The 69,588-nt window shown below is 33.9% G+C and overlaps 10 protein-coding genes and 1 pseudogene across 13 annotated transcripts in view; 6 read left to right on the top strand and 5 right to left on the bottom strand.

The window, feature by feature from the left end:
* The window catches only part of LOC125194319 (DENN (AEX-3) domain-containing protein), a 6,887-nt gene extending 2,240 nt beyond the window's left edge, over window positions 1–4,647 (top strand). For all 3 annotated transcript variants that reach the window (XM_048092479.2, XM_048092480.2, XM_048092481.1), the window contains 15 exons: window positions 52–111; window positions 673–717; window positions 937–1,136; window positions 1,282–1,728; window positions 1,894–2,020; window positions 2,117–2,314; window positions 2,488–2,577; window positions 2,665–2,727; window positions 2,916–2,990; window positions 3,071–3,121; window positions 3,290–3,364; window positions 3,656–3,790; window positions 3,944–4,051; window positions 4,148–4,213; window positions 4,313–4,647. In XM_048092479.2, coding sequence (XP_047948436.1) covers window positions 52–111; window positions 673–717; window positions 937–1,136; window positions 1,282–1,728; window positions 1,894–2,020; window positions 2,117–2,314; window positions 2,488–2,577; window positions 2,665–2,727; window positions 2,916–2,990; window positions 3,071–3,121; window positions 3,290–3,364; window positions 3,656–3,790; window positions 3,944–4,051; window positions 4,148–4,213; window positions 4,313–4,381 — 1,809 coding nt within the window. In that variant the 3' untranslated portion in view covers window positions 4,382–4,647. The remainder of the gene's footprint in view (window positions 1–51; window positions 112–672; window positions 718–936; window positions 1,137–1,281; window positions 1,729–1,893; window positions 2,021–2,116; window positions 2,315–2,487; window positions 2,578–2,664; window positions 2,728–2,915; window positions 2,991–3,070; window positions 3,122–3,289; window positions 3,365–3,655; window positions 3,791–3,943; window positions 4,052–4,147; window positions 4,214–4,312) is intronic.
* A 5,420-nt stretch (window positions 4,648–10,067) lies between these two features.
* Window positions 10,068–12,127, top strand: GRF6 (growth-regulating factor 6). Its single transcript, XM_048091179.2, has 4 exons — window positions 10,068–10,543; window positions 10,892–11,270; window positions 11,583–11,846; window positions 11,956–12,127. Coding segments are annotated over exons 1-4 (861 nt in total). The 5' UTR covers window positions 10,068–10,326; the 3' UTR covers window positions 11,957–12,127.
* Window positions 12,128–17,294: 5,167 nt separating this feature from the next.
* On the top strand, window positions 17,295–19,996 carry LOC125196551 (RNA polymerase III RPC4). Its single transcript, XM_048095113.2, has 11 exons — window positions 17,295–17,423; window positions 18,071–18,133; window positions 18,226–18,284; window positions 18,370–18,430; window positions 18,523–18,559; window positions 18,742–18,825; window positions 18,905–18,942; window positions 19,026–19,086; window positions 19,196–19,287; window positions 19,369–19,566; window positions 19,655–19,996. The coding sequence occupies exons 2-11, from the start codon at window positions 18,089–18,091 to the stop codon at window positions 19,802–19,804; spliced, it is 825 nt and encodes a 274-aa protein (XP_047951070.2). The 5' UTR covers window positions 17,295–17,423; window positions 18,071–18,088; the 3' UTR covers window positions 19,805–19,996.
* Window positions 19,997–25,217: 5,221 nt separating this feature from the next.
* Window positions 25,218–27,022, bottom strand: LOC125196149 (stress-response A/B barrel domain-containing protein UP3 pseudogene; annotated as a pseudogene). Its single transcript, XR_016128658.1, has 2 exons — window positions 26,872–27,022; window positions 25,218–26,105 (listed from the first exon to the last, which is right to left on the bottom strand). The product of XR_016128658.1 is annotated as a stress-response A/B barrel domain-containing protein UP3 pseudogene (transcript).
* Window positions 27,023–28,629: 1,607 nt separating this feature from the next.
* On the top strand, window positions 28,630–31,737 carry LOC125196930 (UDP-glucuronic acid decarboxylase 6-like). Its single transcript, XM_048095596.2, has 13 exons — window positions 28,630–28,769; window positions 29,405–29,521; window positions 29,647–29,733; window positions 29,819–29,906; window positions 30,039–30,130; window positions 30,274–30,338; window positions 30,413–30,501; window positions 30,595–30,672; window positions 30,777–30,870; window positions 30,972–31,038; window positions 31,113–31,176; window positions 31,263–31,303; window positions 31,372–31,737. Exons 2-13 carry the CDS (start codon window positions 29,429–29,431, stop codon window positions 31,555–31,557), a joined length of 1,044 nt encoding a protein of 347 aa, XP_047951553.2. The 5' UTR covers window positions 28,630–28,769; window positions 29,405–29,428; the 3' UTR covers window positions 31,558–31,737.
* Window positions 31,738–38,836: 7,099 nt separating this feature from the next.
* On the top strand, window positions 38,837–40,589 carry LOC125193029 (protein ELF4-LIKE 2-like). The gene is made up of 2 exons (XM_048090733.2): window positions 38,837–38,992; window positions 40,014–40,589. The coding sequence occupies exon 2, from the start codon at window positions 40,060–40,062 to the stop codon at window positions 40,390–40,392; it is 333 nt and encodes a 110-aa protein (XP_047946690.1). The 5' UTR covers window positions 38,837–38,992; window positions 40,014–40,059; the 3' UTR covers window positions 40,393–40,589.
* A 5,252-nt stretch (window positions 40,590–45,841) lies between these two features.
* LOC125193634 (small ribosomal subunit protein uS3x) lies at window positions 45,842–48,369 on the bottom strand. Its single transcript, XM_048091469.2, has 6 exons — window positions 48,244–48,369; window positions 48,015–48,162; window positions 47,685–47,856; window positions 46,503–46,557; window positions 46,284–46,415; window positions 45,842–46,201 (listed from the first exon to the last, which is right to left on the bottom strand). The coding sequence occupies exons 1-6, from the start codon at window positions 48,274–48,276 to the stop codon at window positions 46,040–46,042; spliced, it is 702 nt and encodes a 233-aa protein (XP_047947426.1). The 5' UTR covers window positions 48,277–48,369; the 3' UTR covers window positions 45,842–46,039.
* Window positions 48,370–50,291: 1,922 nt separating this feature from the next.
* Window positions 50,292–52,904, bottom strand: LOC125193636 (small ribosomal subunit protein uS3x). Its single transcript, XM_048091470.1, has 6 exons — window positions 52,779–52,904; window positions 52,548–52,695; window positions 52,105–52,276; window positions 50,894–50,948; window positions 50,675–50,806; window positions 50,292–50,594 (listed from the first exon to the last, which is right to left on the bottom strand). Exons 1-6 carry the CDS (start codon window positions 52,809–52,811, stop codon window positions 50,433–50,435), a joined length of 702 nt encoding a protein of 233 aa, XP_047947427.1. The 5' UTR covers window positions 52,812–52,904; the 3' UTR covers window positions 50,292–50,432.
* A 928-nt stretch (window positions 52,905–53,832) lies between these two features.
* On the bottom strand, window positions 53,833–54,358 carry LOC125196793 (uncharacterized). Its single transcript, XM_048095419.2, has one exon. The coding sequence runs from the start codon at window positions 54,299–54,301 to the stop codon at window positions 53,942–53,944; it is 360 nt and encodes a 119-aa protein (XP_047951376.1). The 5' UTR covers window positions 54,302–54,358; the 3' UTR covers window positions 53,833–53,941.
* A 3,896-nt stretch (window positions 54,359–58,254) lies between these two features.
* LOC125195815 (RING-H2 finger protein ATL32-like) lies at window positions 58,255–59,160 on the top strand. The gene has a single exon (XM_048094061.2). It carries the CDS (start codon window positions 58,507–58,509, stop codon window positions 59,038–59,040), a length of 534 nt encoding a protein of 177 aa, XP_047950018.2. The 5' UTR covers window positions 58,255–58,506; the 3' UTR covers window positions 59,041–59,160.
* On the bottom strand, window positions 59,136–62,128 carry VPS2.1 (SNF7 family protein). Its single transcript, XM_048094059.2, has 5 exons — window positions 61,894–62,128; window positions 61,096–61,226; window positions 60,250–60,354; window positions 59,508–59,768; window positions 59,136–59,422 (listed from the first exon to the last, which is right to left on the bottom strand). The coding sequence occupies exons 1-5, from the start codon at window positions 61,928–61,930 to the stop codon at window positions 59,282–59,284; spliced, it is 675 nt and encodes a 224-aa protein (XP_047950016.1). The 5' UTR covers window positions 61,931–62,128; the 3' UTR covers window positions 59,136–59,281.
* Window positions 62,129–69,588: the final 7,460 nt, after the last annotated feature.

The raw sequence follows: 69,588 nt of genomic DNA, 5'->3' as shown, positions 1-69,588 counted from the left end.
TGTCCCTATACTTTCAATTTTTATTTTGTAAAAATTGAATCTTTGTTACAGGTGAATGCTGTTGAGAGAACGCCATCAATGAGTGAATTGAATGAGATACTTCTGGGACAGGTATTCTTCATGCTTGATTCATGCATATCCAGTCAGAGCAAGCCGTGCTAAAATAATAATTTGTCAAAATTTGTTACTAGAAGATTATTAAAGTTGTAACTTTTTTAAGAAGTTAATTAGGCTTTATATTGAATTGTGAACTTCTGATCATTTTATGTATTAATATATTCAAGTCATCATTGTTGAAGATGGTAGTTTAGAAGTGATGATTCAGTTTACTGTGGGAACTCTTATCAAATGCATCTTTCATGTAGCCTTTTGGTTTTGTCTTCCCAACTTTTATTTTTATGTTCTTCCATTTTATTAAGGGGTGGTTGGAGGAGAGGTGGATGGGAGGTATTTTAGACTGTATATATATCTATTTCCATGGGCTACCCTCACTGAAAAAATGAAGAAAAAAAATCTGAAGTAACTCTTTCTGTGGAACCTTTTCTGTTGTAGTTTTCTCTTGATGCTTTTTATTGACCCAATCATCATAGAGCATGAGTCTCCCATATTGTAATTTCATTTTTTTTAATCTTGCCGAGTGTATTCTGAATAGCTCTGGTTCTTTACTTACAGGAGCATCTCAAGCAGAGTGATTTGTCATTTGTCTTCCGGCTGCAGGTACATTGGAAAATATTTTATTGATATTGCTTTCTGAAGTTTATTATTGGAACATTGTATGGTTCAGTTAGTTTGTCTTTCCTCTTGGGGACTATTTTAACACTTTGTGAACTTTATGTTGAGCAACGTTTTTTCTCTACCATTCGTCACAATAATGTGGTGTACCCTGTTTATTGTACTAGCTGATTTTTACTCGATGTTCATTTTTTTTACATTCAGGTTGCTGATTCTTCAACTCTTTATGGTTGCTGTGTTTTGGTTGAAGAAATGATACAAAAGCCGTCCGGGTTGATCTCTACTGTTTCTGATGGGCAACCTGCCTGTTCAAGTCGGAGCCGCTATATTTTGATGACACGTCGTTGTTACTGCATTCTTTCCAGGCTTCCATTTTTCGAGCTGCATTTTGGCGTGCTGAATAGGTTGCTGAATACGTTCTCTAGTGCACTATTTCTTAGCAATTCTTGTTTAGAACCTACCTATACTGATAATCCAAGACCGACTTTTATATTTGAACATCTTTACACATAATGCTGCAGTTTCTTACACATTTCTTATGTGTTTTAGCATCTTCACGGAAGAGAGGTTGGAGCGGTTGACTAAGCAGATAAATGGTTTGGATTTAGACTCACCTGTGGGCTGCGATATGGTTGAAACATTAGAAGAGAAAGCTGAAAGTTTACTGCTGACTGATGAAGCACCCAACACACATGATGGGGCAGTTGATGCTTCGGAGTCGAGTACAAACGACTCTATCTCAGAGAGCCCAATTAACAATATATCTCAGTTTGAACTTGACCAAGACAAGAGAGAATCTAATGGCAGTGATGCCCCTCTTGATCCTGAAATAGAAAAACTAGCTTCTTGGGAAGAACCGACAGCTGAAGTTGATTCACCCCCAAATTCAGACAATGACAATCTCAGTGCCAAGCAGTCATTTGAAAGGCGTTTACCAAATTCTGTGTTGCCATTCCTGCGGTACCAACAATGTGAAAGTTCTGATTCATCCCCCAGGTATATATTTCATTTGGCTCGTCAGTTTTATATATCTTTCTTTAGTTGCAAATATTTGCATATATACCCTCATCCTTTAAAGTTGCTTATATTTCTTTCTAGCGGTGAAGAATATGATATGATCACACTATGCTTGAATTATAGTTTTGTAATCTGTTGCTGCAGTTTTCGAGCATCACCATGTGAAGATAGGGATTTTAGATGTGATTATGACGAGGCAGATGCAGAAGACGCATGTTCATCTGGTCGGGATATCTTCAGTGAACAAAGTGATATCCTTGAGTGGGCAAAGGTTAAGATCTGAAGTGTCTTTCGATTTCTGCCACGTGATTTATAATTTTGCATGCCTCCTGAAGTGTTTTCTTTCCATTCATGCACTTTTTTGCAGGCAAACGACCACGGATCCTTGCAAATAATTTGTGAATATTACCAATTATCTTGCCCCGCACGTGGTTCAACAATCATGTTCCACCCTCTGGATCACCTTCATCCTCTAGAATATCATAGACCCGACGAATCAGTTCTACCCATTGCAGGTTCAAAAATCGATTTGAGATCTTGCAATACAAGTTTGGAGTTTTCTGAGGTATGCTTGGGCGGCCTTATTGCATCATTTACTACGCTAACTCACATAGAAAGAGCCTCAAGTTTTAAGTTTTGAGTGAAGACTTCAAGGGCTTGTACCCTGTTAATGAATAAATTATGTTCCGCTTTATTGTTTGGAATGTTTCATTTGCTATTATACACTCTTCTATGTAGGCCCACAGCGCGCTCGTTGTGGAAGAGGAGGCAGCTGCTTTATCAGTGTGGGCTATCGCTTGCTTATGTGGTACCCTAAGACTGGAGCATGTAAGTACACATTGATATATGTGTTTTCATGTCCCTCTATACCGATTTAATCTACTTGTAGAATTAATTATCTGTCGTCTTTTTTAGGTGTTGACATTATTTGCAGGAGCCCTACTGGAGAAGCAGATTGTCATTGTCTGTTCGAATTTGGTACGTCTATAGTTATATACTGAAATTGTGTTGTGATAAGTTTAATCTCAGGAAAACATCCCCTGTCATTTTCCTAATCCTCATTTTTTCCGCATACCTAATTACCTATGTTTCCAACTTATTTGTTGGTGTCATCCAATTTTTACTCGAAACCAAGTTTGATACACTTAATTTGCTTGCTTGTGCAGGGTATTTTATCTGCTTTAGTTCTATCAATTATCCCCCTGATTCGGCCTTATCAGTGGCAGAGCTTGTTAATGCCGGTAATTTCCTGTTTCCTTCTCGGGATTATTTATCATAACATCGGTTATTTGGATGCGTTTTCTAACTAAACGATCTTCAGGTACTTCCAAATGACATGCTGGACTTTCTGGATGCACCTGTCCCATACATAGTGAGTTTTTTGTATTTTACTTCTATTATTTTACATCTCAGATGATTTTCTCAATAGTGACACTTGTGTTGAATTTTATTTGTCAGTGGTTAATGCTCTTCATTTTGTTTTACTTCGAGAAAAATTATTTTCCTTTTGAAATTATTTACGTTATGTTTTTTCGAGCAGGTAGGTGTAAAGAATAAAACAGAGCTGCAGGCGAAGTTAACTAATGTTATTCTGGTTGATGCAAATAGAAATCAGGTACAACTTATTGTCATTCAAGACTGATCACTTGAGAAGTGATTCCGTGTTTGCAATCTAATGCCTCTTATTACCGAAATCCAAGCTACTATGTTTGGTCAACCAATTTTATCACCCGATGCCTAGTGCTCTAGCTACTTGCTTGATTAAATTTCATTCACAAACGCATTGATTCTACAAACTACGACCAAGAAATTTTACGCTTACTAATTTAGAACCACACGTTTTGAGGCTTTATATTCCCTCAATGCTGCATTGATCCTTTACCTTTTCTCCTTCGTTTCTCAATAGGTGAAATCACCGTCACTACCACAGCTACCTCAGCAGAGAGAACTTTACTCAAAACTCAGTCCTTTCCATGAGAAACTGGTCGGAGAAAGTTACTTGGGGAAGAAAAGGCCAATCTACGAATGCACTGATGTGCAGGTGGTGATTTAAACGCCCCTTCATTGTCATTCGCCAAATTCTTAATCCATTTGTATTATTTGGGCGTAGATAGTCCGCGACATTAGTGCAGATTTTGCAACTATTGATTGAAAAGCTTCCTATTCATTTTTTTCACTTCTCTGACAAATGCAGAAAGAAGCTGCCAAAGGCTTTCTGGATGTGCTGCGTACTTACTTGGACTCTCTCTGTTCTAACCTTCGCTCTCACACAATCACTAACGTCCAATCAAACGACGATAAGGTTCGTTTTTATTGATATCCTAGCATTGATTTTTTCAAATGTCGATTTTGGTCTCTAATTTCCAAAAGAATTGTATGTTCTTATTACTGATATCAGGTATCGCTGCTGTTAAAAGAGAGTTTCATCGAGTCATTCCCCAGTCGGAATCGCCCTTTCATGAAGGTGCGTAAAATCTCTACTTCAACTGCATCATTTCTATTTCAATACGTGTTCATGGCATCAAACATCTCGATTTGATCTTCTTATATGTTCGACAAACAGCTCTTCTTGGATACGCAGCTCTTCTCTGTACATACGGATTTTATACTCTCTTTCTTCCAGAAGGAATAGTGTAAAGGTAAGCCGCCCTCGGCGCTGGCTGGCAACCCGGTGGATGGATCGGGACACAATTATCGCAACGCATACTAAAAATCTACACAGTTTCCTCCAATTTATCTCATAAATTTTGTCTCTCATATAGAAGAAGATGATGACTTATTTAACTGATACTACTAAAATTTAGGTTAGAGAGAACTGTTATGTATGTGCCTTAAGATATGCAAATAGATGTTAAGACATCATGTATTTTATTAGTGAAGTTTTGAGCCGTTTCTCGACCTCTTCTATGTACGACATTATTCCCCAACGAGACGTTCACTTTGAGTGATAATTTGAACCGACGAAAATAATTATAGATTAATCGAATAATTTCGAGCCATCGTGTTTTCCTACAAATAATTGTGTACGAAGGGGTCAAATCCGGGTTTCTAGACCAAATTGTCCCTTCAGACTGGTTCAAATCGAACCAGTCTATCGAGTTGGAGCATGTCACTTTTGATAGAATACGAAAACTTTACTGACTGATAGAATTCACCGATGGATTGCAATGGTGCAAATCTGCCGGGAACTAATTTACCGGTGGATTTTTTATGTTTACCGGTGAATTCGTCAGTCGAAAAAACGTGTTTTTTTTTGTAGTGGGTTGGCATTTTGACCAAGTGGGTCCATAAATATTGAAGGCTGACTGAACTAAATAAAAATTTGGGTAGGGGTGAAAAAAATGAAATAGAAGGTTTGTTTGTTATCTAAGTAACCATTTCTGCAAGTCTGTGTGTCTGCCTTGTAAGAGTGATAATTGCTTAGGACCACTCTTTTCTCAATTTTATTTGGGAAAAAGTAAATGAAGAAAGATAGATGGAACTATTTGATTGTGATTTCTCAGTGAAATGAATCTCAAGGTACACGTTTGCTATGTCACATTATTGATTTTTAAACGACAATGTTTGGATGGTTACTTGGCCTTATTATGGGGCATGAGGGAAGAAACGGCACGCCATCGTGTACCGTCGCACTGAGCTAGCGCCATCCAGTGCGAAAAGACAAGCGTGCGAATAGACTGTTAGTAAAAATGTATTAATCGCATAAAATTTGCAACGAAGGTGAAAGCTATCGTCTCTTTAGTCTTAATTGTTGTCGGATTAGACGGCTGGTGAAATAGTCACATAATTAATCACAAATATATAAGAACCACATAAATTATTCACTCAATTTGATACGATATATCTTTACATCTGAGGACAATACCAAGTTAGTAATTTCACTGTATAATCTTTGTATGTAATTACAACAAAAGAGTATATATACTGAAAACACCACTAAACCATAATCCTAGTCATAAAAATAGTATAAGCTGCAATATATATTGTACAAAAGCTCAGACTGTCGTTATCATTGTGGACTGATTTACTTCATTTCATGCTCCATAGTCCAACTTAGACATCAATTAATTTCTCATCAAATAGATGGATCTCGTTTTTTATTATAAATGTCTTATTAGCTCAATTACTATTGCATTCTCTTGGATGAGTAAGATTATTTCTTATATTTTTCATTTTTCTTCATTACGAAGATTATGGAATTTATTCAAAATAAATATTGGCTTTTATTCTATTTAGCTGTCAGTTAAATTGACAGAAACTGTCACTGTTAATTCACATATCGTCAGGGTGAGTACAATTAATTCCTTAAGTTATGAAATTAGAAAAAAAAAAAACTAAGAAAAATTAGGAAATGATTATTTGCGAATTAAAGGTGCACTATTTTTTATTTTCATAATTGTTATTACTATTCTTTACTTATTAGATAAAATATCAGCTTAATTTTATTGTTTTCATTATTTTTATAACTTTACTAACTAATGAAAAATCATATGAACACCTGAAATTAAAAATTAAAAACCAAATAAATTAGATTATTTTCTCGTTATAGAATCTTGTAAAACAAACAAGCTAACTAATCTAATAAATGAACATAACAATTTGTAAAAAATTGCAAATCTTTACAAATAAAAGATGTCGAAGTTATCCAATATCAAGTCAAAAGGGACAACTAATTAATGACTCGATCATCTCATACACAATAACTTTTCAAATTTGATTATTTAGTAGTATATTTATTAATAGATAAAGAAAATGTTCCATTTAATACATGAAAATGATTTGGTCGCGAATAAAAAGGGGTAATTTTGCTTGAGAAAGTGAGAGAAATTAAGCAATGGGTTACAATGTCAGATGGAGTAGATATGGTATTCAATGGATGTATTTGTTCCCAACCTACCAACTACATATTATTGATCTAACATTCAAAAATTCGGCAGAAATAATTTTATTTTCATTAAATCAGGTTAGATGTAAGACAAATTTATTCCATCAATTCATCAAAAATAAATGTGTCTTTCCCAAATCAGCATTTCTTATCCATTTTCAATTAGATTTTACGGAGAACGATCTCATTCATTAAATCATATCTAATACGTTGACGCTAATACGTTGGCGCTGATGCACTCTATTACGATGGAGGGGGCTTAAGCCACTACCATAAAGATGATTTCCCTTCTTTTCGTAAGAAATCCTATAATTATTAACACTAACTTGGGCCCCATACTGCAAAATTCTGGCTCTGCCTCTATCTACTGTCTACAACAACGGGTGGCAAGAGTACTCATTGCACGTAACAACATCAAGCAAACAATCACGAGAAAAAGACAACTAGGCGAATTATAATTGGTACTACTAAATATTTATCAGAAATTAGATTTAAGGTTGGGATTGAATTTGTTTCTAGTAATTGTGAGGGTAACAATGAAAATGGGACAATTGATCTACTATCTTCTCTTCTGGACTACTAGGACCATTTGTACATTGAATTGTTACTTCATTGTACTATAATCAGGTGAACAGAACTATGCAGCAACGTCAATTTTCTATTACGAATTTCACCAATTTAATTAGGTATCAGGGCCATACATCTATTTATGTCAGAATTCATGACCAATATTGTTAGTATTTCAGAAATTCTACATGTATTCCAAAGTACAAAATGTTACACATTTAAATAGATACATACTATCATGTGAGAAATTAATTTGAAATTAATGTACTAATTTCACATGTACTAAAACCAATATCGGATTTAAGGTAAAACAAGGGATTCGTCTTAACCATATCACACCCATAAAGATAATTAAAGTACAATTTCCTCTAACCAAATTTTCAATTTGTCATCACATGTTGTAAAGCCGATGACGGAGTAAAGTCAACCAATCCTAACGTCTGTCGATAAATGTCGAGGCAAGTCGGCTAATCCCATCGTCTATCAATAAGAATCGAAAAACTCTATTAATGTTTTTTTAGTTGGTATAAAGTGGCAATACCAATCTTTTTCACTATAGTCAATCGTCTATCAATAAGAATCGAAAAACTCTATTAATGTTTTTTTAGTTGGTATAAAGTGGCAATACCAATTTTTTCACTATAGTCAATCATACATATTCTATGTGAATTGATCAATAATAAAAATTTAAAAAAAAAAAACATAAAATTTTCCTCATTGGCAACAGAAAAAGAAACATCTTTCCAAGTTGAACAAAGTGGGACGGTGAGTTTGCAACTGATTTGATTAGTCACGAATTGATGTCTTAGATTCTTCGGTAAAAGAATCTTCATCTTCACATACTTTCTTTAGAATAAAATTGATACATTTGTATTTTGCCCCTTTAATTAATTATATATCCATTTAAGATTCTCTGTATCTCATTCCCTTTCCCCTTCAAAAACAACACTACTATTTAAAACTAGTAGTAATCCAATTTGTGATATCTTTATCTATCTATTTAAATTTTAAATTTAATAAAATTACCTCCCTCAGAAATAAATGTAGTGTTTGTACCTTCATATAGATGAAGAAACCAGTTTTCTTTTTTCACTATAAAATTTATAATGAAGAGTAGTACAATAGGAAACTTTCCAAAAATTTACTGTGATGTACATCTGCAGAAAATTTAGGAGCTGGGAAGATGAAGAAATGCGGCAATATGACATCATTAATATGATTACAATTTAAATTTTTTCTATTTTACAAACATACAAATATCTACTTTGCATCTAATGATAATATCTATCTTAACTTTTAGTGTTATTATTAAATACATTCCAATTTTTAAATTTTATCAATTATATCCCGCTTTTTAGACTAACATTCATTTTACCCTAACCTTTCAGCTTATCAATTTTACCTTCATATTTTATAAATTAATGAATTGTTGTTTTTATACTTGTTTCTAAAAACAAAGATTAAAATAAAATATTAATACTATTGTACACAACTTATATTTTAGAACAAAAAAATAGGTCATCTTCCGACTCGTCATATCGTACTCATACTTCAAAGTAAAATTCCGATCATAATTTAAAAGTTGATATAAGTAAATAAATCTGATACTCCTATATTTGATGAGCTAAAATGATAATGGTCTCTGAAATCATACAATTTTACTGAATTTATTATTTTCCACGAAGTTAAAACATAGTAAAGTTACTAACATTCAATGAGTTTGATTTTTTTTATTAAATTAAATTCAACATTGCACGCCGTAATATGTAAGTGAATCAAGCAATCAATATGGAGTAAGTAACAATATAATGTTGTTTTTAATGGGTGTTAAAGATATTTTGTGAGTTGATTACAAAATTTTCTCCCAAATTTTCCAACTTGTGAAAAGTTACACACTACACTGCATGAGTTATGTCTTTTGCGACCAATTTTTAAATTCTTAAGAAATACTACTCCCTCTGTTCCACAGTAGTGGAGTTATTTTATCATTTTAGTACGTTCCATAGTAATTGAGTCATTTCCTCTTTTAGTAAAAGTCAATACATTTCATCTCAGTTACTTTACTCTCTCTTACTTTATTCTCTCTTCGCCTCTCTACCTTTTCCATTTCATACTTTGTTCTTCTTTTACTTAACTTACTGAACATATTTTTTCTTAATCACTGTGCTAGAAAGAAATGACACCACTACTATGGAACGAAGGGAGTACTCCCTCTGTCCCGCTTAAGATGACACATTTCCTTTTTTGAAAACTTTCTCTCTACAATTAATACACTCAACTACTTTTACCCACCCTTATTAAAATATTCACCATTCTTTCTCTCTCTATTTTAATACTTCCATTCACTTTTTCTGCCTCCAATTAAACACATTAACCATTTCTCCTAAAATCCCGTGCTGGCTAAGGAATGTGTCATCTTAGCCGGGACGGAGGGAGTATATTTTACTCTATGATTTTTTATGTTTTACAAATAGCTAAAGAGTAAAGAGTATAGATATATATTGAATGATTTCAAAATTCAAGATAAAATTGAAAATTAAAATCCAGTACAAAGCAACTTTAATTAGCACATCTCCTTCCCAACCAGTAGTGCTGTTCATGTGAGGGAGAAAGGTGAAAATAGTAAGTGGGCGTTCACAGAGTAAAGAAAGCAAAAGCATAGAGAGAATGCAGTGAAAAAAGCAGTAATAACCGTACAATCAAAACCAAACTAAATCACCACTAAACCAATGTTAATTTGTTGTGCCTTTAGTTTATGGGTTTCCGTGTATGTGTCAGAGGCAGGGGCTGCCATAAAGGCACCAGTGTCAGCAGATGCCCACAGAGCCTGCTCCTGCTGCTGCCTCTGCCGCTGCAGTAGTCATAATATATGCACAGTACACGCTCAGACACATTTTTTTTCAAAAATTAAAAGAGAAAGAGAGTGTTGTTGCAGCAGCAGTGTGATCAGAACCATTAGTTTTTATCCATGTACAGAAGATTCTGCAACTCAAATGGTCCCTGAAATAAATATACCTACTCTCTCAGCATTCACTCTTTAACCCTCTCTTCTTTCTCTCTCAGTACTTTCATCAAACACCTTCCCTACCCTCTCTCTTTCTCTCAGTAAAAGGAAGAAGAAGAAGATGATGAGTGGCGGTGGCGGTGGCGGAGGCGGGAGGAGTAGTGGTGGGACAAGGTTTCCATTCACGGCCTCGCAATGGCAGGAGCTTGAGCATCAGGCTCTTGTGTTCAAGTACATGGTCTCTGGCATGCCCATTCCTCCAGATCTCCTCTTCACCATTAGGACAAGCCTCGATTCCTCTCTCTCCTCAAAATTCCTCATCCACCAACCACAGCATAGTATTGTTTTTTCTTCCCCCCTTTCTCCAATTTTTGTTTTTCTGATTGAAATCGGTGCTTGTTTTTGAGTTTTTTTCCGCGTAAAATCTTGGTGTCGTTTGTTTCGATGCGTGTGCCCTGTTTGTTTCTTGTTTTTTGCGATTGGAATAGTGTTAATTTGTGTTTCTCTAGTGGATATTTTGGTTACTGTGTTTTCCACGTTAAATCTTGGTGTCGTTTTGTTTCGTTTTTTGTGTTAGTGGCGTGGCCAGTTTTTGGTTTGGTTTTTTCTGTTAACTTATGGTTTTTTCGCGTGAAATCTTGGTGTTTTTTTTTTTTTTTTTTTTGCTGACGAGTGGATTGGTGCAGTTGGATGGAACAGCTTCCACATGGGATTCGGGCGGAAGATCGACCCGGAGCCGGGGCGGTGCCGGAGGACGGACGGCAAGAAGTGGAGGTGCTCGAAGGAGGCGTATCCGGATTCGAAGTACTGCGAGAGGCACATGCACCGGGGCCGAAACCGTTCAAGAAAGCCTGTGGAAATTCCGTCGCCCACTTCCGCTGCCGCCGCGGCAGCCTCGTCGTGCCGTAACGTGTCGGCATCCTCCTCGTCGACGGCTCCCATTTCTTACCTCGCGTCCGCGGCCGCGGAATCGCACTTTCTCTACCCGCATTTCCCCTCTACCCGGCCTGCCGCGGAGAGCGCGAACTTTTTCCTCGATTCGCACCCTCCGCTTAAAGACTGCAGGTACACGTCTCTCTCCGTCCCAAGTTAATTGAAGAATAAAGAAAATGATTTTTATTAAGCTAAACGCAATGAATAAAATAGAATAGATTTTAAAAATTATTTTTTGCTAAAACAGGAAATGTATACGTTATGTTATGAATGTTTTATTAATTGCTCACGTTAGGTTGGGACAGATGGAGTATATTTTATTACGAACTTCGGTGTAATCTGTGTAAAAAATATCTTAGTCCCATGAGTTGCCTAAAGCAACAAAAATGTGGGATTTAAAGATAAAACGAGTTTTCTCTTCTAATAGGCTAGTCTTTTGTGTAGGCTCGGGATTAAAGGCGAAAGTGACTTTTTCTCGTCCGAGACATTGAAACACAACAACAACACCGCGTACCACTCCGATCAGAGCTACCGCCAATACGAGCAAGACCGGTACTACACATCGGAGGAGCGGCCGAAGAAAGTGATGCACCATTTCATCGACGAGTGGGCACCGAAAGACACCGACACCACCGACGACAAAATGCCGACGCACCTGTCTATATCGGTTCCGAATTCGCTGCATGACTTCTTTGTGACACAAAAATGGTAAAGATTCTTGATCCAGATAAACCAATGCCATTTTGCAAATCAGACAAAATGCATTTTCATGTTTGTTTTTCTCCTTGCAATTAATTGATATATTGTTTTGGTGCAGAGTGAATGAAGGAAATGGAGGGGAGTGGTGAGGGTGGTTGGGACACAGTTTTTATTAGTTTTCCTTGAGTGGAAAGTGTAGTGTGTGGGAATCTGTTGGATTTTGGTATTCTACATTGTAATATTTGTTTGGTTTTGTGTTTCTCTCATTAGTATTTCTTGTTTGAAAGCCACCTGCCAATTTTGCCATATGTTTTTACTTTTTATCATCACAAGAAATTGACTGCACATCTCTCACTCTCATCACTTCAAAGAACTAACCTAATAATGTTGAGAATAACTAGTGTAATGTAACTATTTCTAGGCACCCCTTGTTTATCTAAAATTTGCATATTCCATCATCATATACTATAAATTTATGTGAATTATCTAATTTTGGCAAAATTCTGATTTTATGCATAACCATAAGATTCCATGTGGGGCCCGATTTAAGAACGCTTAAGTACAAACACTCCTCCCACATCGGGAGTCTAAGGGAAGTTAGAAGGTCTATATAATTCATATCCAACCACAATTAATTTGAGGCCTTTTGGGAATGACCCAAAAACAAATCCGTGCAGGCTTGACCCAAAGCGAACAATAATAAACGCCTGTTGCAGTCGACAATCCGAACAAGAACTGTCTGCGGACTACGGTTCAAAATCAACAATTTTTATTGTCAAAATTGCGGTCAATTTTGTGTAGATTATTATATAAATGTCCATCTATTTTTTTTCGATTGTAATTTATAAAACGTAGTCTCTACTAGTAATATTTTTTTTTATGTGAAGTTTGTTTTCGAACCAGAGATCCGTTTAAAATGAGATTTACCTAGTAGTATATCACTCAATTTAAATAGTTCAGGTTTTCTATGGTTATAATCTCAAGTCCTTGTCACTACTATTTCAATTTGTCGTCGAATCATAACTACCATGAATTTGGCAAAGCTTGGCCGTGAACTTATTTCGAATGCATAACATAAAAAAATAAATAAACATTTTGATGTACATTATCTCGTGTGTATGCATACACTAGCTAGCAAGTACCGTCGTAAATTGCAATCCAATGGCCGGCGGCAAGATTTGGTGGTTGTATTAAGCTAATGACGTGTTACGAATTGTGTATGCAAGATATGAGAAGAGAAATTATAAGTTTACGATAATAAATGTCACATTTTTCTTTTTAGTTTGTTCTATAAAAGATGTTACTTTAAAAAAAAAAGTTATCTCTCACATTAATATTAATATACTATTTTTTATCTCCACTTAACACACAAAATAACATTGCCTAAAATCATGTGTCATTACCCAAATGTGTCATCTATTATGGGACAGAATGAGTACAATTCTTCTGTTTTTATCGTCCCATAAAAACAATACTCCATATAGTATCTATTTTCTAGTACTACTTCACCGTCCTACAATAAGAGTTACATTTTTTGCAATTTTGGCCGTCCCACAATAAGAGTCATATTTCACTTTTAACATAAATGGTCAGTAGATTCCACATTCCACTAACTAACTTCACTCACTATCTATAAAACCAATATAAAAAAGTGGACCACATATTCCACTAACTTTTTCATCTTACTATTTTTTACAATTCTTAAAACTCTTGTCTACACCAAATGTGACTCTTATTGTGTGACAGAGAGATCATTATTTAATAACAATATTTTATTTACTTTTTCTTTCTGTTTTTCCTCATATTTTACCAATTACTAGTATTCCATCCGTTCTAAAAAATAGACTAGTTTTATCATTTTAGACCGCACCCAAAATTAGACCAAGTCTATATATGAAAAGGTTTCAATCAATCACACACAACTAATAATATGAAGCTCGCAGTCTATTAACACTACTTCCAATACTTTTTGTCTCTCTCTCTCTCTCTTTTTTCATCTCTCTCTTATTTTTTCAATTGTATATTAGAATCCGGACCATTAACATGTTTGTCTTCTTTTTTTTAGGACGAAGGGAGTATCAAAATCTATATTTCTTTTTTCCACCAAAGATGATCCACTTTTCTTTTCAGTTTAGACGGGTGGAGCATCATTTTACCATGTTTGAGGTGATTCCATAGAAATTAATTAGGCTAAAAATGAGCAGTGAAAAGAAAAAGAAGAGGAAAAAAGAATTTATGGTGGTGTGACATTGAGTGAGGTAAAAAGGTGTGTTTTTGTGTGGGGAAGAAAAGATGCTCCCCATTTCACTTGATAGTTGCAGTGATGTGTTTTGGTTCAAGTGTGTTTTTTGGCAGAGACTTTTGCAGGCTTTTCTACCACATCCTTGTATCTGTAGCTCTGAACTTCCAATTTCAGAACCCCACTAACTTCACTGTTTCCACCACTTTTTTCTTTGCTTATGACTGTCACCTCACTCCCACCACCTTTACCTCCTTTAATTTTGGGCAATTACAATTCAATTTTACTTCAATTCTTTTTTGTATTTTATTATCAATATTTAATTAACATATCAAAATTACTAATATCATCTAGTTTTGGTTATACAAAATTTAGTTGTTTATCATTACTCTTTTATTATACTACTACTACATGTTTCAAACTTAGGTTGATTGCAAAGAGGTATTTGACGTTTTAATTTTTACTTAAAAATGTAATGAAATAAAAACAATCGAAATTACTCATGAGTTTTTGGAAGAAAAGAAGAAAACAATAGGTTCATATATAATTTTATCAACAAATTATTTTTTAAAATTGAATATTATTTCCATTTACTCCAACAATACAATACGTGGAAGAAATTATTTTTTGCAATCACCTTAGAGAAAAATTGAATATTATTTCTTATTTTTTCCATTTACTCCAACAATTTATTAATCAATCATCTTCCATTACCATTTTTTTAAGAATTCCATTTCATAGTAGTTCCACATTGTTGTAACTTTACCTAGTCTTATTAATTATTTCATGGCCTACATGGGATGGGCAATGCGCTCCTCTTAAACTTTTTAAAAAACGAAATTTAATTTGATCGGCCCACATTTCATCAATGTAAAAAACTTTCCTAATTAGTCCTACACTTTTCCAGAACCAAAGATGCCAATTCTTTATACTTACACGTCAAACAAACCCCAAAAGAAAAAAATATATTAATATTGTGAAAATTTAACAAAAGCCAAAAGAAAAAAATAGTAACATTCCTTAAACATTTACGAGGTTGTGAAAACTTTATAAAAATAATAAATAAATATACATTGTATTAACTATAACAAAATAACAAAATAAAAAAAATACTACTACTCACTTCACCCATCACATTTTGCCATTTTGGATGTTGATACGAACTTACCATACAAAGCTCATCACAAGAAGCTAGACCACAACAATATCCTCATTCCTTTAGCTAGCAGACGCAGGTGCGACCACAACGTAATGTCAGGTCTCGCACGTTTCCTCACTATAAAACGATGGCTAAGAGCATTTTTATTTAGTAAGAAACGCTAATTTGTGTTTCAAAATATATGTAATAGAGTCGAATGAATTCATATTCTTGAATTTTCTAATTTGTCGGTTCTTTCTCGATTGCAAAAGAAAGTTCAAGATAAAACCCTTAAAACTCGAACGTCTCCACCGCCGCTCCGCCACATGTCGTCCATCTACTGTTTGATACATGTCGTCTTGGATCAAATGTCCATTTAATTAAGACCCACTGTATGTTTTATAAGTATAATCCACATTCCGCTCACACATTATAAACTATTGTATAAGTAAAATTCACATTTCACTCATTCATTCTATTTACATCACAATCAATTAATTTGTTAAAATCCGTGAAAAAAACACGTGAGTTAAAGTAATAGAAAGTACTCCCTCCGTCCCCGATTAGGAGTACCACTTTGATCGGCACGAGTTTTAAAAAATATAAAGAAAAGTTGGTTGAAAAAGTTAGTGAAACGTGAGATCCACTTTTTTATATTAGTTTTATAATAAAATGTGAGTGAAATGAGTTAGTAGAATGTAGGACCTGCTTACCATTTATGGTAAAAATGAAGTGTGCTCTTAATTGAGGACGGACCGAAATGGAAAAGTATGACTCTTAATCGGAGGCGGAGGGAGTAACTAGGTAGCTGAACAAGATAAATGCACCCAAGTTGTAAATGCAAAATGTGTTAATTCAGTAATTTTAAGGACCAGTCTCCATTTGTCACTGTCTCAATTCAAAATTAAATGATACTAGTACTTCAATAAGTAAACGAAAATATACGGTATAAAATATTGCACAAGACTAGCTAGGATAATTTAATTTGTCTCTGGAAAATAATCACATGAGAAATGAAACGCTTTTATTTCTGATCTGCAAAGATTCAGAAAACAGATGAATATAAATGTCAGCCCCATGCATTGTGAACTAAATGCAATATTTTCTTGTCTTATACCGTATCTTATTTCAGTATATAAGTTGAATTAATATATGTAGTATCATTAATTATTGACCATTTATCTATGAGCGAGTGCAATTCGTAATCATCACTCCCTCCTACTGATATTATTAGTGTCATTCATTTTAGGTACGAAATTTATGGAAGTTGGGTTTAGTTAGTTAGAAGTTAGATAAAATGGAGGAATATGAATGAATACAAAATAAGTAAGATTGGAAGTTTTTTTTTTGGGGGGATAATATTTAAGTAATTTGTGACGGACCAAAATAAAATACGACTTAAGTTCAACTGTCGGTCATGGTGGGTTGGGCTGGGCCGACTACAGTGTATTTTCAAAAAAAATTAAAATTAAGTATTTACATATTTAATATGCTTTCACATGCACCTAAGTAGGGGTGGTTATTCAATTTTATATCAGCTTTTTTGCTTAATTCGAAAAATTCAAATTTTGAGAAAATATAAACATAAATCAATTCAGAATATTAGAAAGTCTGAAGGAAAAAATAAAATAAAAAATACGAAGTACTAGAAGTTACTATTATTGTATATAGTACTTAGGTTAGAATATTTGAATAAATATCAGTGTTAACATATTTTATTTAAATATAACATTTAATAATTTTTTACATATTAGATATAATTTGATTTTTTTAATTTTAAAAAAATATATAATTGAACCAAAATCTGAATTTTGATGATAAATAATTCTCATCATATTCAAATCTGAATTGAATTTAATATTTCAATTAGAGTAGTTAAACTACACATATTTTGCTAACTTACCGTTAATTTAAAAAAAATTCGTTTTTTAACCTAAATACATAATAAAATTAAGAAAGCCCAAAGCCTAACTAAATCTTCAATATATTTTATTAAATAAAGAATTCCATAAAAAAAAACTATATTTATAATTAAGTGAAACTCTTATATTAACAAAGTTAAACCTAATTTATGAAACCGCGCCTCAATACGACGTCGTCTTGTTCCAGAATTTCGCCGCCTCCAAAAATTCGTCTCTGTTGTTTCTTCTCCAGAAATTGATTCTTCCTCCATCACCATCTTCGTGAATTTCAGTGACAAAGCGTAGAAGTAAGTTTAGTATGTTTTGTGTGATTGAAGTTGGAATTTCGGATCAATTATGATACGCATTGGCTGTTTAAGCTCTGTATTCCTCGGGATTTCTATTTCTGTGAAAAAATCATTGCTGTAAACCTGTTTATTCGTCTGGATTTGTATTTCTTTTGATACTTGTTCGTCTGCCTCTCTCCATCAGTCGCCGCGGAGATTAGGCCTTCTCTGTTTCCCATCAATTGAATTATTTTAGTTGATTATTGTAGACAATTGAATTGAATCATCTCTGTGATCGCATTGATTAATTGATTTCAATTTTTGTATAACATCAGCTGAAATTTTACATGTTAATGTAGAAGCAGCTCTGTTTCAATCTGCAATTGAATACACTGCAATTTTAATTGATTATTATTGTAGACAATTTAATTCAATCTTTTTTGTGATCGCCTTGATTAACTTATTTCAATTTGTGTATTGCATCAGCTTCAATTTTACATGTTAATGCAGAAGCAGCTCTGTTTCAATCTGCAATTGAATACAATGCGAAAACACTCTCTTTCTCTCACTGATTGTGTGTTGGGATATTGGAACTCTTTCTTAGGGCATTCCTGTTTGGTTTAAGCATGAACGTAATATGTGTATTTGATTAAATCAATCTTGTTCAGATCAAAAGTGTAAGCGTCATGGATCTTGATCCGTTGGCTGGCCCTGCCAAGGTGCCTAGGAAGGTAAGGGCACCTGTGTATTATCAATCGAATATGTTTGTTGAAATTGGTGATCATCGTGTTAAATAGACCTCGATTTGATTGCCCTTTCTTAGGTGAAATATAAGCCAAAAGCTCCTGTCAAGAAAGTAAAGAAAGAAGTCGTTCCTAAAGTGTAATCATCTTAATCCTCGAGTGTTTTGATTCGTATGAATCAGTTTTAGTTAAACCTCTTTGATGATTTCTGATGTTTGGTTTAGTGAGAAAGAAGAAGGCGACATTGATGAGGCCAAGGCAGAGTATCTTCTGCGCCGCCTTCATGTATTCCCGACTTTCACTATTTTTATGGCAAAGTCTGTAGATGTGGTGCATACCTTGTTAACTTATGCAGAAATGATTTATTTTTATTGTAGGAAACATCTTCAGGTAGGCCGAAGCCTGAAAAGAAAGGTAATCATCTCTTTAGCTTATATATAGCTTCTTTATAGTGTCTGTATTGGAAATTTAATTGTGATGCTTCTGAAGTTGTTTCTAGTAAATTTTAGTAATCAAACAACTTATTTAGGATCGTTGTTCACCACAAACAGTTTATGCTGATCATTGCTTAATCCTAATTGTCTTCTTGATTCCAGCTCAACTTGCCCAAGTTGCATTCGGTGTTGCAGAAGCATCTACCTTCAAGTCATATCATCCTTCCAATGGCACATCTTCCGATGGCAAGTCCTAAGAACGTGTAATTTTTTCACTATGACAAAAGCGGAATGATGTTGTTTAACAATAGTGTTTCACATGCAGGGATTCCCAAAGTGGGGAAAGAATATAAAGAACCGTGGGTAAGCAATTTGTGAACAAAGCTCTTGTTTGGTGGTTAATAATGTCCTCTACATATGTTTAAGCTTCTTTTTCCTTACCGCAGAATTACTACTCGAATTATCCTGTAACACTTCCCATTAGAAGACCTTATGCAGGAAATCCAGGTATGACGTAGGCAGCTGATTCGCTAGTATACCTTCGTTATGTTTACATTGTTGAATTACCTTTCTACTGTGTACTGCATCTATGAAATTTTTTTTTATGAACTTGTAGAAATTCTTGATAAAGAAGAATTTGATGGAGATGAAGGGACACCCGTACCTGAAGAAAATCCAAGAAATGCAGCTCAAGAACTCGGCCTTTTGGTTGATATTTTGTTGCATGATGAATCTTAAATATGCATACCCTTGATATTGGGTTGTGATCTTTCATGATATTGTTGGCAGGACAAAAGTCCGGAGAATAATATGTTCTTCCTTCAGCTACCAAAGATGCTGCCCGGGATAGCACAGTTAGCTGATCCAGAAGCCCCAGAATCTCAAAACCTCACAACTTTGGATTCACTGCCACAAGGATTGATTGGGAAAATGTTGGTATATAAGAGTGGTGCTGTGAAGATGAAGATTGGAAATGCAATATACAATGTAAGTGTTACACAACACGGCCCTGTTTTTGTTGGTTTCGTTATAGAATTAGGCGTTGATACAGCTGATCGGGAGATGCGTATGCCAGGTGACTGCAGGGATGAAGTGCATGTTCGCGCAAGATGTTGTCGCCATCAATGCAGAGAAGAAGCTCTGTTGCAACCTGGGAGAGTTGAACAAGCGCGCAGTCGCAACCCTGGACCTTGACAGCATGCTGCAAGGTATGACTGATTTATGATGATTCTTTTGTTCATCAACTTAGGAAAATTTTGCTTGCAAGTTCCGGAATCAATAATCATTGAGCCCTATATTTAAATGAGAGCATAAAGTAAATCACTTAGAACATTTTGTTTTGAAATATTACCTTTACTTTGTACTGTTACACAATGACATTCTCATTGTGTTTAAGATATTGGGATATTGTTTTTTATTGATAGATATTCATTTTATCATCTGCCAATTCTATTTTCAATATTTGATTAGTAGTATATTCACACACTGTACACACATGTTAAGTTTTGAATTCGAATATTTTCCTTGTAGTTTTGAAATATTCAACAAAAACGCAATATTGAAAAGTAAATAAATTTTAATTATTTGGCCTTCATTATAAATAAATTTTTCTAACTCTTTTTTTTCTTATTTGTCACTCACAAGTTTCTATTTCTTAAAATAGCGATGGAAGAAATTGTTATGCTTTCTTTCAAAATCAAAGTAATAAAATCTCCTAAAATAAGAGGGGAGTAATTGAATTTGGTGTTCGTATCGAAATTCTACTTTTTGTTAGCATGATGGGTGAAAAAGTGGAAAATAGTTTAATTGTTTAGGATTTATGTTAGTAACTTATTATTAATACATGAGAGAAAATAGCCTCATGCCAAATTTGGCGTATCGAACTAGCACTACGCTTTAAAATTTTACATAACCTGTAAATATGACATGTAAATATTTTGTTATTAAATGATTTAAACCATATTATATTTATAATATTATCATTATTATGTTATTAATAAACTTCTGAATTATTCAAATGTAATTATTTAGATCATCATAATGAAAAAAATTATTATTTGTATTATTAATATTTTTTATAAATTAAAAATCCATTTAAAAAGTTTTAAATAGTAAATATCTTTAATTTTAATAGCAATCATATGTATTACTACTATCATGCAATATTATTATTACTGTAATATTATGTCATCAATTAATACATTATTAAGAAAATAATTATCAAAATTATGAATTATAATGATATGCTAACTATTACTGTTATTTTCTTAATTATCAACTAATTAAACAAATTCTAATATAGTTTTGAAATTAAATGCTCCATATTTATAATAATTCTTTTTTATATATTTTTTTTCACTTAACTGAGTTAACACTATTCTTAATCACGTACTCAAAATAAAGCCTCTACTATAGCGGAGTGAGTACTTAATTATAATAATAATAATAATAATAATAATAATAATAATAATAAATAATTGCAATTATAATTATAATGATATTATTATTGTTATTGATCTATAACTTCTTAAGATAATAAAATATGTTACTATTTAATTTGTGAATTATAATAATAAAAATATCAATAATAACAATGATTATTACAATTTTTATTATTTTGTTTAAATCATGAATTATATTTATTTATAATATTACTATAATAATAACAATAATAAATAACTCTATTTATATAATTATAGTAGTAATCATATTTATTACTATCACATTATTGATTATTGTTATTAATCAATAAGTTATTAAGAAAATAATGATATAATTATCACTGTTATATTCTAATAATATTAATAATAATTTTATTAATTAAAATTTGATTATAAAAATCTTACTTTAATTATTTCACAGAGTTAGTAGTATATATATATATCTTGGCATGCTTTGAAGAGATTATATCACACATAAATACTAAATTTTGAAATACTAAGAAATAGCAATGGCTTCTAATTCTAGTTCTAGTAAAAAACAAGTGAAGAAGGCTGTGGAGAAGAAAGGAGAAACTAAAGATGCTGATGCATGGGCAGCAAAGGCTCTTAATGAATTTCCATTGCATGATCCAATCCCTGATTTACACACCATATACTCGACTGCTGGTCAAGGGTCTATAAGGTACAAATTGGAGTATGAAAAAAATACCTAAGTAATAGGAGTATTATCACCATTGTTCATTACGAACATTAGGTGATATATAATGATTATCTAGCATAGAATAAATAGGGCAATATTGCTTTGCTCCTATATATATCTATATCTACAGTTATGTGTTTTTTGTTTTGTCGGGGTTTCTTCGGTTTCGGAAGAGCTTGTGAGATGTTGTTTTGTTTTGCGCTTTTACATGTGTTTTGTAGCAAAGTCCTGATGGTCGCTCTGTTGAACTGTTGCTCACTATCTTCGGTAGTTTGAGTGTTTCTCTTTCTATATAAAAAAATGTATCGAAGACCAATAATATGTGTTGGAATGAAAGTTATGTAATCGATTCGTTTTTCTTTTATGTTTGGTTATTAATTGACAATTTTATTTTTGTAGTATTTTTTTCTAGCAATTTGGCCTTTAGTATAAATATGTCAACAATCGTCAACGAGATTCTCTATTTTTCTAACTCCTTTTTTGTACTAATTTGTTACTCTCAATTTTCCATTACCAATGGATGCCGACTTCTCGGTGAGGCAACGGTTTTTTTGTAACCTTCGGGATTGAGGTTTACTTTCCATTTTTCGTTCGCCATCTATTGCTAAGCTATCAAATTGACTCTGCTGTCCGACACGTCTCACAGTGATGATCTCTTTACTGGATCCAATCCTACTAGTTTTGCTTTCAATATCCACGGTTGCATAGATCACCACTTCCCTTATCATAAGATTTTTTGATACAAATCATAAGTTTGTTTTTTTTGTCTCCTTTAAATTTGTCGTCAACTTCACAGTGTGGCAGTTCCACCTCCATTATTCGTCCATTATCAAGCACCTACGGCCTTATTTGATCTATCCGATCCTACGGATTCCGCTTTCGATATCAACCGTTGCCTAAATCGTCACTTCAACTATAATAAAATTGTCTTGGGCAATCCAAAATCGAGTTTGTCTACGACATTGATGGACGATAGTGATTATCGATGTTTCATTTGATACTAATCGTTATTTTGATGAAAATTGATTATAACTTTCATATTCAAATATTTCATAAAAATATAGTAGTATCTTATGATCCATTTTTGATTGAATGGCTGAGCCATTAATGGGGAATATCTGCGTTTCATTTGATACAAATCATGATATTATCTTCATGAAAATTGATCAAAAATATCACATACAAATATTTCACATAGTAGTTCAATTCTTCTACTTATTTAGATGAACAAAACAGCCATTGTTTGAAAATCGGGGCAGAAGCTTAAAGACTGCCGGAGGCCGCCGGTTTCTGCGCCGGCACCGCATAATCGGGCACCACCACGTCGTCGAGGGCCCACTCACCACCTCCGATATAATTCACATAAGGCCAATTACTATGAAATAGCCTCAATTCAAGTAGGAGTAATAAATTGAAGGACAACTTTCTACCACCTTTAATCTTTTAATTCCACTAAGAATACAAGAAATTAGATATAATAAAAAAAATGTTACCAATTTTTCGGAATGGGTGTGAAGCTTCTTTCTTTAGTTGAGGATGGAGAATTTTAGTGCTCCTCTCTTACTCTTTTTATATTATTTCATAAACGGCAAACAATTAAACTATAATGAAATTTTCTTAATAGGGTATGTAGTAGTGCTAAGCAAAATTAAACTATCTGAGAGTAAATAAAAAATTAATAGGAAAAGAGATAATAAAATAGAAATGAAAATATAAGAGAATAAAAGTAAAATAGAAAGAGAGTTATTAATTGCCAGAAAAATATGAAAAAATCAGTACTACTATGTTTGAATTTGTTTTCACTTATTTAACCTTGAAATAGAATTAATTAGAAAATTAATTTTTTAGCTTGTACCATAAATAGAAAAGTTAGTAGGAAAAACTTAGTACTATGTTTGAATTGGTTTTCAATTATATAACCGTGAAACAATATGGTTGTCTGAATACTATATATTGTTGATATTTTTAACTTAAGAACATTATTTTCTCTATACAATAGAGTCATAGACGTCTTTGCTTAACTTAATGGCGATGACATACACATATGATTTCACGACTGATATATTAGATAAAATTCTATCAAAATAATTTGTTGCAGGATACTTGAAAACACATTCAAACTTCATGATTTTTCCACCTATTTTTAAACTTGTGGCACACACCAACATTGACAAAATTATTTGCCATATTCATATATACTTTGACTACTCTTCTTTGGGAGTAGTATAACATTAACATAAATGAACAAACCGAATGCATCAAAAGTGTTTCTATCTCTCTCACAAATGAACTAAGTGCAGCTGAAGTAACTCTTATACTCTGGGATATTTTGATCCAAAAAGTCATAAAAAGTGCAAATTAAAGTCATGTAGCTATATCAATTATACTCCGAGATTCATGGACGTCTAATGATATGTTTAAAGTATAAAAATTGTAGAGGATCTAGTGCAATGTTCAAGGGACTAAAAATACAAAACTCTCTATTTACTTAGTAAATAGATTTGTTTTTTTGTTTTAATATGAAATTAAGTACTTCATTATAAAAAGATTTCCAAATCAAATATACAACACAAATCTGCGTGGATCTTAGGTGTGAATATAGAAATTGTATCCATCTAATTTTTCATCTAAGGAAGATGAATCGTGTCATAGATTGGACTGAAAACGAATAGTCAAAATATTTTGTACGAGTTGTGTAAAAGTAGTTTTTTTTTCTTCACATTTACCGCAATCTTTAATGTTTACTTCTTCACATGTAACTCTGCATCAACTTCTCTGCCAATATAAAATCTTTCCAGTTGCTGCCTTGGACTCTTTGTGGGGGAATTTTGCTAATTCAAGGTGGTGGGAGCTTGATTATTTACATGATTTTGTTTTATTTGATACTCCTACATTTTAGTATTCTTTTTTTCTTTTCATATTATTTCAGGAACGGCAACAATAATTAATGTAGGTAGTAGCCCTTCTAAGTTTTCCACTTAATGGAGTATTTGATAGTAGTACTACATAAAAAGATCAACTACTGCATTTACAATCAACAACTGATAATAGATGCTATGTCCATTTTACACATGCACGTTTAACACATAAATTCAGGTATTGATATTTAGTGAATTGAATTATACTACTAAAATAAGTGAGAAATAAAGTTTAGAGAAGTGATTAGGTATTTCACATTTAAAACTGATTTATGATTTTTAGTTTCTTTTAAATAAATTAGTATATTATATGTTTATCTATTAAAATGGTTCTATCCTCTCTCTTCCACATTTTTTGTGGTACGCAGTATTATCCAAAATAAAATTCTAACTCGCAACTTCCTTCCATTAAAGAATGTATGTTCTGAAAATTTGTCATATACTTCCATTTCCATCCGTCCCTCAACACTCTCAAATCAAATACTGAATTTATCACATCTCTCTTTTTATAGTGGTGAATATCTGCGTTTCATTCGATACAAATCATGATATTATCTTCATGAAATTAAAACTATCACATACAAATATTTCAGAAAATAACTCTTAACAATCCTTCAATTCTCCCACTTATTTAGAATTGTGGATGAACAAAACAACCATTGTTTGGTACATAATCAACAAACAAGGGCGGAAGGAGCAAGAAAAACGAGTGAAGCTTAAAGGCGGGCGGCAGCCGCCGGAACAGAGGCCGGCACCGCATAATCGAGCACCACCACGTCATCGAGGTGCTCACTCACCACCTCCGATACGGCGCCCAATGCTTCGAGCTCCTTGACCACCGCAATCGACGCGATCGAGAAGCCCTTGCTCCTCTCCGGCGAGAAATTCTCCCCCGCCGTCAGCTGCTCGATCGCATCGAATTTCCCCTCCATCCCTCTCGCGATCTCCAAAACCTCGCCCTTCCCGCTCTCGTCCTTCACCTTCATCACCGTCAGCCGCAGCGCCGCCCCGGGAGGGACCGCCACCGGCCCGGAGAAGTCCTCCGCCACCCAATCGACGGCCATGACGTCGTCCACGACGGGCTTCACGTAACCGGCCACGACGGCGACGTGGACGGGGTCGTCGGTGTAGGAGGCGAGGTCGGACTTGGAGCGGTAGCGAGAGTGGAGCATGTGGGTGAAGGTGAGGGCCGCGGAGCGGCAGCGGGAGACGGGGCCGGCGGAGATGTGGAGGACGGAGTCGAGGGTCGCGAGGCCGTTGAGGTTGCGTATCATGTCGTTGACGGCGGAGGGGTCGGCCGAGGGCTTGGCTTTGAGTAGGACGACGTGCTCGATGATCTGGCTCGGGGCGGAGGAAGACATTCGGACGGAGAAAGGGGCGCGGGGATTGCGGCGGAGCAGCGGCGGAGAAGGAGAGTGAAGGGAGAGAGCGGCAGGTCTTACACGAAGCATTGTTGGAGTGTGAATTCTGCTTACATTTTACCAATCAAATTAGTTAAATTTTGAATAAAACTAACTCCATATATCAATATACTCCTAAAAATGAAAATAAAACTAGATTATAGTGTAGATTTCTAAACCACATTTCACTATGCAAGCTAACAAGATGAATATTATCTATTCTTGATTGAATTTGGATCTGTACACTACGGGGGTGTTCGGTTGTCAAGATTTAAATCCCATGATTAAATATGTATGATGCTTGACTCATAAGATTGAACCCTACAACTTAATATAGTCTCATGATAATTAGTCATAGCCTCCCTCATCCAACTAAAATAATCTCACAACTTAATCCTAGATGGATAGTCTCATGATAATTAGCCATAGCCTCCCCCTCCAACTAAAATAATCCATAACTTAATCCTAGATGGATAGTCTCATGATTATTAGTCATGGCAACCGAACGCCACCTACTAGTATTTGTTTATTAAAATGTGTTTTTAATTTATAGAGCAATTTTCTCAGTTGAAGGATTTGGAGTCTCTTGGGAATTATGTCGAACAGGTGATAGGGCATTCCATAGCATCAATTTTCCATTCCAATCTCGAAAAAATCACCCCCAATTCAAGTCATAAATTCTAGCAGACAAGTTTGAGCATCACATAAAGCCAATTAACATGAAATCCCCCCAATTCAAGTCATAAATTGAAGGACAACTTACTACAACCTTAATCTTTCTAAGTCAATGTTAGAATACAAGAGGAATAAGATATGCTATAAAAAATGCTTACCAATTTTCAGGAATGGGTGTGAAGCTTGTTCCTTCAATGGAGGATGGAGAAATCCGGCGGTAGTATTTCAGGTGAAGGAAACCGAGAGGAGTATATGTAGTGAGAGAATTGAGGATGGAGAATTTTTTTTCTTTTTCTCTTTTAATTTCATAAACGGCAAACAATAATTAATATAGCTAGCCTTCTAAATTTTCCACTTTTTAATGATTATTTGATGCATGAAAGATCCACTAGTAGTACTACTATCTTGACATAGATATTGATTTTAGTGAATTATAAATAATAGTATTAAAATAAAAAAGAAATAAAGTTTAAATGAAAAAAGGGGATAAAGTATAATTGATAATTAAAGAATAAAGTAATTAGAAGATAAGATGTTAATATAAGAAAGATTTAAATTATTATAAAAAAAAAATATTTTCACTTGGATTAAAACATTTTTTTTTTTAAATACATCTCACTTATATTGAGACATGATAATATCATTTATATCTTATAATTTCCAACTGAGTTAGAGTCAAAATTTTTGGGCACTAAGATTAAGAAATTGTGTTAAAAAGTAGAGCAGAATAGATGAATAAACTAGGAAAAATAAAGAGAGGATAAAGTAAGGGTGATTGTATTTTTTGTTTTTTGTCAATAAAAGAAATGATTCAACTTAGTTGAGACAACCCAAAAATGAATATTCCGATTCAACTTAGTTGGGACAAATGTAGTAGTATCTTCTATCATGTTTTATTTTATCTTTATTTCCCCTTATTTAAAAAAAAAATCTCAACTTTTGTGTCCAATAAAATAATTCTATTTAATTGGAACAAAGCTAGTCTAAAATTTATTCCTTTCTCCACCTAATAAGTGAGATATTTCATTTTGACATGATATTACGATATTATCTGTCATTTCGTAAATTTATTACTACATTTCAAAATTTTGTTTCATGGTTTGAAATCAATGTGAAGAAAAATTGTTTTGATATAAAAAAAATCTTACATTGTACCATAACTTTAAAAAATTAATAAGAAAAAATTAGTACTCCTATTATGTTTGAATTTGTGTCCACTTATTTCACAGTGAAATATAGTGTGATTTGAACACTATATATTAACGTTGATGTTTTTAACTAAACGATAATTTTACGAGTCAAAGATGGTGTTGTTTAACTTAATGGCAGTGATATACACTTGCTTTCACGATTGTTATATCAGATAAAATTTCATAAAATAATTCACTACGAAATATGTACGAATACATAAAAACTTTATGATCTTTCCGTCTTTTTTAAAACATGTGGCACTCACCAACATTGACAAGATTATTTGCCACATACTTTGTTGATTTTTCTTTCGGAATATGGCAAAAATTAATAAACCAAGTACAACCGAAGTGGAAAAAATATAAATAAATACTATAGTTCTTATGGTTAGAAAATAATTTTTTGGTCCAAAAAAATTTTAAAAAATGCAAAAACGACAAATAATAAAAAATTGTTCTCTCTATTTAATTAGTAAAAAGATAGAATTTGTAAATAGTAATAATTTTTTTGTTTTAATATACAATTACGTAAATTTATTATTCTGAAAAAGATTACCAAATCAAATAGATATACAACACATATCTGCGTGGATCTTAGTTGTAAATCAAGAATTTCTATCCATCTAAATTTTCAACTAAGGAAGATGAAACGTGTCAATAAATTGGACTGAAAGCGAATTGTCAAAATATATTGTATAAATAGCTCTAGTTATTAGAGAAGTAAGTCTCCTTCCCCTCTCACATTTATTGAAATCTTTCTGATTACGCCTTCACATGTTACTCTGCATCTGCCTATATAAATCTTTCAATTGTTGACTCATAGCATTGCTCACTGCTTTTGGTGAAATCTTGAAATCTGTAGCAAGGTTAGTGTGTGTTTCTTTGTTTTGAAGGTTTCTGGTTCTGGAATTTGGGGCGACTTTGTAAAGGTCTAGTCTTTCTAGTTGCTGTGTTTGACTCTTTTGTGAGGGAATTTTGCTAATTTGAGGTGGTGGGAGCTTGATTGTTTACATGATTTTGTTTTATTTGGATAATTTGGTTGTTTTGTGGGAAGATCTGTGCCAATTTGGTAATGTTTTGGTGGAATTTTGGATGATGATGTGAGTTGTTCAGCTGGAAAAAATTGGATCTTGATTGGTGATGATCAATGTACTACTTGCATTTGTTGGGAGTGTTGCTATCTATTTTTGGAGTGATTTACATGGAAGTAATGTTGATTTTACTCTAATTTGGTAGCAATTGGGCTTTTGTGATTGATATGATGTTGGATCTTATTTGAAATTTGAAAGCTGTTTTGCTGGTGAATGTCTCAATCAGTTGTGATGCCTTTATTTTTGTGTTTATGATCTTTTGAAATGTTAGACTTGTTTCCTATTTGCAATTTTTATTCATAAAACAATGTTGTTGAATGCTTGAATTTAGGTGTTTGTTATATAGTATGTATTGTATTGATGCTTCATCTGTTATGTTTTTGGTTCGATCTCACTGTTATTCGATTCAGAAATCGGAAAAAGGGATTTTGGAAATGGCTAAGGAAGTATCACATGGTGGTGAGAACAATACGAGCATAAAGTCTCCTCCCGAGCCTTCGCCCTTGAGAAAAGCCAAGTTTTTTCAGGTGCTAAAAATGGTCGTGTCAGTTTCTGCATATCCGTATTGAACAGATTTTTCGTGAAATTATGTTTTTTCTCAATTATGGAAGTCTGCATTTTTGAATTAGCTTTTATTGGATGGTCTTTGCAGGCAAACATGAGAATCTTGGTTACCGGTGGAGCTGGATTCATTGGGTCCCACTTGGTCGACAAACTGATGGAGAACGAGAAGAATGAGGTGAGCCCATACGGACATTATCCTTGCTCATGTTCGTATATTTTGACAAACTAATTTTGGATGAGTTTTAATGGCTTCTATTTAGGTGATTGTTGTGGATAACTACTTTACTGGATCCAAGGACAACTTGAAGCAATGGATTGGGCATCCAAGATTCGAGCTTATTCGCCATGGTAGGCATTTTAACTATTGGTTAAAAGTATGAGTTTTTCTTTTTCAAGATGCTCTATCTTGAAATTGTTTTGGAATTATCTTCTCGTTTGTGAGCTGCATTTTATTTGTTGCTTGACTTCAATTATTTCCAGATGTGACGGAGCCATTATTAGTTGAAGTCGATCAAATCTACCATCTTGCTTGCCCCGCTTCCCCAATTTTCTACAAATACAATCCTGTGAAGGTCGGTGCTTGTTTCTTTACTCATGTGCTGTAATTTATCCGTATATTGTGTAATTTCGGGATAAAAATGGTTTTCGTTGATTTCGCAAAAGCAACACACCATGTTTAAATATGTCCTAATCCCCTTGTGATGATGCTCAACAGACAATAAAAACAAATGTGATCGGGACACTAAACATGTTAGGGCTTGCAAAGCGAGTGGGGGCAAGGTAAACCTGCTCGTCTTACTTTTTTAGTTCCGTTTTCCCTTTTCTGGAACTGTTAATTCACTGCATACAATTAGGATCTTGCTGACCTCAACATCAGAGGTTTATGGCGATCCGCTCGTGCATCCTCAGGATGAGAGCTACTGGGGCAATGTCAACCCGATCGGTAAAAATGACCTCTTTATTGAATTGGATTGTTGGAAGTAACCGCCGGAGATAGATCATAATAATGTTATTGTGATCAAATGTGGTGCTGCAGGAGTTAGGAGCTGCTACGATGAGGGGAAACGAGTGGCTGAAACGTTGATGTTCGACTACCATAGGCAGCATGGCATTGGTAAGCATCGGTCTTTCAGTGTTTGTTTACCTCGACTTTCGCAGATAATGTATCGTGTGTGAGGAGTCTCACCTCGGTAACTTAAAACGTGAACCGTGCAACAGAAATCAGAATTGCGAGAATTTTCAACACCTATGGACCCCGGATGAATATTGATGATGGCCGTGTTGTCAGTAATTTTATTGCTCAAGCAATACGGTAACAAATCCTCTTCTCATTACCAACGATTCTAATTTTCCACCGATTCACACACAAACACACGCGTTTTTATTTAAACAGTTTTGCTCTTGCCACTGCAGAGACGAACCATTGACAGTACAGTTGCCTGGAACGCAAACGAGAAGCTTCTGTTATGTTTCCGACATGGTATGCAGTTAATCTCATTCCGACTCTAGTAATGTGAATGGATTTCGATAATAACACATTTTCTTTTACCAAAGGTCGATGGTCTTATTCGACTGATGGAGGGGGAGAATACCGGACCAATCAACATCGGTAATCCAGGTATATATACACACGTTTGATCATGTAATCCGTTGCCCTCGGTCGAGACAGGTTACTCATTAAGCTCTATTGCTCTAATCCATCAGGTGAATTCACAATGACTGAGCTTGCTGAGACAGTGAAAGAGGTAAGTTGAGACGTTGAAAACATAAATTGGCTAAATCCGGAAAAAATACTCAACGATCCAACTTGCAGATGATAAATCCGAAGGTGGAGGTGATAACGGTGGAGAACACTCCGGATGATCCGCGCCAAAGGAAGCCGGACATAACAAAGGCGAAGGAGTTGCTCGGGTGGGAGCCGAAGGTCAAGCTAAGGGACGGGATTCCCCTCATGGAGGACGATTTTCGCAAGAGGCTCGAGATCCCGAGGAAGAAGTGATATTGCTGCTTGTTGGTCTATATAAGGTTTCTATATAAGTATATGTCTTCTTCTAAGTTTGAGTCTTTGCTTTTGGCATTCTTGAGATTTTCATGCTTGTGGATATCTTTCTAAGGACTATACTGTTAAAAAAGCCAGATCTTCTTATCATTTATTAAACACTTTTTTTTTGTTTTAAAAGTCTTAATTTGTCATTTTGATCATATAAAAATAAAATTTATATTTCACTAATTTTGTCACTAATGAATATTTTAACTAATTCCTTGTAACTATTTTTCTATTAATTACACATTTAAATCCATTCTTTCACGAGATTGAGACTCTTATGATGAGATTGAAGTACTATATTATTTTCATTGAGGCAAATTAATAAAAATCATGAAGTTTCATCAATTTGCAATGGATGAATGAATGATTTATTTACATTTGTTTACAAATTTTACAAATTAAAATATTTGATCTCTTTTATATACTAATATTATTGTTTTCTTATATACCAAGAAAATTCAGATTTTAATGAGATAATTACAAATAAATTCAAATTTCATTATTTTTATAGCTAATGGATAGGCCAAACTTTAACCATAGTTTAGTGATCTACTATATTTTGATATCATTTTTGTGTCTAAAATTGGGAATCATTGCAATTTATCTATTTGCCAGTGTATTATTAAAAATTCAAAATTTGGATGTCTGACTCAACATTTAATTAATAATGATAAAGTTGGAAGTACAATAAATTATACACTATTCCCACATTTTTCATTGCTAACATAATTACTTCATATAAAAAAATCTGGGATATATGGGGCCAAGCATTTTCTGTAACACAAGCCAGTGAGGTTCGGAGTCTGGTGTAGGCTTGGATCCGAGCCTGAAGATCTTCCGAACCTAAATGTACACGTGTTAATTTATTGTGAGATCGATACATTGTCGATTGCTGATAATTAAATCTATTTGAAAATGCATAGACATAAAATAAAAAGTAGTAGTACTGTATATTTTTTAAAATAAGTTTTTTTAGTATTGTGCACTTCAAATAAATTAAAATTAACTACGACCAATGGTATATTTGTTGAGCTAAATATTCTCTGTGGAAAAAATCTAAAAAATCTACTCTTTTAATACATTCTACATTTCATATTTGGTCTGTTTTTTTCTTGAATTACTCTTACTAAAACAATGAAGTTCAACTAGTAAATATTATAAAGTAAAAAATTCAATAATTTATATTTATACATCTTATCTTTAATATTTTTGCAACTTCGTCATATTTTGCAATATATTCTTTATTACAATAATAGTTGGATATTAATAATAATAATTATTATTAGTATTTCTTTTGGAAATGGAGGGCCGAGGGGGTATTAAACATTGATTTGAATATATTTATCTAAGAAAATAACAAAATAATGAATTTATTAGCCTTCTCAGTTCTCATTTTCCATATATTTTAGTTCAAGCTAATCTTTCTAGGGACTCCATAATAGGGAAGTGATCAATTGCTAACTCATCATTTAATTGCTAACTACAACTAATTTAAGGCCATAGGATTTTAGAAAACGTGTGGTCTACAATTTGCCACGTGTAATTTTCGTTTTTATTAATAAAATCAAAAAAGAAAAAAAAACGTCAAATTAGGATTTTTAAATGAAAATGTCAATATAGTGTTTCGGAAATATCAACACAATGCTTTGAGAATGTCAACACGATGCTTTAAGAATGTTAACCCATTGCTTATATTGACATTCTACATGTATTATATTGACATATTTTATATAGTCTGTTGACATTTCTGCTTTACGAAAAAATTGAAAAAATTTTGAATTTTTTTTCAAATTTTGACGTCGGAACATATGCATATATGATATCGTTGGAATCCTTATAAAATTATCTTTAATTTGATATATGTTATATGAATTTAAAGTTTTGGGATTTCTTTTAAAAGTTAGTTATAACTAAATATGTAGTTAATTGACATTAATACCCCTATTGATATTTTATGGAATTAATCATATGACTTTATTGACGTTTTTTGTTGATCGTATTAATATTTCTTGATTGATGATCTAGACCCTTAATTTGAATATCTAATGGCTATTATTTAGTTGTAGTTAGCAATTAGATATTGAGTTAGCACTATAATACTCCACCTCCATAATATACTTATCAATTATCATATGACATTTCCTTATTAATGTAGATCATATTTATTAGTTGGATGAGATATACATTAAATGTTTCTCCTAGAATAGCTCAAATTTAAGCTATGAATATCTATCATCTTATAAATTTTTCAGTACATGAAATGTGTTTGTTATATGTGGTACAAAATCTTCTTCCCAGAGTAGATAGACAAAGCTAGAAATACAAAACCAGTGCAAAGTATATATAAACAAAAAAATTAATAAAATAATCCTATCTAAAATCATTATATCATTACAAAAAGAAAGCAAAACGAGCAACACATATATCAGTCATTATCAGGGTCGGACATAGAAAAAATATTAATAAGGGTTGTGATTTCCAAACTTTATTTCAAAGTATATTTTTAGTTGATTTAGATCATTTACATGTACACAATAATTTATATTATTAAATTTGGTTAAATTTCAAAATTATATTAATAAGGGTTGTAATTTTCAAACTTTATTTCAAAGTATATTTTTGGTTGATTTTTAGATCATTTACATGGGTTTTTACACAATAATTTACATTATTAAATTTGGTTAAATTTCAAAATTTTATACTTCCTCCTCCTTGAAAAGTATTAATATTTCGTTTGACACGAGTTTTAATGTATAATTGATAAAGTAAGAGAGAGATAAAAAGTAGTGTAATAAATTGTGTTAATGATATAAGTGTAAATAAAATTACATGTATGGTTAATCTATTAGTAGTATTTATTTACTCCAAAATTAGAAAGTTTATATTTTTCAGGGATGGAATAACAAGAAAATAGTTCATACTTTTTCAGGGACAAAAGAGTAAAAAAAAGTTTTAGAAAAATAGGAGTAATTTTATTGAGGGATTTAGCCCCTTGTCACTTGCACATGGGTCCGTTTCTCTCTAATCATCATCCACTTAATAGTATCGATCTCAATGCAACTTTAAACATATAGAGAAGTTCAGATTTCCAACGTCGATGAATTTAACATAAGTTTCCCTTTTTTATGTTTACTTCAAACCCCATCAAATTCCCAAATAGTCCTAGTTTATGTACCTAAAATATAACCATACATTTGTATAAATCATAGTAATTGGAAATTTAAATACTTGACAAAAAAAAGATCATAGTTTTGAATGCATTTAAAAAATATTAAAAAAACAAGAAGGACAATTATTCTCCCCCCAGAAGCTGTCGATGGGCTGTCAAAATAAATAAATTTTGGACCATTTTGAAACTTCATTAAATAATGTAAACGAACTAAGTACTCCTAGCAATGAATTCATACCTGCAAGCTGTTGTGGTTTTAATTTTAACCCTAAATTTACTAACTATAGTGAATAGAGGTTGAAATGTATACATCAAATTCAAATGAAGAGTTATGAATCTGTACAAATGATACGTGTCGTCAAAATGGCCTACTCGAACACCAGCATATTTATTGTTTGTGCATGAAAATCTGCACAAAATATTTGGTTTTTTTTTGTATTTTGTGGTACAGATTATATGCCATTTATATATCTGCATAAATATATATAAAGACTTTTCTTCATGAAAGGAGAAGTATTAATAACATTGATAGCTGCAGCGGGTACACGATATGGTCGAAGATATGTGAGTATTAATTAAATAGTATTAATAAAAAAATTAGTATATTCGAATTAAGATTAAATTTTTATAATTTTTGGATTAAAATATGGCTGGAGCCGCATGACTAGGAATAATGTCATGTAGAAATCAAATTGGATTCATATATTATAATTGATCAAGAATAATTATGTCAATTAATACAACAATCAATTATGATAATGCGATCATTCTTGGAGATTTGCTTAATTAGCACAATTTGACTTACATTGATGTAGTACATTTTATTTTTATAATGTGTAAGATTCAATGTTATATAATGGTGTAAATTCAGTACTATAATGAAGTATATGGTGCAAATGACAGTTGTCAATCACCCTTAATTATTGTGGTTTAATATAATTATGGATAATTATACCATAATGTTTAATAGGAGTAGTACTTATATGGATAAGATGGTTAAATGTAGTCTTTCCTATTTTAGTCATGAGTGGATAAGATTTAATCTCAATTAAATCCAATACTCACTTAAAATAGTGGATATTAACCGATAGACACATAATGTATATAAAAAATCTAAATACTCACTTAACATAGTGGTTATTAACCAATAGACACAAAATATAGGAGTATCGAATTGTTTCTATCATTATTAGTTTGTTGTGCATTCCCTTTTCTATCCACCTCCAATTGCATATGTTGGACTTGGGTCAATAATTCAACGTCCTCTTTATGTTTATGGTTTTCTTAAATTTTTTTAGATAGTCATAAAGCTCAAATTTCAAATTCCGAGATAGTAAAAAATGATACTCCCTCAACAACTTATATAAACTACGTCAAATTATTCAATTTAGAGAAATTAATAAGCACTTTTTTTTTGTTTTAGCCCTTCACTTACCAAACTTGAACATGTAAACATCTCAAAAAAAATGATACTAGGTTTGTTGTCCCTCAAACCCCACCCGGGCATATTTTTTCTCGCTAGTGATATTGTTTTCGTCGTGCTAGGTGCTGTGGAGTTAGTTAATTTTTTCTATGTTTCATTTTGCCGGTTATTGTTGCTCTTTTTTCTTTAGATTAACTACGTCGATGGCGCGTTGTGTTGTTTAGTTAGGATTCTAATACTGCTTTTTCTGTGTGGATTTCTTCAGATATGACTTTTGACCGTTTGCCACAAAAATGTGTTCGTTATGAGTCGGCTCTCAAGTGTAAAAAAAAAGTAAATGAAAGGAGCACTAGTAATAACAGACCGGGAAATCTTAATAAAAAGGTAAACATTGGATGAATCCAAAATTGTGGAGGTTGAAAATATGGATATTTTGTATTGATGTGTATAGATAGTGATTTTCGTTATAGGTCATAATTTCGAAATCTTCCATACCTACCTAATATATATAATATCATTAAATGTTGTCACGCTCAGGACATTTATGTTTGTGTTTCTCATAAAATTGTACTGCACCACGAAGATGACTAGTCGTCACACACACATGTATTAATTGTTAATTGCGACTATACATGCCCTATGTATTATGCTTATTACTTACTATATGGATTAATTGTTTTTAATTACAATATGCTACTATGTTCTTTGCCATTTTTTTAATTTGACATTTTGTAACATATCAAAAAATTACAGTCATCATTTGGTTTTTGACTAAAAAACATAATAGTACTATTTGATAATAAATAATTTGATAATAAAATTTCAAAATCACCAAAAAACATTATAGTATTTGATAATAAATAATTTGACTTAAACAAGTTGTTAGATTTTTACGGGAATTAATTAGATACATCTCATTATTCAATCAGCCAAATACTAAGAGGTTTTATTTCAAAATCAATCATTGATACAAACTATTAAAATTGATTTCTTTTTTATTTCACATATACATCTAATATAGCACTCCATCAATTTGAATATAATACGTCACTAATTTGCAATAAAAGGAAATCCTATCTAACATGAAGTTTCCAATTTGTTTGGATTAAGATTTTTTTGTCAGTCTTTGATACTTATGAAACATGAAAACGAAATTGCCAGTTGTAACATATGGTCGATATTTTTCCATGTTTCTAAGATATTGCAAATGCAATTGCAATTATTAAAGAATTTACATTCTCCTCCCATGCCCAGCCAATATATTATTTTGTATACTAGCATTATATATACATGATCCGTCCACTTCTTCTGTCGGTGAATTATAAATCCACGATGATATTTTTTTTCCATATTTAAATACAGCGATGTGTTAATTTTAGGCATGTAAATTTGTTAAATCATCTTTGATTTAGTTATTGCTTGTTTTTAGTGTATTTCGAGGCATTTTCTTCCTTTAAGTTCATTTGGCTAAGATTCGTGATTGTTGTTTGAAACTTCTCCTTAGACATAGAGTTGATGTGAAACCACTCTTGTATATTAGGAGAGGGTTGGCAGAGAATGTTAAGATGTGTGATGTCGGTTGCTTTTATTTGTTGTTATCATATGAGAGAATACAAAAGACCATTCGAGAAACATAAAAATAAAAGTAAACGAACAACACACATCCTAACGTTATCTGTCAACTTCATCTATCTATGTAGTCTCACATCTTGGCTCGTGTGTTTGTAAATATCACCACATATTGTTTGTTGTTCTATTTTGCTTTCGATTAAATAATGTGGAATCAGCCAATTGCTCTAACATTTTCTATTTAAGAACAAATGATGTTATATTCCTAAAAAACATAATCAAGTATTTTTAATAAGGTCATATCATATTAGAGTTATATAGCAAGGTATACATATCATAATGTAGTAGTATCATTTTTAATTATAGACTTATTTTATATATTATGGATGCTTCTTAAACATTTGAAACCCAAATCATTCAATTTAAACCCCAGGCCTTAAAATAAATAACGTACAAACCCTAATTGAAGGAAATCAAGACATTCTTTTCTTCCTTGAAAAAAAGAAAAAAAAATCAAAAAAGAAAAGAAAAGGAAAAACTCTAATTTAATTTCACCAAGAAAAAGGAAAAAAAAAAAAGGACGCGCCCACCGTACCCCTCACGAGCCCAGCCCATTGTCGCGCTTCCTATCCCGTCATCATGCCCCTTCTCTACACCCTATTCCCTCATCCAGCCCAGCCCAATAATCCATTATTGTCGCGCTTCCGGCCCATTCGCTCCCGTCACCCCTCCTCAATCCAACCCTATTCGCGACGCCCTCGCGGCCGTCGCAAACGCGCTCGTGAGTTGCCCTAGCGATAAAGCTTAAATTTTTAAAAACAATTAAAACATTATAAAACTAAAATAGGCGTAGTAATAATGATACATACACAATTTCCACAAACGACTAAATGAGAATGCATCCTCATTGACTCCAAACCCAACCAATCAATACTATAGATTTTTAAAACCTATCAATTAAAATACTTAGATATTGAAATAAATAAACAAAAAAGACAGGTGGAGAAGCAAGATTTGAGGAAAGTGAATTCGAGGTGAAAGAAAAACAGTACTATTACTTTACATAGTATTGTATACTATTTAGACAGAGTGTGGCCTGCCTCCTCACTGTCATATCTTCATATTCTCTCTCTCTCTCTCTCTCTCTCTCTCTCTTTGGAGATTCGATTCATTCACACCGCCGATCTCTCCTTCTCCTCCGTTTATAATGCTCCCAATTTTCCAAGGTATGTATATATTTACATATATATTCATCTACTTTTTCATAAATTTTAAAAGAAAATTCTCTTCTTCTTCTTCTTCTTCTTCTTGAAACTTTGCTATATTTTCAAAAAAAAAAACCCCATTTTGCTTGTTTGATTTTTTGAACTAGAGTGACAAAATTGAGGTGAAAAAATAAAATTAAAAAAAGTTGAAGATTTGATAATTTCTCTTAAAAGGGTCTGCGACAACAATAAAGATTTAAATTTTTGTTTCCATTTAAAGGAAATTGAGATTTGGGTTTTCTGCAACTGAGAAAAAAATCTTTAGGTGTACGATGCAAAACACTTGAATTCCCCCATTCGTCCTTTGCTTTCTTGCTTAATATAACTGCCATTTGTTTACCATAAATAGTTTAATTCTCATTTTTCCAGACACAAGCACTGCCATAATTTATTTCAACAAATTCTGTTTTTTGGTCCATCATTAATATTACTATTCACCGTTTTTTGATTAATTTTGTTTTTTCTCTTTGTGTGTGGAGATTCTTCTTTTGAAATTTGTGAGTACATTGCAAAAAGGTTCCCTTTTCTGGAAATAGGATCTGCTTTTCCACATCTCATCATCCCTAAAAAAATACTACTAATAATTTATTTTAATTATACAGTAGCAATAATTTCAACCCACAATCACAATCATGTTGATATTATTCTTATTATTATTGTAGTAAAGTAATTACTAACATTTTTTTTTCAGTTTTCTTGTAAATCCCTCATTTTTTGTGGGGTGGGGTGGGTAGGTAGGGTGGGCATGATATGAAGTTCAGGCTTTGTCTCATATTCCCAAATTGTCTTTAAAGAATTCAAAAACTTATCATGTTTTGTCTGGTCATTTTTTTAATATAAACAAGTACATTTAGTAGATATGATAATGTGCATTCCTCAAAATCAAATAAAAACTTTATTGTCTCATATTCTTGTGTTTCATTTCTTTTTTATTGTTCAATTATCAATTAATTTTCCACATATATGTTTCCTCTCTATGCAGGCTTGATTTGAATATTAAAATAAAATTTAGAAAGTGAAGAAAAAAAATGGAGGGTGACACATTTTCTGGCCTAGATGGGAAGGTTGTGCAGAATTTTCAAAAAAGCTTTGTTCAAGTTCAAAACATACTGGATCAAAACCGGCTTCTGATCAACGAGATTAACCAGAACCACGAGTCGAAAATCCCGGACAATTTGAGCAGAAATGTTGGGCTAATTAGGGAGCTCAACAACAATATAAGGAGGGTGGTTGATCTCTACTCGGATCTCTCCACCTCCTTCTCCAAGTCAATGGATGCATCGTCTGAAGGCGACTCAAGTGGCGCCTTCAAGTCTGATGGGAAGGCCGGGGCCTTCAAGAGGCACCGGCCCGGGTCTTGAAAGGGAGTAGTAAAGAAAAAGAAACAAAAAAAAATGGTTAGTTTGAGTAAGTTTGTAACTCAATTTCTCACCACTAGTATATTATTTGTCATAGAAGAAAATAATAGTGGCACTAAATCTATTTATTTTGATATTGCTTTGTAGTAACTTTGTGTACCTTTGATCTAATTGAATCCAGAATGCCTCTATTTTCTGCATCTCTCATGAAAGCTAGGATTGAAAATGTTGTGTGCTTTTGCTTTTTTGTGTTTGTCAAAAAGGTTGTTTAACATCATGAATGCATCTTTTCGTAGCTAGTTTTTCTCTTGTTTTCTCTATTTTTTAAAATAAAGTTTTTGTTCCTCCTCCTACTACTGTTGGCTTTATGATGGAACTCTTTATTCTTTCCAAATTCTATTTTATTTATTTAATAGAATGGCAATTTGCCTGAAAAACTATTGAGTTTGATCAAATTCTAGTACTAATATATTGCAATTTTGAAAAATGGTCCACAAAATCTCGAAATTTAACATTATCTGCAATTTTTTAGAGGGTTATACTTTGGTGTAATCGTACATGTGATAACCAAAATTTATGTTTATCTGATTGGATCTTCATCAGTTTGACAACACATTTAATAATTACTCAATTACATCTTCAATTTGAGATGTATATATGTCACATAAACAATAATCAAATATTGACAATTTGAGTATTTCACCGTGAAATAGTTACGAACAATGTTTAACTTCATAAATTTACATAAAGTTATCAGGATTTGACCATACCTCATCAATTTATCAAAAAACTATAGGTCATTTGCTTTTTGGTGAAAAAAAATCTGTGGAGGAATTGTATGTGGAAAAGGTATCAAGAAAATAAACTCAATGCAAAGATGCTCTGATATAATTTGATGGATTGCAGCTTTGAGATTATCTTTTTAGTTCCCAATCACATTCCACCACAGGAATAGAATCTCAGATAAGAGATGATGATGGGCTTTTTGACCCTTTTTTCTCTTTAAAATTTATTTTTAGTTTTTAATTGATTTTTTTGGGGGGTGGGGGTTACAAATGACAAAATCTTAGATGCCATTGACAGTGAGAGAAAAATGTAAAAAAAAATGAAATATTGGATGGGGTGGGGTTTTGGATCAACAAATAGGAAGTTGAGTAGTTCAAAAACAAAACACTACAGTTTGAAGAGAGAGATTAGAGAGAGAGAGAAGAAAATAGTGAGGTCCAACAACTTGACAAGGGACCCAATGTATGTCCTTTTTTTATTGGATTTGAACTCAAAATTTATTCACTCCATGCTTATCTATTCTCCACTTAGGTTCTTTTTCACCAATTGCATTTCAATGTATTTTTATACTAGTACTATTATTTAGTAATAGGTATAGAGGGATTCAACATTGGCTCAAGAAAATAGAATTTTGTTGATTTTACTTCATTTTTTATGAACATTTTAGGTTAGTAGGGCTACAATTTTTTTCGACTAAAAATTATCGTTTTATCTCTATATTTTGTGTCATTCGGATCAATTCATTGGTTTATGTTTTAGTGTGAAGTTCGAAGTAAATTAGTAAATGGCCACATCGATTTATGTTGGGGATGGAGGAGGGGCTCGGGGATGGAGTCCCCGAGCAACAAGTTGGACTTTCGTACAATATATATTTAGGTTCAACCTGATTTCTGTTGTTATCAGAATATACAATTATGCTCTATCATTAAAAATTGTATCTAAAATTATATATTGAACTAATATCAAACTTGCTAAATGATTCTTGTATATATTTCATCTATATTTGTGATAACATGTGTCAATCTCTTAACAATTTCGAGTTGAATCACGTTCCTAATATTAGACTTGTAAGTTCTTTTTAAAGAGGAATTATAATGGTTCTCCATTTACTCACATAGTGATTCGAAACCTCAACTCATCGAACGAAGAAGAAACGTCTTACCAACTAAAATGTGTTTCATCATTAAAATTGTTAGTTGATACTCGGTAGATTAATAGACGCCAAATTACACATTAATCGGGAAATTGACCTTTATGTGTGAACATTGGTCATTCAGGTCTATTTTCACAGTTCCTCAATAATAATCTATACCTTGTAAAAAATCAAAATGCATACCGCCTTTAAATTAAAATTTAGATCGCATAAATATATTTGTCACTTTTTAAAATCAATAATCTAAAACGTCAAATCATTCATTCCAACCATATTTACATTTTCACACAAAAGTTAATGTACTTTTTCTAACATTTATGCAACTTTGCAAACGGGCATAATTAAAGGCACTGAAAACTAGAAATTAGAACTAAAAATGAAATAAAACAATTATTCTTTAGTTAGTTTCAAATTTGGTTTGGTTGTATTTAGGAGTTATCGAAGAAAATCATGTGACAAAGGAATCTTGACGTCATTCTTTACCTAGAAAAAATAGTGTTAAATTAAATTTTTTTTTCCCAAATTAAAAGATTGGGAAAGAAGAGATATTGGTCGAACTTTTAATACACAAATTTGCAATTGTACAAAACTAACAAATAACTTTGTAATTTATTTTATTTTAAAAAAACAAAAAAAAACAAATTACTTTATAATTTGATAAACTCCATGATATATCTATATCAAAAAAGAGTGAAAAGAAAATTATTAGTGGAGTAGTATTTAATATATTATCAATTATAAAAAGTGAAGGAAAACTCAAGTGATGATAGAACAATAGGGGCAAGAGTCATCAACAACCAGCAAAGTAGATGAACAAAAATAGCAAGCAAAAACAAAATAAAATAGTGTAGTTAATCCTGCAATTATCTCCAAATTAATGAAAACAACAAATATAAAAGATTATATACTCAATTATTGTACCTATGATTTTGTTGGTGGGACATGTCATTGGGATCCAAATTTTCTAATCTTAGGAAAAATAAAAGGGACCACTTAGGTGACTGCTGAGAATATATAGGTCTTGCACGATTTTATTACACTATTCTTTTTAAAATAAAAATTTCAATTTTAACTTTTTTTATGTAGATTCATGTATTACCCTATTTTTTGGTGCCACATAATATATTGGTGATATGATGGTTTATTTTGCCCTTATTAGGCTGAGACCATTTATTCTCTATCTAGATCATCATTCTATTATTGATTTCCAAATTACAACAACCTCGTGTCATCCCACAATAATTAATTCCTAATCAAATCAGTGGGTTGGAAAAATCACTTTCCACATTGTAGTTATATCACAAATTTAATCTATTTGCAATGATTACTATGTCTATGGTGATTCTGAGGTTGTGAAATTCGAGTTCTAGAAGCCTTTATCTAGTTGATCAAGTATTTGAATTTTAATTATCACCTCATTTAGATTTGATGCATTTTTGTAATTATAGAAGATTTTTTTATCACACATATTTATAATATGTGTGAAGTCTTTGATAATTTTAAAAAAAATTTAATATTCTCTTCTTTACAATTTTTCCCTTTTGAAGAAACCGATTCTCTCATTTTCAGAAAAACCTGATCTCTCTCTTAAAATCAAAACTCTGCTTCAATAATTTCTTTGATACATATATATTAATTCTCATTAAATACATGTCAAATTGTTACAGCTATACTAACCGGATCAAAAGCTAGCATAGCATGCATGTTATTGAAATTCATGATTTTGTCTCATCTTTGAATGAGTTGGTTCATTTAAGTTTGTTGGGTTGGTAATAAAGACATTATCTACTTCCTATTTGTAATATATTTAAGGAAGTTAGGGATAAGATAAATTACTAAATATTGTTTAACTTTTTAATTTTAATTTAAATGTATAGTTTCAATACTTCAAATGGTTATACTCGTTCAAAATTAGGGAAAAATACAAGTTTATGTGCATTCATTTGAGCATTATTACAAGAATATATTATCATTTTGGTTATTTTATAGGTGTTTTGAAGTTTATGTGTTTTAATTTATCCTATGATCTATAATTTTTTATAATTTTATAGCAAACACCAAACCTTCTATGTCAAAATGTATTTCAAGTTGAGATTTGTTGGAGAAATATGCATTTTGTATTTTTTGACCTTGATATTCAATGGTTATAACATTAAAGGACGATTTGATAGGAAAGATAAATAAACAAAATATGATAAGAACACACATTTTAAATTATTTTAATCTTATAGCTCCAAAAAACATAAAAAACTCTTGGTTTGATTTGAGCTTTGAACTTTTGTTGAGGAGGTAATGATGCAATCCTAGTGAAATGCCAAATTTGAGACACTTTCAAAGAACATTTTGAATTCTTGAGCTCTTCAATCATGATTTTTGAGTGTTTTTGAACTAGCATGACCTATTTACCTAAAAGCAAGCATAATCTTAGGGTATGTGTGTATATATATATATATATATGGAAAGGTTGAAATGAAAACTCTTGTTCAATATAAAGAATGGCACAATCATGAATAATTTAGCTAGGTTCCTACTTCCTACAACAATAGTTGGATCCAGATACATGTGTCTTACATATAATAATCTCTTTATCTTATCTCATATCACTGTCTCTAATTAAATATTTCCTTAAAGAAAGTATGATTAATATTTTTTCAAGAAAGTATATAATTTAATATTGGCACAAATTAATGATTAATGGTGCGGTGGTCGTTCATTCTCAAATCCTCCTCACCATACTACTAAAACATCCAATCAAAATATGATTGCAATAAATTGTGGTCGAGGGACTTAGACACGTTCATTCTTAACTAAATGGTCAAGATCAATCCCTGCTTTTAGATATAAAGCATCCTTAAATCATTAGATCGGTTATCTCATTCTTCAAGATGCTTCAAATCAACATGAAAAATAGTCATAACTCATGAGGTTCGTCAGTAAATACTTTGGTCTAACAACCCAAAAGTATAATTGCAATTAAAAAACAAAACATGAAAAATAAGAGTAAACAATATATAGAAGAAAACAAAATTTGAAATCCACATGGGCCATTTATTACAGATCAACTTGATTTGGACTTTAAAAAAATAAGTTGCTCCTACCAGAGTTGTTGTGTGGATCGCATTTAGCAATTTTCTTATTTCAAACAAATGGATATGACGATTAAAGTATTATATTGACTATTTTAAGGTAAATTTTAAATTATAAATTATTCGTTTGTTTATTACAAATTAAGTGAAATATTTAATTAAATTTTAGTTTATCCATAATAAATTTTTTCCAGGATGACACCATGCCTAAATTGGCCTAATCTTCTTGGTTTCAAAAGCAATAAGCATCCACTTTCACAACCAGAAATGTTGATATAGATTCAAAATAATTGAATAATATTATTTTTATTTAAGATAACATAGCATGAAAATAACACTGATCTAATTCTTTAAAAACTGTAACTTATAATATGAAACAAACTATTTACAGCGGGATGAACATAAATTGCACGAACATTTGTAGTACTGATGATAAAAACTCAATCAAATTATCAAAAACTATAATGTTAGGTGACAGACTATTCAATCCAACATAAGAAATTGCTGTGACAGATCAAAAATTGGAGATAACTTTTATATATGTTCTAAACAGACAAAAAGATGCCACAACATTTGCAAAACATTGACAAGAACTCAAATTCTAAACAAAGCATTGGGTTGGAATCTATACTTCGACCTCAACCTCAGCCGGTGCCAAAGCTGGGCGGAATGCTTCTTCTTCCTTTGGAGGATGAATGATGACAATATCCGGAAGAGGGGTAACCGGGCCAAGTTTTCCCTTGGGATCCCAATCAAGCATGATCTTCACCTTGATACCAAGTACTCCCTAAGCAGATGAAATAACACACAAGGTGAGAGGGAAAAAATAGAATACGCACAATATGATCGAGTAAAAATACAAAACTCACCTGTCTGAGAAGAACGTGTCTGACAGCAGAGTCGATGTATTCTTTAACTGGTTGACCAGAAGAAATCATGTACCCATCCTTGAACTTCATGGACTTGGCACGCTGAGCCCTAAGTTTCCCACTAACGATAACCTATGAACCACGCACGTGAATAAAATAAATCTAATGTGGAATAGAAATAGAGTAGAATGATTGGAAGTTCAACACAAAATAACTTACCTCGCAACCCTTTGCCCCGTTCTCCATAACAAATCTAAGAACACCATAGCATGCCCTGAGAAACAAGATATTCAAGTTAGGGACAAATTGGAGAATGGTTAACATCATATAAGCCATGCAAATTATCACTCAAATTACAAAATAACATCAAAAAGATACCCAACAATACAATAAATAATATCCTACAAGGTCAATATAACCACTATCAACAAACAACCAAAATACAAATACAACTGATAAGTGATCCAATTGAATTGATCAGTAATCATGTGCCTACACCATGTCACAACATGAGCATGTTATACTTCATGGTGATAAAGACATAGAGAAGACAATTCATCTAGTCATCATCCGACACAAAAAAATGGTACTGAAACACCAAAATTGCTTTTAGGATGACATAATATCATGAGCCAGTCACATTTCTTATGAATTACTCAGAAAAATTAACAAACTAATTAACCAAAGACTCAATTTTAGACCCATTACTCAGAAAAATTTAGGAAATCTAATCATGTGCCACTTCCATGAATGCAACAGGACAAAAGGGAACTACTTGTGACATTCCAGCGCCTGAAATTTAATACTCCATTATTACATAATTTTCAATTCCTACAGACACTAAGCAGAGCCAGATCGGATAATTATGTGCCTCCTCCATGACAACAACATAAGGATAGTACTCTTCATGATGATTGCACATGGAAGAAATTTTCTCTAGTCATCATCCGACACAAAAATTGGTACAGAAAAACCAAAATTGCTTTGAAGATGACGTGATAGTTTTAAGCACGTCACACACAGTAATCATTTAAAAAAAAAGCACTTTGAAACCCAGCAACGTGGAACTACTTATAACATTCCAGTGTCTGAATTGAACTCTGCATATGAGTTAATTTTCAATACCTATAGAAACTAATCAGAGCTAGATACGATAATCATGTGCCTCCTCCATGACCACAACATCATAAACATTTCATGACGACAATTGCACAGAGAAGACAATTTATCTAGTCATCATCCGACACAAAAATTGGTACCAAAACACCAAAATTGCTTTGAAGATGACATGAAAGTTTTACTCATTCACACATCAATCAATCAATAAACGAATGGCACAGCTAATAGTAGCAAATAATTATCAATATAAACAATATCAAGTTAAAGGATTTAACTAATTACCGTCTAACAGCAAGACCACCGAGGAGTTTGTAGCGAAGGGATTCGGCCTGAGCAATGGCGCAAAGACCCCTGTTGTTCACCTTCTCAGCATACAGCTCCACGCTGTTTTCCGGAAACTTAAACCTCTTCTGCACCACTGAGGTAAGCTCCCTAATCCTCCTCCCCTTCTCTCCTGTTGCAATCAATCAAGTTACCACTACCAATAAATCAAAGAGATTTAACTAAAAACAGCATAATTGTTTAAATTGATCAGAAAATCCAAAACTCTGCCGATTAATTCTATGAAAATAATCAAAATTAATGCAACGAGACAACAAGAGCGATACTAACCGAGAACGTTTTGGGTGCGGGTAGCTCGGATGATGATCTCGGTCCTCATTGGAGTAACCCTAACCTCGACGCCGGAGTATCCATCCTCCGCCAGCTCACGAGTGAGAACCTCGTTCAACTCCGCGAAGAACACTCCATCAGCCACGAACTGCGGCACATTCAATTAATAAGCACAAAAACGAACATAACTAACAGAAAAACACACGAATTTGGATTTAACGATGTAAACCTTTCGCTTTTTGCTCATCTGAGTCGCCGCCATGGTTGGTTGCTGGAGCTCAGATCAGAGGATTCGTCCGCGAGAATAAGGAGAAACCCTAGGGTTTGAAGTAGGTAAACGAAATTTATTTGATTGCTTGGGTTTCACTTAAAATTAGGGCTCCTATATTGGGCCTTTTTGGCCCAAGCATATTTTTTCTTTAAATAAACAATAATTTATGGGCTTATAACAATTACCAGCATAATTGTGTTGTTTAATAAAGTCGTTATTTAAATACTAAGAAAATTGTGTTCTTTTAATAAAAATCATCAATATAATTTACGCTTAGACAATCATATATATCGTCTTAGAATAATTGTGAGATATATTACCATAAGATGGTGTTCGGTTTCCTATATAAAATAGTATGAAGATATAATCCGGGATTTAGTTATCAGATTACTTTGTTATTAGATTATCCCAAAATTATCGATCTAGGATTGAATCTTACAAACTCATCTCATTTTTCTCTATCAAACCGAACCCCCCTAATTTGACAACCTCAGGGTTCCGGTACTTTGTGTTCCACCATCGGCTCGTGTGTTCGGACGGAAATCTCTATCAAAATCTCATCTCATTTTTCTCTTTCTAGAAAGAACAAATTATTCATGGTCATTCCCAAAATTTATGTTATTTTGCCTTTAATTCATGTAACTTTGCCATTTATTTATGTTATTTTATTTCATTTGATAGCATAAAAATTTAAAGAAAAATAAAATATACTCCGTAGTAGTGAAAATGAATATAGGTAGATTTCAAGTGTAGAATTTAGGGTTTTATTACAGGTACTGAGGCTGTAAATTAAAAGAGTGTAAAATAAAAGGCTGATGCGAGGATGGACATATTAGAAAATGGCTTTTATTTTAATCTAAATTGCTAAAAAACTTTCGTATTGTAGCTTCAAACATAAGTCACGAATCTCGGAGGCAACTAATAGTTTTTTAAATAAATCTAAACGAGTATCTATGATGTGAATCAATTAATAGAAAGGAATGAAGACATTCATTGAACCACTCTGCAGCTAGGGTTTGTTTCAAACATCAATATACTTATGAAGATGGTATCCAAATACTTTTCTAATACCACCATTGTCTTCATCGTCGAAAAATCTTCGCGTGAGTACCTTACACGCCTCAATCAGAGCTTGGATGAGGAAGTTATGGTTGTTTTACGAAAGCCGCGCAGTCCAACAAGCAAAACGCCCGACTCTAGAGAGTCTGCCCGACTTGGCGAGGAAAACGCCCGACCCGGGTGTTTTGTGCACGTTTTTTATTTTGACTCTTTTTAGCTCTTTTTTAACACTTTTATCCTCTTGTATAAATACCCATGTCTAGGGTTTTTGCCAGAAGACTTTGAACTTTGTTGAAGAACAAAGAATCCATTTGTGAGCACCAATCTTCATTTTGAAGATTTATCATTGGGTTTTATTTCTTGAGCTTTAACCTAAATCATACTCCCTCGGTCCACGATTAAGAGTATCATTTCTAAATGATGCGGGTTTTAAGAAATGTTCAGAAAAGTGGGCGGAAGAAAGTTAGTGGAATAAGGGTCCCACTTGTATATATTAGTTCTAAATGATATGTGGTGGAATGTATTAACGGAATATGAGATCTCTTTACCATTTATGGTAATTATGTACTGAGACACTTATTTGTAGACGGACCAAAATGAAAAAACGAAACTCTTATTCGTGGACAGAGAGAGTAACACTTACTATTATCTTCTTCTTCTTCTTCCTCGTCTTTTTTATTGTTATATTTCTTGATTTGGTTATTGGGTATCTTTGCAAAATAAATCTAGGCAACATATGTTTCTTGAATCCACAATATTCATAGTAATATATAGTATCGAAACCCAGAAATCTTGATACAGTTTCACAAATTTTTAACGTTGTTTGTATTATAAATAACATGGCACGAAAAATGCAATGATCTTAAACTTCAACAGCCGATCGTTTATTTAAAACAACACTACATACAGCAGGACAAAAATAAATTGAACGATAAAATTGCCGTACGTACTAAAAAAAACTCTCAATGAAATTATCAAAAAACAAGAATATTAGGTGACAGTAATCAATCCAACAAAAACGATGCCATAACAACATTAGCAAATAATTCAAAATAACTCAAATTCTAAACCAAGCATTGGGTTCGAATCTATACTTCGACCTCAACTTCAGCCGGTGCCAAAGCTGGGCGGAATGCTTCTTCTTCCTTTGGAGGATGAATGATGACAATATCCGGAAGAGGGGTAACGGGGCCAAGCTTTCCCTTGGGATCCCAATCAAGCATGATCTTCACCTTGATACCAAGAACTCCCTAAGCAGATGGAATAACACAAGGTGAGAGGGAAAAGATGGAATACGGACAATATGATCGAGTAAAAAAACAAAACTCACCTGTCTGAGAAGAACGTGTCTGACAGCAGAGTCGATGTATTCTTTAACTGGTTGACCAGAAGAAATCATGTATCCATCCTTGAACTTCATGGACTTGGCACGCTGAGCCCTAAGTTTCCCACTAACAATAACCTATGAACCACGCATGTGAATTAAATTAATCTAACGTGGAGCAAGAATAGAGTAGAATAAGTGGAAGTTCAACACAAAATAGCTTACCTCGCAACCCTTTGCCCCGTTCTCCATAACAAATCTCAGAACACCATAGCACGCCCTGAGAAACAAGATATTCAAGTTAGGGACAAATTGGATTTTAATGAAAATGAACACTACTTGACAGCGGTTATCTCAAATTAACACTCAAATATCCAAAAGATACCGAACAAACATACTTCTTTAAACTATAAAAATATCCTAATTTAATTAATCAGTAATCGTGTGCCTACTCCATGTTACAACATGAGCATGGCGTGCTTCATGGTTATAAAGGCATAGAGAAGAAAATTCATCTAGTCATCATCCGACACAAAAAATGGTATTGACAAACCAAAATTGCTTTTAGGATGACATAATATCAAGAGCCAGTCCCATTTCTGATGTTATATAATAGAAACATACAATGCAGTTTCAGCTAACAAATAGTATACTATTAACCAGAGTCAGAAATTTAACACTGCATATAATCTAATTTTCAATTCCTACAGACGTTACACAGAACTAGATAAGATAATTATATGCCTCACTTCACATACAGTAAAACCTTTAGTGTTTGGAAATAGAACTACTTATAACATTCAAGTGTTTGAAAATAAACTCTTTAAAAGACCTAATTGCTAAATTCCTAAAAATATTGAACAAAGCTAGACCAGATACAATCATGTGCCTCCTCCGTGATTACAACATGATGATAGTACATTTCATGAAAATAATTGCACAAGGAAGACAATTTCTCTAGTCATCATCCGACACAAAAATTGGTACAAAACCACCAAAATTGCTTTGAAGAAGACATGTAAGTATTTACGTAGTTGCACACAGTAATCATCTTGAAAAAAATCCGAGATGTAAACCTACATGAATGTAACATGACCAAAGGGAAGTATTTATAACATTCTGTGTGATTAAACTCTGTAAATGATTTATTTTTCTTTCCTATGGACACTGAACAGAGCTAGATCAGACACAATCATGTGCCTTCTCCATAGATACAACATGAAGATGTTATATCTCATGATGATAATTGCACAGAGAAGACAATTTATCTAGTCATCATCCGACACAAAAATTGGTACCTAAACACCAAAATTGCTTTGAAGATGACATGAAAGTTTTACTCATTCACACATTAATCAATCAATAAACGAGGTACAACTCTATAAACAATACTTTTCAATATAAACAATATAAAGCAAAAGGATTTAACTAATTACCGTCTAACAGCAAGGCCACCGAGGAGTTTGTAGCGAAGGGATTCGGCCTGAGCAATGGCGCAAAGACCTCTGTTGTTCACCTTCTCAGCATACAACTCCACGCTGTTCTCCGGAAACTTAAACCTCTTCTGCACCACTGAGGTAAGCTCCCTAATCCTCCTCCCCTTCTCTCCTGTTGTAATCAAGCAACGTTAATACTTTAATACAATCAACATCTCAAAAAACGTGAACTATATTTTCAAATTGATCAGCAAATCGAAAAAACTGACAACAAAATTCAAAATTAACACAACGCATCAAGTTACCACCACCAACAAATCAAAGAAACTAAACGAAAAACAGCATATTTTTTTTAAATTGATCAGCAAATCGAAAAAGCCGTCGATAAATACTATGAAAAAAATCAAAATCAATGCAACGAGTCAAAAGAGAGCGATACTAACCGAGAACGTTTTGGGTGCGGGTGGCTCGGATGATGATCTCAGTCCTCATTGGAGTAACCCTAACCTCGACGCCGGAGTATCCGTCCTCCGCCAGCTCACGAGTGAGCACCTCGTTCAACTCCGCGAAGAACACTCCATCGGCCACAAACTGCGCACATTCAATGAATCAGATAGAATTAAACACCAATTACACACACGAATTTTGGAATTAAGGAATTAATGATGCAATACCTTTCGCTTCTTGCTCATCTGAGTCGCCGCCATGTTTACGTTGCAGAAGAGCGGATCTGAGGAATCGCCGTGCGACGGTGAGAATGTGCTCTAAATTGAGATTAGGGTTTTGGAGTCTCTGGAAGGCTTTATATTATTGTTTTGATACTAATGGGCTTCATTTGGGTTTTTAAATTATTGGTTAAAATTGGCCCAATCAAGTTGTTGGCATCAAATTTTTTCACACTTGCAAACAAATAATTTTTGTATTTATAAAAGCGACTAGCATTTTTAAGACTATAGAAAATGGCCTGATTTTTTTTTATAAAAATTGTTAAAATACTTTACTTTATTCGGAAGCTTCAAATATCGGTAAAAAAATCATAAAGTTTAAATTTGTTGTTTTGTTTAAACTTTAAAAAATGTTAAACAAAACTTTAAAATATTAGTGATATGAGTATCACGTATAAGTGATCGATTTTTTTCATAATGGGATAGTATTTGAGAACAAATTCAAACTTAACGATATGGTACTAATTTTTAAATTGCCAAAAATTGTGGAATATAGTCGAATTTGATAGCTTAATGGGTCTTCTACACTTTGTGTTTGGTTAACAAATAACCTTTCTATCCCGGCCACGGAACAAAAAAAAACCTTTCTAAAATACATCCAATGTAGATCAGAAAAATTGGAGTAAATTTGCGTGATTGTTGAACATTACATTTCACCAAAGTTCGGGTGATTAGATTGAGTTTGGGGACTAATATAATTCAATGGAAAAATAAGTTTTTTTTTTGTTCACACGTGAGTATTCGGTTTTACGTTCACTTTTGATCGTTACTAATTCTTTGATTTTCTATGAAAACGGAATCGAAAAATTAACCTTTTCAAAATTGATAAGTAAATCATAACTAAAAATTTAAAATCCAATCGAAAATTTGATCTTTCCCAAATCAATAATCAAATCAAATTATCTTCCCTTCTATTATAGATGATCAATTTAATCGTACCAAAATAGACGATATCGTGCCATTCTATAATATGTAGTGGATAGTTTATGAAAATCATAAGCTCTTTCCAAAGAGTAACAGTTTTAATCTATCAACAAACAAGAGGAGTAATACATCTCATCTCACAAAAAAAAAAAAAAAAAAAAAGAAATAGAAAAAAAAAAGGAAAAGCTTCAGCCCCGCTTGACCGGGTCAAAGTTGGCGACGCCGACGACCGCCCCGACGATTGCAAAGACCACGACGCCGCCGGCGACGATGCTGAGCAGGAAGTTCTTGAGCGAGGGGGAGCCTCCGCTGGCCGCCTCCGCCGCGTCGGGGACGACCATGGAGGCGGTCAGCGCGGCGGCAGTCAATCCAGCCGCGGCCTTCTCATTGAACGAATTGTGAGAAGCCTTGATCACTACAATTCTCGCGGCGGCGGCAGCCTTAGACTTCGGCGGCCTCAGCAGCGTGACGCCCTTGACGAAGGCGTCGGAGGAGGGCGGCCGAATCGTGGCGGCGCGGGGCAGCGGCAGCGCCATTGACAAGGCCATTTGATTGTGTTTGTGTGAAGGTGCGAAGTGAGAGAGAGTGTTTTGACTTTTGATGGTGTCTGAGTTGAAAAAAAGATCTAAGGAGAGTGGGAGAATCGATGGTATCCGACGTGGCGAATTTTTTATTTGCCTGTCGTGGATAACGTTATCCCCTCACCTTTTGCCACTATTTTCTTCATAAATATTCCCTCCGTCTTGTCATAGTTGAGGCAAAACTTTTTGGCGCGAAGTTTTAGAAAAGAATATTGAGTGGTTTAAATAAATAGATAAAAAGTAGGAGAGAGAAAAAAGTAGAGAGAATAAAGTAATAAAGTGAATAAAGTAGAGAGAGAAAAATAAGAGAGAGTAAAGTAAGAAACAGAAAAAGGTTACCATATATAGAAATGACTCAACTATGAAGAAACTTCTCGAAATGGAAAAATGACTCAACTATGAAGAAACAGAGAGAGTAATTGATATTTGTTTTACTGGTTGTGTTATGATTGAACCAATAATCGAGATTCAGTTAACACATTTGGGTTGTCAATATGTGTGTTGTTCTCTCTTGATAGCTCAGTTCAGCCTTCAATGGTACTTTTTTTTACGAAGATTACAAAGTATATCAATATGTGGTGAGCTAGTCTTGTATTGATTAGTCATCAAATTGGCATCGACAAAAAAAAATTATACTATAAAGAGCAACAACTCACCAATGAGGCACAAAGTAAAACACACAGAGCGACACCTTTGCTACAAAATAAACTAAACAAAACCACATCAAAGTAGACATGCATACGAGGAAAGTAAGAATAACATCAAGAAAGAAGACAATTATAAGAGCATCCCCATCCGTGCTCTTAGCTAAGAGCACGGAGGTGGGCCCGGACCCACTTTTATTCCTTGTCCTTAGCTAAGAGCACAACACCCACATCCGTGCTCTTAGCAAAGGACAAGCTCAAGGGTCCCACCATTCTATTATTCAATTTAAATACTCCAATTATTAAAAACATTTCTACATTATAAAAATACATTATAAAATAAAAATTACATAATTAAAATCCTAAAAAATACAAATTACATAATTAAAATACTAAAAATAAAAATACATAATTAAAATAAAAAATACATAATTAAAATCCTACAAATTAAAAATTACAAACGTGGAAGACTATTCTTCTAACCCCAATTGCCTCTTGAGACCCCGGATCAATTGCTCGTGTGTTGCAAGTTGTTCCGGAGTCATGTGAGACGTATCGGTCATATGAAGTTGACTCAATATGGCCCACAACGAGTTGGTCGGGGGTGGAGGAGGCACAAAGGGAGCGGGGGCGGCGGCGGCGGGGGCGGGGACGGCGGCGGATGGAGTCGGGGCGCGGCGGCGGGTGGTCGTCGCCTTCTTCCTTCCGACCGGCCGGCGAGAACCGCTCGGGCCAGCGTCGGGGCTACCCAAGTTAGTTCCGGCAAGCTGGGTAGCCACATCATCGGAGGAGGATAGAGCTACCGACCTCGACCGTTTGCTGGAGGAGTTGGAGGAGGATGCTGCTATGCCGCCCCTATACTTCGGATGTTGGCGCCCCTCCTGCCAACATTCGAGGTACTTGAACGGTTTGTACTCCTCCTTTTAGTATGCCGCCAAGGCGGCAGTGATGATGTCGAGCTCGTTCGTGCCGCTTCCCGCCGACCGCTCTTCCTGGAGGTAAATCCCCTAGAACTTCCCGATTGCCTCGTTGCATCTGTAGATGCAATTGCGAACCATACTATCATGCGATATATGGTTCCCTCCGGCCGGGTTTCATTGTAGAGGCGAGTGATGCGCCACCAATAAGTTTCCCCGGTTTGGTTCGTGCCGACGTCCGGATCTTCGGAGACTGCCAAGTAGGCTTTGAACATCGCCATCATCTCACCCGGAGTGTACGGGGTGCGGGTGCCACGAACAGGAGGAGTAGGACCAGAAGTAGGAGTAGGAGTAGAGCTGTTGCTCCCTCCCGATCCGGGTTCGGGTGCCCACCCGAACCCGGGGGCGTTTAGGTCGTGCACCGGGTAAGGACGGTAGCCACCCGGAGCTTGCGAACCTTGGGTTTGAGGAGGGGCCGTAAATTGGGTTTCCGGACTATATCCGGCCTCGGAGTTGAACCAATCGTGGTTCCAACCGCGATTGCCGGAGGGGTGATCGCCGGAGCCGGACATTGTGTAGTGTGGTGGGAATTTAGATGATAGAGTAAGAGGAAAAAGATGAGAGAATGTAGATGATGATAGTATACATAATAGATGAGAATGTGATTTTTTTTTTGTGTTGGAGTGGGGGTATTTATAGATGAAAATGTGAATTTTGGGGAAAAAAAATTGAAAAATTAATTATAAGTGGGTAGAAAACGGATATATTTTTTTTGGGAAGTGGGAAAATATTTTTTTTTTATTTAAAAACATTTTTTAAAATAAATTTCGAATTTAAAAAAAAAAAATGAAATTGCCAACGGCATAGCCGTTGGCCAATCAGCAATTGCCACGTAATTGTGCTCAGCAGCACGGACGTGCTCTTAGCTAAGAGCAGCGCCGTGCCGCTGGCACGGACGAACAAGCTCCATTGGCGGACGGACGGCTTGGTGCTCAGCGGCACGGACGGACGAGCGGTGCGTTGAGCACCGCTGCGGATGCTCTAAGCTCCATATTGCATCGTTGACAGAAGATGAGAGAACATATATGAATTTCCAATGTCATCACATTCAATTTTTCTATCTTGTGCCGTTCACCCTTTAGTTTGAACACCAAGTCCGGACCCAACTACGAATACATACCAAGACATCTCAAATCCCAATTGGGATTGAAGTAATGAAACAAAATTTTACGTTGGATATTCTAAATTGACCACATGTTAATGTAGAACATGGAGGTCCAAATCTTATTATCGAACTTCCTAATTAAATGGAGCATTAGTCCAATACAGTAAGCATGCTTCTGCTTAATTTTAAAGACATAGTGAAATGTTCCACTACTCACACGAAATATACCAAAGTTTAGACGAAACATTACAATTGAAAAAAAGTTGCTCAACTTTGCTTTGGTTCTCCTTTCAAAAGGTGTATTGATCATCAATAGTCCCAGTCATGCTTAGCTTTGGGAAAAAAAAATCCGTTTAATGTTAAGTTGTTCTTGAACCCAAAAAAAAACTTGAACTTGTGTTCGGATTGCGATGAGATTCCTCTTGCCCATTCGCTCATCCAAGTTCATATATATTGACACATCAAAAAAAAAGTGAAAACAAAAGACAAAATAAATATTAAGCACCCTTCATACTAAACCACTGCAAAAGCCAATCAAGTACAAACTCAAAAAAAAAACACAGACACAAAGATTCGAACCTATGCAAAGAAAACAAAATTGCACCAACAGTATACAAGCGAAGCAAATAGCATTTCAACTTAGTAGCATCTCACAAGATTTATGGCTTCTTTGTTCCGGCAAATAATTGGTTTTTCCATGTCGATTATGTCAAACGACATCTTCCGATGGTTGGCTCTTACTCGTATATCTTAATTAAACAATGTGTTTTTATCTCAGCCAGTGGCTTCTTCGTCATGTAAGAATATGTGAGGTTGAGGTAGTTGCACAAGAAATATATACTCTAAATAATTAGCCTTGACTCTTGAGAGATACTTTAGATTGAGGAGGGTGGTTCAGTCATTTTAGTAACGGATAAGGCTTAAAGATGAATGTTGACAAATAATTTGGAAACAAGCAAACAAAGCAGTAATCTGGAAACAAGCAAACAAATGGCCCAGTTTTAAATAATCTGCTAACTTATCCATTATTTGTTTTTTACCATTATAAAATGGAAAGAGAACTATAGCTAGAACTCTGGTTCACTCATCTGAATCTTACACTATTTGGAAATGAAATATATAAATACAGATATAATAGAAAAGGTTTATTTGTCAACATTCTGGTTTCTTAAGCATACAAATTTCCACACTAAATTGCATATTTGATTGCACCATATAACTTGCAAGAGGCTTCAAATGGCCAATTACAACATATTGCTAACATATTGCTACCCTCAGACAGCAACATCACACCAACTATCACACACACACACAGTTTCAGTTGTGACAATCACACTATTATTAAATAATCACAATCAGGTGAGATTCTCCTATCATTAGTTTCTTCAAATACTCAATCAACTTCATAAGAAACCTCTCCTCTTTTTCTTCTCTCCAAAGAAAACCATGGCAGACCCTCAAAGCTCCTCTACAGCACCACCCCCGCCTCCGCTAATAAGGTCGAACTCGGAGATGCTCTACTACGGCCTCGTTGTCGTCGCGACAGCGGTTATCGTGCTCGTGCTGTACAACATCGTCATCGTGAGATGGTGCGCGGATCAAAGGCCGCCGCAGAGAGTCAGGCACAGACGGCCGCGCCAGGCTGCGACGTGGAGGATCACCGACTCTCCCGCGATCTCGGTCGCTAGCTTCAAGTACGAGGGCGGTGGAAAGGGGCAAGATGGTGGTGGTGGCGGTGGTGGTGATTCTGAGTGTGCAGTTTGCCTATCAGTGTTTGAACAAGGTGAAGAAATAAAACAGCTGCCTAACTGTAAGCATTACTTTCATGCTCCTTGTATTGATATGTGGCTCTACTCCCACATGGACTGCCCTCTTTGCCGTTCGCCGGTGGAGCCATCGCCGCTCCACCGCCCGGTAGCCGCGGGGGAGGAGACGGAGCATTCCCGGGAAGTGTTGCTAGGCCCGGGCTCATTAGTATAGAAGCCTTTCTAGTTTTCAGTTGTTAGACAAGGTAATGTAACAAAGAAAATATGTAGCATTCAATATCTGTAAATTGGCAACAACAATGAAGAAAATTATACAGTAACTAAATTATTGCAATATTATTGAAGCAAAGCTGTACCAGAACATGTATTTCAAGATCTTCATAAAAGTTACACAAAGCCCAATAGGATTGTTTGGTCTCAACAGACAAATTTTATGTTACAAGTCGGTTACATCTCTACATCCTCCTCAGATTGTCTAACCTCGCCTGGAGGTCGCTGTCGATCCCACCATCATCAGTTCCTGTAGTTGCCTCTGCTTGTGGGACCTTATTCTTTGCAGCTGGGGCAGCTACTGCCGCGGAAGGTGCATTAACAAGCTGCATTAAGGGGAGACCGAGGCTCGTCATGAGAACAGAAATGTTAAATGTTCATAAAGTGCAGAAAGGAATGATAGAGCTGTACCTCGTTATTAATGTCAATGCCAATCTCATCAAGAACCTGGCTCACCAACTCTTCGGTCTCTTCCTCCTCCTCATCTCCTTCCAAGGCATCATCAATGGCGTCTGCCATCACTTCGCTTGTTAGTTCCATCTTCTCGTTTTGCCTCTCAAATTCTTGCATGATTTTCTGCAGTGATGGCAGGTTCATCTGCCTGTTCATTTGCCCCATGGCCTTAGTAACACCTTTCATTGCCTCCCCCATTGCTTGTGTAGATTTTAATGTCTAAAAGGGAATAAGGAGGAAAAGAGAGAGAGTGAGATTCAGAAATCACGCATACTACTGTAGAGAGTGGAAAACAATATTCCACGAAGGACCACACAGGGAGAAAAAGCTGGTAAAAATAAACCAAAATGAAATGTGGAAAAAATTTAAGTGGTTAAGAAGTTGAACCGCCAAAACATAGTAAATTGATAACTTCAAAAAAACTATGATTTGCAGAATATCATGCAGATGTATAGCAGAAACTGTAAGGGGTGATTTTGAGGGAACCAAAAGAGATACAGCTAAATAGCAGAAACCGGAGGAGGTAAAGTTAGCAGAAATTGAAAGGATTTGTAGTTATATTCTATCCTTTGACCATGTATTGAACAGGGATGGCGACTATACGACTAAGCAGGATCATATCTCTTGTAGCAATTTACTACTTGTCAAACTAAAGTCCAGACACAGAATGTGAACTAGAGTAGAGACTTAATGTATATACCTGGATTCTGAGAGATACACCTTGAAGTTGAGATTTCAGCTTATAGAACTTTTCGATCTGATGTCTTGTCCTGATAAGATCTTTGGCCATCACCTTGACAGCTCCCTGTAACAAATATACTAGAAATCAAACAAGGACTTAAGTAATTGGACTCCCCACAGCTTTTATTTGGATTGTGAAGCAGTACCAAGCATCAATACACATATAATGCCAATGAAACATTTGAATAATTGTCTAAAAATTTAGATTTTTAAGCAGAAGAGATTAAAATGGAGGAGGTCTAATGAAGGGTCTAATTTGAGAGGTTGCCAATCATTTACAATTGAGGGAAACAGAACACATACCGTATTCAACAATAGATAGTAAATCAATAACTTTTTTAGTGTATATCAAGTGCTTGAGATGTGCTGATAATTTTAATGCAAATAATCTGCATCCCACCAGAATTTAGCTTACGTACTGTACAGCATAAAAAAAAAATAAAAAATGATGCCTACATGACATATTCAGATTTCAGCAAGCAGATTTTTGTGTTGGGAGGGGGGCAGGGGGTCAACGGAATCATGAAATAATATTGAACTCTTCATTCATAACGTTATTAGGAAGTAGGAAGTTAGATTTATTAAGACCTTGGGGAATAATAGATTTCCAATTCCGATTGCCATATTCATTAAAAGCGCAATGATTTTTCCAGCCAGATGTCCTAGTACTTAAAGATTGGAATGTGATAATCTCGATACATACGTAAGCTTATACTTTATCACAGACCATTTGCAATTATAAAAAGGGCATAAAAAGAGGAACTACCCCTAGCTGATGCATATAAAATATGAAAAGTGAACATACCATCTGTCCTTGCTTGGCGCTTTTCTTTATCTCCGCAATAAGTTTCTTTTCTTGTGTTTGTAAACCTTGCCTCTCCCTCTCTATTTCTCGAATCGACTTATCAAGCATTCTCTTATTCTCCCGCAGAAGTTCTGCAAGACATAAAACATAAGTAGAAAGCTATATAACACAAGGAAAAGGCAGCATGTATTCCTAAACTAATTACCATATAATTTTCTCACATCATTGCATCAACACAGAACAGAAACACTACTCTCCAATTTCACAAATCAACCAATAACACTGTATTTACCTTGAAGAGAGCAATTTATACAATTAATGAACCCTAATCAATTCATCAACTCAATGGAGAATTCTATCCCCAACCCAATATCATTGAAATCAAAGTAGCTAAACTCACACAATTCTGACATTCTAATTAAAATTAATTTGTCAAAATGATGCCAAACCGTAACTTCAAGGCATGTTACAATTACTTGATGAATCCTAAGATATACTATAGGAAACATGACTCATCATCTCACTTATCATCAACAAATCACAACTCTAACCAGGATTGGATACACATCGATTAGCTTACATATTCGCGAGTGATCAACAATTTATCAACTTCATTCATCTCTTATCAAATATCATCATTAATAGTTCAAAGCTAATCGAAGCCCCAAATTCTATCAACAAACAGAATCCTCTCATGATCAACATCGTGACGTCAGCTCAGATCTCAACAATTCAGAAAAATTGAGAAACCGTAAACCCTTAATCACACATCCTAATTCAAAATAGGCGTAAACAAACCTGCGGGAGTCTTCCGCTTCCCGAAAAGGAAACTCATGATCGATCGATTTGATTCCGGCGAAAACTAGAAATCGGATCGGAGGTGGGAGAAGACTTCTTTCTGCAATCGGAGATGGAAAATCCAAAATTATACGAAGAAGAATTGCAGAAAGAAGAGGGTTTTGAATTGTGATCAAACAACGCAGAGCCGAATAAGAATGTTAGGACTTATACACGCACAATATTATCAACGCGGCTAAGAATCGTCGCTTTTGCGCTTTATCTTATCAAAGTGGAGTTGTTACATAGTAATAAAATTATGAATTCAATATTTGCAAAACTGAATTTCAATCATTTTCTCAATTTATTTAAATATTTTAATTTTATATCTTGCTGATTTGGTGCACACACTTCATAAGAGCATATCCAATAGCGGCTAGCCCACTAGCTAGCCGATTCACGTCGCTAGCCGATCGGTTAGCCGAACCATTGGAACCGGCCAGCGGCATTTCGGCTAGCCGATCGCCATTGTAGGCTCAATTTCGGCTAGTCGGTTGATTTTTTTTAATGTATTTTTTATGCATTTTTTATTGCAATTTTAATGTATTTTTTTTATGAAATTTTTTTAATTATGTAATTTTTTTTAGGATGGACCTTTTTTTAATTTATATAAAATTATTGCATTTTTATTGCATTTTTAATGTATTTTTTTAATAAATTAGTGAGGAGTAGAGTGGGGCGGTGGCTCATGTGTGGAAGCCCGGATTTTTTTTTATTATGTAATTTTTTTGATTTTTAGTTAGTGTACTTTTTTTATTTAAATAAAATTAACGAATTTTTCCCGTATATGTGTCGTAAATTTAATTCTGCAAATGTAGTTGTTTTTGAATTATTTTTATTGCGCCTAGCTTGTGGCTAGTCTATTTGATTAAAATGATGATGGGGCATGTGGATTTTTAGTGCTGATGACGTGGCAGGAAGAGGGAGTGGCTAGCTTGTGGCTGGTCTATGGCTAGCCTATTGCCGTTGGAGATACTACTACTAACTTGTTGAATGATTTGCTCATCACGTTGAGGAAGTTATAAAATTCATTGGTGGTCTACTACAATTTCACCTAAATTCATAATTACATTATGACTGATTTAAAAATTTTGAGACAATTAAGAGTTTAAGAAAAATTCATGATTTTTTTTATTAAATTTTATTTGAATTAACGTGGAAAATTTAAAATTCCGGATCACTCAATTTTTTTGTAAGTTTAAAATGTTCGATTGAAACTTGGACTAGTTTTGTAAACTAGAAATTACGTAGAATCGAATTATATTCAATAGATACTTTTTATTTAAATATTATAACCTACATTTATTAATTTAAAAAGTTATTTTAGAGTTTATTTGTAACGTTTGGATATTTGGAGTCTTTTAATTCAATTCGAATTTTGCTATATAAATTTGATTTTCAAATATTTTACTATATCAGTTCGAATTGATAGTTTTTTCACATACTTAACAATATTTTGGGCCGTATATTTTAAATGGGCCCTCTATTTGGGAATGAAGGTTTAATGTCAAAGTCCGGTCCAATAAAGACTTGCTTTGGGCTGTCCATCATTTTTGTGAGAAGGAACTTTGTTTTTTATAGAATAAATTTAATTTTAATAGAGAAGGTTTATTGTACGCCATTTGTATGCAATTACTTTTCTCACTTTAACTCAGCTCAGATTTTTGAAAAAATATAAAGAAAATAGATGAGAAAATTTAAGTGAATATCAGTCTTATTTTTATTTATTACTAATTATCATAAAATATGACTGAAATAAATTATTGGAATATGTTCATTTAAAAAAATTAGTAAAAGGTAAATGAAATAGATATTTACGAACAAATTGAAAAGGATCTAGGAGATAGGTAACCGGGACGAGGTTACTTTTGAAATTTTTTTTATCGAACAAAACTATATTTAAAAAATAGAGATAAAAAAGAAACACTTAAACATTCAATTCACAGTGCACTAAAAATTGGTGTACCAATCTAACTAAATTTAATCGAACCATTATTTTCAAAGAATTGTGATTGCTGATTACTAAATTGGCGGGATCACTAGTTAAATCAATGCATTAAATTTCTAATCAAGAATCTAATTGATCAACAAATTAATGATGGAAACATTTGACCACTTCTAGTAAAGTTGGTGATCAATCGTAAAATTTACTCAAGGTAACTCAAAGTGTGTTCATCATTTTATCTTTTTCGGATTGAGGAAATGAAAAATGAAATCATTATTGACTTGGATTTGTGCTCGAACTTTTTGATACAATAGTATCTATGTTTTCATGTAAAATAAAGATGTTAATTTGTGGACTTATTATGATCCTTTCTAGCTATAATGAATAATAATAGAAAGAAAATAAGTTGTATTACTATTGTTGATATAAGCCCATTCCATATTAGATGAGCGAGGAAAGTTGAAAGGTGTATATAATTCATATTCAACCTCAATTAGCTTGATGATTTTAGGGAGTGACCTAAAAACAAATTCGTGTAGGCTTGACTCAAAGCGGACAATATCAAACTAATGTTGCAGTCGACGATCCTAAACAAGTGGTATCAGAGCCTCGGGCATGGATGAGCCTCGGTTAGGGTTGGCCCCTGAAAGACTCGAGTTAGAGTCGGGCCTTGGATGACCTAGGGGCCAGGGCTGGAACGACCCATGTTCGTGTCGACTGCGTTTCTCGATGTGGTATCAAATTGAGGGGAGGTTTGTTGGGTACAAACCCATCGCACATCGAATGAGTGGGGGAAGTTGGAAAGTGTATATAATTTCTGACCAATCCAAATTAATTTAAAGGCTTTTCAGAGTGATCCAAAAATAAATCCGTGCGACTTGATCTAAAGCGAACAATATCAAACTAATTTTTCCGACAATAATCCTAGAAACTACTCGTATATATATATATATTGAAATTAAATTAAAACTAAAAAAAGAAAGTTGGTGATGGATATTAAATAGTTGGGCCCAAAGCCTAAACAGTAAAATGTGTGTAGTCTTAATATTCCAAATCAAGATTAAAGTTAACTGACAATACAACTTAGAAAAGCAATGGCAGAATTTGCAGAGGAAACATAAACCCACACGCTTACACATGGACCACCTTCACAGTGCACGTGCGGACCCAGCAAACTCGAATCAACAGCTTTTTATTTCACCCCTGCTTTCTTCTACTATCCATTATTCATTTATTCATCATCAATGCCTTCCACACATAATTTTGTTATATAATTATTTTTTTGAGGGAACATCTTTTTTGTCCACGAACTTTACCAAAGTATCATTTTAGGTTCGTGAACTTTGAAAATATCATTTCAGGTCCATCAACTATGGGTTAATATCATTTGAAGTACTTTTTTACTATTTTCAAGTTTTTCTGGACAAAAATACCCTTGATACCTTAAAGGGTATATATTTTTAATAAACTTATCCTATACTCATATTTTTTATAAATATCTTTACTATATATTTTTGATGAATTTTCTAAATATAATTTGACCTTCAATATTATCACTTAATTTTGTGACATGCAAGAAAAGATCTTTATTAAATTTTTTATTATTAAAGAAAAGTTCTTTATTCAATTTAAAAATTCTTTAATATAAAAAATTGAAGAAGCAATTTTATTTGCATGTCACATAATTAAGTGCTAATATTGAAGGTCAAATTATATTTAGAAAATTCGTCAAAAATATATTGTAAAGATATTTATAAAAAATATGAGTATATGATAAGTTTATTAAAAATATATACCCTTTGAGGTATCGAGGGTATTTTCGTCCAGAAAAACTTGGAAATAGTAAAAAAGTACTTCAAATGATATTAACCCATAGTTGATGGACCTGAAATGATATTTTCTAAGTTCACGGACCTAAAATGATACTTTGACAAAGTTCGTGGACTAAATGACACATATAAAATTTGGTCAAAATTTTGATTTTATATATCTTTCAAAATTTGAACGATAAATCACAAAGTTTAAGAAATTTTTACTTATCTCGATTTGAATGACGTCGGTATGAAGCTTATCTTTATGATGAGTTGAACTACATTAGAGATCGCGAAAGAGACGAAGACACAAAGAATAAGAAAGTCTGAACTTAATAGAATAAAATCTAATATTACGGGTGAATTGTGAATTTTGCTGCATCTTATAACTTCCTTTAACTTCATCTTTTACTCTTTATTTTTGCTCGTCTAATTGTAGATTTTTCTTACTATTTGTTTGTTTGTGTAACGACCCGCCCATTTAGGGTATAATAAATGCGGCGTTCGTTAACTAGGTAGACATAAATGCAACAAAGATCCAAGACTAGGGTTTCATTTTAAAAGAGGTTTTGACCAGAGCATTTAAAGAACAATTAAGTAGAGGTAAAAAAAATGCCTTAGCAAAAGAACTTTCATAAAAGATCATCGAACAAAACCTATCAATATTTTCTCAAAATATCCTCAAACATTTCCCAAAATACTTGTTTCTAACATTTCACCATCCAAAACATACCCACGAATGTAAAAGTATTTATCTCAACAAGAGATCATCAGTTTTCATAAAAATATAGCGGAAGCGACCAAGAAAGAAGTGAGGCTATGTATGAAGACACAACGACACTTTAAGTACCAACATTTCTTCTTTATTATTTTTCCCGCTCAACACCGCCGCCGCTCGTCACCACTCAACCTGCACATAAGGAAAACACATGCAGGGCTGAGTACGATAATTCATACTCAATGGGCTCATTGCCGAAAACAGTTTTATCAAAAATATAGTAGTTATCATGCCATTTCCAGATGTCCATCGGGGTTTTAACTTTAGAAAGACCCGAGGCATCAAAATATCTTTCTTTCTCAAATATCACGGTCGCGCAACCATTTTTCTCATAGACGTTTACCATATCCTCATTCTACATGACAAGGAATGCGGCCGCAATCCAGGTCACTAGACCGGCCAACCCGTACGCTGACTCTCGGTCTAACATTGGTGTACACTAACCCAAGTAGAGTTTGCGGCTCTACAAGGATCCGAATTCGATTATAACAATAGTGGCATAGCCACGAGGGATAGGCACGACAAAACAAATCAAGGCATGATAACACATCTTTCATTCTCATCAATATCATTTTAGGACAATGTCCTTATTTTAAAAGAAAGCCCACCTCGTAGGTTTAGCTCGATAGATTTCTCTTCTCCTCGTTTATCACGCTGAGAGCGCGTAGTATCACCTTTAAATTAGGCGTATCACCAATCAGTTTCAAACATGGATTTTAAATCATGCATGATCTCTCATTTTTCCCTTTTTCCCATCGATTATTTTCAAAATCATAATATCAAAATCAAAGTATGATTAACATACTATTTTCATTCACATAATCATTCCAAAATCACCAATAATTCGTATCACATATGAGTGTTCTACACACACAACACATGCACACGAACACAACACATGTGCATGCCGATCGAGGCGTGCACACACACACACACGATCGCATATACACACACAATATCACACACATCCTTGTATTCCCAAAATTCACCGATTAAAAACCCCTTTCACTCGTTCTAGATGCATGTGGATTCAAGAATCACCGATTAATCGGTAGAAGAAGAAGAGATCAATAATTAAAGTACCTTTTTCACAAAAACGAACGGTAGAAACGATGAACTAGACTTGATTCTTCAATAAACTCTTGAATTTGACTTGAATTCTTCTCAATTGATGAAGAAATCTTGAAGAAACTTGAAGAAAATATGGAGAGAGTGGGGGAGAGAAGTAGTTTTCGAAACTTTGGGAGTGGGAGGCGCCGGTTATGATCTCTAGGGTTAGGGTTTTCTTCTCCTATTTATAGAGTTCCAAATAATAATATCCAAATAATTAAATAAATAATTATTTGGAAGATATGGTAGAGATTTGATGAGAAGTGGTTGAAGAAGTGGCGTTAAGCCGTTGAGAGAGAGGAGGAATTCGAATTTGTAGGCTATTTTAATAGCCTATGATTTAATTTGAATATTTCACGGAGCAGAATAATATATCACGGAGCAAGAATAAAATAAAATACTCCTCAATTAAATAGGAGAAGTGGCGTGATTTTCCAATCTTCAAAAGGGATTTATATTCAAATCCTAATTTAATTAGGATATGGCAAGATATGCTAGGATATTTTAGCATATTTATATTTATTCATGGAATAGAATAAATAAGGGATCAATAAAATAATAAATAATATCTCCCTCCCAATATTTGAGATTTTCGAAAATCTCAAGGAAAAATCAAGGTGTATATTTCGAAAATTCCATGTAGGAATTAGAGTATTTGGACTTTGGATTTAATTTGGATAATTATCCCAAACAAATAATTAAATCCAAGAATAATAACAATATTTCTTCTCCAATAATGAGAGGGCCAAAAATTCACATGCCTTTAAAATAATATTCCTATTATTTTTCTCACTCATCCCTTAGGAAAATAAATAATAATTTCCCCACAATTATATTTCTCCACCTCAAATATTCACTTTTTTTTCAATTCAATCAATTCTCCACTTCCACATCATTTTCTCATCGTATTGACCTTTCAACGGCGACGTCATTTTTCCACATCTTTGACTATTCAATAGCCACGTCAACATTTCAACAAGTTGACTATTCAACTCAATTAATATCCACATATGCAATTAGGTCACATAGACACTATGCAATTAATCAATCCTCAAATAATTCACATATCATAGCATTTAAGGCATTTAATGCAAAAATTTTATAACCCGAAAATTAGGGTTTGAAAAAGTGGGGCGTTACATTCCACCACCCTTAAAAGAAATTTCGTCCCGAAATTTTGGTACCTCATGGAAACAGTTCCGGGTACAGTTCCTTCATCTTGTCCTCAAACTCCCACGTGGCTTCTTCATAATCGTGGTTCCTCCAGAGCACTTTCACGCTAGCAATGGATTTATTTCTCAAATTCTGAACCTTCCGGTCCAAGATCATTTGGGGTCTCTCTTCATAGCTCAAGTCGGAATTCAACGCGACTTCTTCGTAGTGAATCACATGCTTTGGATCAAACACATATTTTCGCAACTGCGATACGTGAAAGACGTTGTGCACATTTGCAAGACTTGGCGGTAAGGCCAATCGATAGGCTACGGGTCCTATTCCTTCTAGAATCTCGTAAGGCCCAATAAAACGTGGTTTCAACTTTCCTTTAACACCAAAACGTGTTATCCCTTTCGATGGGGACACCTTAAGAAAGACTTTATCACCAATTTGGAATTGTAAGTCAGTTCGTCGGACGTCAGCGTATGACTTTTGTCTGTCCTGAGCTTCTTTTATCCTCGCACGAATTTGTCGAACGACTTCAATCATTTCTTCGACTGCATCGGGTCCTAGCACCCGTCGCTCGCCAACTTCATCCCAGTAGAGCGGCGATCTACATTTTCTTCCATATAAGGCTTCATAAGGCGCCATGTTGATTGTTGCTTGGAAGCTGTTATTGTACGCAAATTCGATTAGCGGTAGTACGGTCTCCCAACTTCCACCGCGGTCGAGTATTACGGCTCTTAACATATCCTCGAGAGTTTGAATCGTCCTCTCGGATTGCCCATCAGATTGCGGGTGAAATGCCGTGCTGAAATTCAGTTGCGTTCCCAACTCGCGCTGTAGACTAATCCAAA

This window comes from Salvia hispanica, chromosome 4 (genome assembly GCF_029641045.1).
Source record: "Salvia hispanica isolate PSC_SH4W2 chromosome 4, Shi_PSC_v1, whole genome shotgun sequence".
In the NCBI taxonomy this organism is placed as follows: Eukaryota; Viridiplantae; Streptophyta; class Magnoliopsida; order Lamiales; family Lamiaceae; genus Salvia; species Salvia hispanica.
Note: the sequence above shows the minus strand (reverse complement) of the source record. Positions and strands in the feature narration are given on the sequence as shown.

What these genes read in the sequence shown, in the direction of transcription:
- LOC125193029 (XM_048090733.2), top strand. Translation starts at nt 40,060, where the DNA reads ATGGAGGGTGACACATTTTCTGGCCTAGATGGGAAGGTTGTGCAGAAT.
- VPS2.1 (XM_048094059.2), bottom strand. Translation starts at nt 61,930, where the DNA reads ATGAGTTTCCTTTTCGGGAAGCGGAAGACTCCCGCAG. An exon ending in GAAGCGGAAGACTCCCGCAG is followed by an intron (nt 61,227 to 61,893) that starts GTTTGTTTACGC and finishes TATGTCTTGCAG; the next exon opens with AACTTCTGCGGGAGAATAAG. An exon ending in GCGCCAAGCAAGGACAGATG is followed by an intron (nt 60,355 to 61,095) that starts GTATGTTCACTT and finishes TATTTGTTACAG; the next exon opens with GGAGCTGTCAAGGTGATGGC.
- LOC125196551 (XM_048095113.2), top strand. Translation starts at nt 18,089, where the DNA reads ATGGATCTTGATCCGTTGGCTGGCCCTGCCAAGGTGCCTAGGAAG. An exon ending in CTGCCAAGGTGCCTAGGAAG is followed by an intron (nt 18,134 to 18,225) that starts GTAAGGGCACCT and finishes GCCCTTTCTTAG; the next exon opens with GTGAAATATAAGCCAAAAGC. An exon ending in TTGGAAATGCAATATACAAT is followed by an intron (nt 19,567 to 19,654) that starts GTAAGTGTTACA and finishes TGCGTATGCCAG; the next exon opens with GTGACTGCAGGGATGAAGTG.
- LOC125196930 (XM_048095596.2), top strand. Translation starts at nt 29,429, where the DNA reads ATGGCTAAGGAAGTATCACATGGTGGTGAGAACAATACGAGCATAAAG. An exon ending in GAAAAGCCAAGTTTTTTCAG is followed by an intron (nt 29,522 to 29,646) that starts GTGCTAAAAATG and finishes TGGTCTTTGCAG; the next exon opens with GCAAACATGAGAATCTTGGT. An exon ending in ACAAATACAATCCTGTGAAG is followed by an intron (nt 30,131 to 30,273) that starts GTCGGTGCTTGT and finishes GATGCTCAACAG; the next exon opens with ACAATAAAAACAAATGTGAT.
- LOC125193636 (XM_048091470.1), bottom strand. Translation starts at nt 52,811, where the DNA reads ATGGCGGCGACTCAGATGAGCAAGAAGCGAAAG. An exon ending in CCGCACCCAAAACGTTCTCG is followed by an intron (nt 52,277 to 52,547) that starts GTTAGTATCGCT and finishes TGATTACAACAG; the next exon opens with GAGAGAAGGGGAGGAGGATT. An exon ending in GGTGGCCTTGCTGTTAGACG is followed by an intron (nt 50,949 to 52,104) that starts GTAATTAGTTAA and finishes CTTGTTTCTCAG; the next exon opens with GGCGTGCTATGGTGTTCTGA.
- LOC125195815 (XM_048094061.2), top strand. Translation starts at nt 58,507, where the DNA reads ATGGCAGACCCTCAAAGCTCCTCTACAGCACCACCCCCGCCTCCGCTA.
- GRF6 (XM_048091179.2), top strand. Translation starts at nt 10,327, where the DNA reads ATGATGAGTGGCGGTGGCGGTGGCGGAGGCGGGAGGAGTAGTGGTGGG. An exon ending in CATCCACCAACCACAGCATA is followed by an intron (nt 10,544 to 10,891) that starts GTATTGTTTTTT and finishes GGATTGGTGCAG; the next exon opens with TTGGATGGAACAGCTTCCAC. An exon ending in CCTCCGCTTAAAGACTGCAG is followed by an intron (nt 11,271 to 11,582) that starts GTACACGTCTCT and finishes TCTTTTGTGTAG; the next exon opens with GCTCGGGATTAAAGGCGAAA.
- LOC125193634 (XM_048091469.2), bottom strand. Translation starts at nt 48,276, where the DNA reads ATGGCGGCGACTCAGATGAGCAAAAAGCGAAAG. An exon ending in AGATGAGCAAAAAGCGAAAG is followed by an intron (nt 48,163 to 48,243) that starts GTTTACATCGTT and finishes AATGTGCCGCAG; the next exon opens with TTCGTGGCTGATGGAGTGTT. An exon ending in GACACGTTCTTCTCAGACAG is followed by an intron (nt 46,202 to 46,283) that starts GTGAGTTTTGTA and finishes TCATCTGCTTAG; the next exon opens with GGAGTACTTGGTATCAAGGT.
- LOC125196793 (XM_048095419.2), bottom strand. Translation starts at nt 54,301, where the DNA reads ATGGCCTTGTCAATGGCGCTGCCGCTGCCCCGCGCCGCCACGATTCGG.